The 58,167-nt window shown below is 68.1% G+C and overlaps 2 protein-coding genes across 14 annotated transcripts; one reads left to right on the top strand and one right to left on the bottom strand.

Annotated features, from left to right (window-relative positions):
- Positions 1-8,208: 8,208 nt before the first annotated feature.
- LETM1 (leucine zipper and EF-hand containing transmembrane protein 1) lies at positions 8,209-33,278 on the top strand. Of its 4 annotated transcripts, XM_036018020.1 has the most exons (15): positions 11,068-11,397; positions 15,150-15,206; positions 16,818-16,824; positions 21,136-21,580; positions 21,868-22,011; positions 22,390-22,527; positions 23,104-23,307; positions 26,893-27,012; positions 27,530-27,661; positions 27,947-28,090; positions 28,296-28,427; positions 31,116-31,250; positions 31,987-32,177; positions 32,506-32,644; positions 32,954-33,277. In XM_036018020.1, exons 1-15 carry the CDS (start codon positions 11,322-11,324, stop codon positions 33,101-33,103), a joined length of 2,214 nt encoding a protein of 737 aa, XP_035873913.1. In that variant the 5' UTR covers positions 11,068-11,321; the 3' UTR covers positions 33,104-33,277. The 4 variants fall into 4 exon arrangements, with proteins under 4 accessions (XP_035873917.1, XP_035873906.1, XP_028359658.1 ...); XM_036018024.1 differs by lacking the exons at positions 11,068-11,397; positions 15,150-15,206; positions 16,818-16,824 and adding exons at positions 8,209-8,213; positions 9,844-9,848 and having other exon boundaries at positions 21,137-21,580; positions 32,954-33,273; XM_036018013.1 differs by lacking the exon at positions 16,818-16,824 and having other exon boundaries at positions 11,067-11,397; positions 15,150-15,210; positions 21,124-21,580; positions 28,299-28,427; positions 32,954-33,278.
- Positions 33,279-38,221: 4,943 nt separating this feature from the next.
- FGFR3 (fibroblast growth factor receptor 3) lies at positions 38,222-53,206 on the bottom strand. 10 transcript variants are annotated; one of them, XM_036017994.1, is made up of 18 exons: positions 53,016-53,205; positions 52,433-52,643; positions 46,744-47,013; positions 46,492-46,545; positions 45,204-45,376; positions 44,994-45,117; positions 44,701-44,891; positions 42,826-42,970; positions 42,213-42,400; positions 41,886-42,031; positions 41,473-41,594; positions 41,273-41,383; positions 40,970-41,160; positions 40,740-40,862; positions 40,577-40,647; positions 40,234-40,371; positions 40,026-40,131; positions 38,222-39,942 (listed from the first exon to the last, which is right to left on the bottom strand). In XM_036017994.1, exons 2-18 carry the CDS (start codon positions 52,539-52,541, stop codon positions 39,796-39,798), a joined length of 2,409 nt encoding a protein of 802 aa, XP_035873887.1. In that variant the 5' UTR covers positions 52,542-52,643; positions 53,016-53,205; the 3' UTR covers positions 38,222-39,795. The 10 variants fall into 10 exon arrangements, with proteins under 10 accessions (XP_035873887.1, XP_035873899.1, XP_035873850.1 ...); XM_036018006.1 differs by having other exon boundaries at positions 45,204-45,373; XM_036017957.1 differs by lacking the exon at positions 42,826-42,970 and adding an exon at positions 43,648-43,798 and having other exon boundaries at positions 39,012-39,942; positions 42,207-42,400; positions 53,016-53,206.
- Positions 53,207-58,167: the final 4,961 nt, after the last annotated feature.

Genomic DNA, 58,167 nt, shown 5'->3' with positions numbered 1-58,167 from the left:
GCGGCCCTGGACCTCCCTGTGAGAGCTGCTGCCACAGGCCGGGCCCAGGCCTCAGCCGAAGGAGCCCTGCAGCCCCAGCTTGGCCTCCCCATCCCCCACCAGGGCCAGGGTCCCCAAGGGGCCAGGCTCATTGCTGTTTCCATGGGGATCCATGCACTCTGACCCCAGCCTTTCTCCATCCCCAGCCAAATAAAGAGGGCTTCCAAGTGGAAACCAGCGGTCTCAAGCCGCCCCTCCTCCAGTGCCCCCAGTGGCCCCTGCCTCCAAGGAGAGGAGGGAAGGGAGGTCCTGTGCCTTCAGCCCAGGGCAGGGCCGGCAGTGGCAGCAGCGGCGGCGGTGGGGGTGGGCCTTCCCACCCCCACCTTCCCAGAAGCCCCTTCCCAGCCCCGGCCACTCTATTCTCCAGGCTGGAAGCTGGACTTCCCCAAGGCTGGGCTCTGCCTTGGCTCCCACCCAGCCCAAGGACCACCGCAGTCCGCTGGGACAGCCGCAGGAGCCGGCAGCCAGCAAACAGTGCTGCGAGCCCCCTCGGGCCACAGGGACCACCCCTCTGACGAGCAGCGGCCCCTGTGAGGCAGGGACGTGGACGTGCAGACTGAAACCTTGCTCACCCCCCACCCCAAGTCTCGGCTGAGAGGCCTAAACAGGTCCCCCCACCCTCTCCGCCCAGCCCTCTCTCTGCCCGCCACCCTGGGGCCGGCTGGCAGGAGCTCCCAAGAGCCTGAGGTGCCCGTCATCACCTCCAGGACAGCTCAGGACCAGGGTCCAGTCCTGGGGACAACTGCAGACCCCTCTTCCCCCCAAAGGCCGCTTCCTGGAGATTCTGCCCCAGCCAGCCTAGGACTCCCCACCCTCCTCCAAGGAGTCCACTCCCTAAACCCGCCCCTCTTCCCCTCTCCTGCTGCTCTGCCCGACCACCACCTCCCACCAGTGACCGCCAGGGCCTTAGTCCAACTCCTTTCCTGGAATGAGGGGCAGCTCTCTCCTCATGGGTCCCCCTGCCCCACTTCCTTCCTCTCCAGGCCATTCTCTACACCCAGCCCCGGGGGGGATTTTTTATAAACCACAGGATTGACCATGTTACCCACCAGTTAGGCCTCCCCGTGCCGCCCACACAAACCCCACTCCTCAGCCAGCATCAAGCTGGACCTTGGGGAACGGGGAGGGCACCCAGCCCAGCCTCTCCCCAGAGCTCCCCGTCTGTGAAGCCGACTCCCCACCAGACATGTCACCCTTGGGACAGCCACGCACACTGGCCCTGGGCAGGTACTGAATCGAATGTCTCCTCTCCCCCTCCCCATGCCAGGTCTTGGCTGTGATACTACTTTCTCCAGGAGCCTACCTTGACCAGCCCCCACCCCAGTCTGGCGGAGTCCCCCGGGAGGGTACCCACTGCCCGTGCTTATCTGCAGTACTGCCTGCAGCTGGACTGCCAGGCTGCCCACCCGTCCCCTCAGGCCCTCAGTGAAGTGCCACAAAACACACAGTAACTCTCTGGAGGTGTTGGAGGCCAGGTGCCTGAAGGTGGGGTGTGTGCAGACCCCTGCTCCCTCCCACGGCTCTCGGGGAGAATCTGCCCTTGCCTCTTCCTGGCTTCTGCTGGTGGCCGGCAGGCCCCGAGTGTCTCCCTCCGGCTTGTGTCAGCCTCACTGCAGCCCCGGGCTCCGTCTTCACCTGGCCTTCTCCCTGTGTGCTCCGGGTCTCCGTTTTCCCTCCCCACGACACCACTTATTGGACTGGGGCCCTCCTAATGACCGCACTTAACTCGATCATCTGCAAAGACCCTGTTTCCAAATAAGGTCGCCTTCATGGGCAGGAAGCTGGGACCTGAACGCGTCTCCTGGGGGACGCAATTCAACCCACACCTCTCTTACTAGGGGTACGACCTCGAGCCAGTGTGAGGCCTCTGTCTGGAAAATGATGGCAATAGCAGCGGGGAAGGAATGGCAGCTTGGGGTCCGAGCCCGCCTCCCCGAGGGCTCGAGCTCGCACCTGCCCAGCGGCGCTCCCTCCAAGGGAAGCGCGGGGCAGGGGCCGGCAGGGGCCTGCAGAAGCCTGGCCGCGCCGGCGCTGCCGGGACGGAGGAGCACGCTGCCGCCGCCGCCGCCGCCGCCGCGGCCGGGCCTCGGGCCCGCGGGGTTAGAGACCTACTCGCCCACCGCCGCCGCCTCGGGCCGCGGGGTGCTGCCCCAGAGCCCCGCCCCGAGTCCCGCCCGCCGCCCATTGGCCACGCACCTCGGAGCCCCGCCCCCTGGAGACCCCGCCCTGCCGGGCTCTCCTTCCTGCCTCTGGACTCCACCACCCGGGCGGCAGGGCTCTTGCATCTCCTGGGTCCTTCCAAAGGAAGGAAGCGAGACCCGCGGACAGAGGGCAACGGAGAGAGAAGACTGGCGGCGACCGACGCCGGGCCGCGCGCACCCCTCCTGCGCCTCCCCCGCCCCGTCCTCCGCGCAGACTGCCCCAGCGCTACGACCACCCAGGGCCGGGCCCGCGGCCAGCGCTGCCCACGCACTCAGGCTTTGGCTAAAGAAACATTGTTTTGTGCTAAAGTAACACTTCTTTTTCTAATTATGAAAATTGCAGGGAATTAAAACCCGGAAAGGCAGAAAAAAAGAAAATAAAAGTTCTCCCCGAGCCCTGGGCCGGCAGCGAGGTGTAAGTCTGGGAAGCTCGGGGAGCGCTCCAGGTGCAGGCGGACAGGCGTCGCCACCTGTGTTGGGGACGGGCCAGAGACAGCAGCCTGGCGGACAGCCACACAGGGACACGGGGCGTGCCCTCTCCCTCCCCCACTCAGTCCCCTCCCAAGCCAGATGGATACCTCTTATTATATTGATTGGAATAATTTTACATTTACATAAAAGGTTTCCATAGTAGCTTTGTCAAAACCAAGAAACCGACCTTGGCCTGTTACTGTGAACTAAATGCCAGACATGATCAGAACTCACCCGTTTTCCCACAGATGTAGGAGGGTCTCTTAGAAAGCAAATCCGACCGAGGCTTCTGCTGGGAGACGGGGACAGAGGAGCCGGTCCGAGCCCCGCCTCCCACCGCAAGCGACCATAGCAGGGACCAAACCGATGAGGCAACACTTTCAGGGGGCGGGAACAGGAAGTGCAGGACTGTGACCCCAATGAAGGGAAATTCCTGAGGTCACCTTGACCACCCCAGCTCCCACTGTGTGGGCAACCTCGTGGTGCAGGGAGGTGGGGTCCTGGGTGGACCCAGGACGCACTGCGTGACTGAGCTGGTCACGAGTTGGGGGCACTGCAGGAGAGGCAAGCGTGTGGGGGGGGGGGTCCAAGACGCCCACTGTCCTGGCCCGAGGACTGGGCTGCACGGGCTCAGGGTGAGGCCCCGGATTCACCGGAGAACAAAGGCCTGGGAGCTCCAGCCAGGTCCAAGTGGACACTTTGTTCACGCTCCCTGACCATCCCTGGCATACGTTTGAGACACCAGGGTCCCTGTCCCGGCACCTGGGGCCACATCCTAGAGCAAAACGTTCTCTAGGCACATCCTGTCTGTTAGCGCTTGCTGGGTATCGTGTAACCCGTGAACTGGGCTCACAAGAACAACAGACATCAATCATCACACGCAGCTCCTTTTGGTCGGGAATTCGGGAGTGGGCACGCTGCACAGACGTGGCTCGAGGTCCCCTGTGGGGCAGCAGACAAGAGGTTACCCAGGGCTGCCACTGCCCAAAGTCTCGATGGGTGCTGTGGGTGGGCCACCAAGAGGGCTTACTCCACAGGTGCTGGTCGCCGGCAGGAGGCCTCCGTCCTTCCCCACGCGGGCCTCTCCGTGGACGGCTTGAATGTCCTCCCAACGAGGGGGACTGGCTTTCCCACGGTGGGAGTTCAAAGGGGAGGCCGGCCGAACGGCAGCCTTCGGTGATGTGGCTGGCCGTGGTAAGCACGCTCTGCCCCTTTCGGAGGAAGACACGGCACCCTGGCGACTCTGGAACACGCCCTCCGCAACCACCACCACCGACACACGCCGAAGGGTCAGGGTGCACGAGGACCCAAGAAGACCTGGCCACCACCCAGGAGCGTGGCCAGCCGCAGAGCCCCGCCCTGAGCCCAGTGTCAGGCTTCAACGCAGTTGTCATAAGGTGTTCGTTCGGTAGTTAAGGAAAAACACGGTCTCAGCGGAGAAAAAAATGACTCAACAGGAACGTGGAAGCCGTTCAAAAGGGGGGAAATGAACATTTTAGAAGTGAAAAGTGCCTGGGTGACAAAAATCACTGGGTAGGCTTGGAAGGGGGTTGGCGGTGACAGGGGAGAGGGTCCACGGACTTACGCACACTGACGGCCCGTCTGCAGATGGGGAGGACAGCGCCGCCCGCAGACCGGGAGGACAGCGTCGGAGAAACAGTCCCAGGCGCTGGGCGGTCCCAGCGGAAGGGTTTAACTCGAGCAACGAAGCCCGAGAAAAAGAGGCAGCAAAGGGACAGAAAAACACATTTGCCAAAATAAGGGCCGGAACTTTTCCAGACTTGACAAAGACACTGACTTCAACGTCCCCCACGTCCAGGGAGGCCCCAGTCCCGCGCGGGGTCCGGTCTGCGACGTGACACGAACCGCAGGTCGGCACTCTCAAGTCCAGCCAGGAGGGCTGGCAGCGCGGAGGGAGACGGTGGTCTTCACAGTCAAAACTTCCCACGTTCGCAAACCTCACCCCAGTAGAAAGCCACGTGGACCCACTGACTTGCCAGCGTCTCAAGCAGGGGCCTCTCTCGCTTTAGAGTGCCTGGGCCCCAGGTCAGAGTGTGACCAGGAGTGGGGTTGGTGGTGCAGGGTGGCCAGCGGAAGAGAAGGACAGAGAAGACAGAGTCCGGGCCCAGGCGCACAGATGAGGCGAAGGAGGGATTCCTGACCCCTTGAGGAGGCCTGGGGAGTACAGTATTACCTGCAGGGTAACACTTCCTTGCTGGGCTGTACCTCACGCTGCATGCCAGGATTCCTGGAAAGCCTAGATGGAGCAGCTGTTAAACAGTAAAAGAAAGTCTTTTCACTGTGGCTGGTATGGGTCAGTGGACTGAGCACCCACCTGTGAACCAAAGGGTCACTGGTTCAACTCCCAGTCAGGGTGCATGCCTGGGTGGCGGGCCAGGTCCCCCAGCAGGGGATGCACGAGAGGCAACCATGTGTTGGTGTTTCTCTCGCTTTCTCCCTTCCTTTCCCTCTCTCTAAGAAAGTAAATAAATAAAGTCTTTTTTAAAAAGTCTTTCCATCTTTTTGTAGAAGATAGGAGTGAATATCTGTCTGGCCTTCAGTCAGGGAATATTTCTCTAAAAGGATGGTAGAAAAAACATTAGCTATCAAAGGAAAGATGGACACATTTGCCTTAAAATTAAGAAATTCTGTTCATCAAAGGACTTCAAACTTCCAAAACAAACTTGAGGAAGAAGAACAGGATGGAGGTCTGCTAACACCACACATCAAGACAAGGTACAAAGCTGCAGTAATTAGCTCTGGCCGGTGTGGCTCAGGGGACTGAGTGTCAGCCTGTGAACAAAGGGTGGCCAGTTTGCTTCCCAGTCAGGGCACGAGGCAGGGTTGTGGGCCAGGTCCCCAGTAGGGAGCATGCAAGAGGCAACCACACACTGATGTTTCTCTCCCTCTCTCTCCCCCTCTTTCTAAAAATAAACAAATAAATTTATTTTCCTAATTTTATTTTAATCATTGTTCAAGTATAGTTTTCTGTCCTTTACTCCCATCCCAGCCCACCCGCCCCTCCCTCCCTGCCTCTCTCCCATTTCCACCCCCCCTAGTTTTTGTCCATGTGTCCTTTATATTTGTTCCTGTAAACCCTTCCCATTCTCCCCTGAAATTCCCTCCCACAAATAAATCTTTAAGAAGAAAACAAATAAGTCCTGGCTGGCGTAGCTCAGTGGATTGAGTGCGGGCTGCAAACCAAAGTGTCCCAGGTTCGATTCCCAGCCAGGGTACATGTGTGGGTTGCAGGCCACGGCCCCCAGCAACCTCACAGTGATGTTTCTCTCTCTCTCTCTCTCTATGTCCCTCCCTTCCCTCTCTAAAAATAAGTAAATAAAACCTTTAAAAAAAGAAAAAGAAAAAAAAGAAGAAGAAAACAAGTAGAGCCACTGGGAATTGACTTGCGTACGAACGGAAAGGCCCAGCCGCAGAACAGTCCCGCCCATAACCAAAACGCCGCTGTAACTCAGCGGGGCATGTGGCTGTTTGCTTCCATAACACATCCTCACAAATGGAGTGGCTTAAACAATGCCAGTGTATCATCCTAAGGTGTGTGGCCCGGAAGGAAATGGGGCTCAGGTGTCACGGCCTAACAGTGAGGTGTCGCCAGGAGGACTACATTCCTTTCTGGAGGTTCTAGGGTCGAGTTCGTCTTCTTACCTTTTCCAGCATCGGAGGACAGCTCGCGTTCCTTGGCTCACGGCCCCTTCTTCCGTCTCAGAGGCCGCCACGTCTGTGCCGGTCCCCCGCAGGCCGCGCCTCTGTCACCAACCCCCCCTCTGCTTCCCTCTTCGGTTTCTAAGGATGCTTGACCACTCTGACCCGGCTGGACAATCTCAAAGTGCCTCATATGATCATCTTGGAAAATCCCTTTTTCCGTGTAAAGTAACAGACTGGTGAGTCCCGGAATCAGGATGGGACACGGACATCTGTGGGGGGCCAGTATTCTGCCTGCTGGACAGGAAGGAAGGTGGTCTTGTCCATCAGAGGTGCTGGACCTATTTTGTTCCCATCGCGGGAGAGTCATCTTGGATGCCTGCCTCATGATATACGAAACAAACAAATGTCGGTTCCAAATGATCGTAAGCCTGAACTCGAAAGACAGAACGACTTTGTTTCTAGAATAAGGCGTAACAGGATGTCTTCATGACCTTGGGGTAGCGAAGACGTCTTCAATCACAAAAAGCACTCACCAAGAAAGAGATCAAATCATCACATTAAGGACCTCTTTTCGTCAAAAGACACCATCAGAGTTGAAAAGATAATCCACTGAATGGGAGAAAATGCTGCAACATGTGCATCCAAGGACCTACATCCGGAACACACAAAGAACTCTCACAAATCAATCAGAAGAAGGCAGGTGACCCATTGGAGAAATGGACAAAAAACTAGCTTTCCGTAGCCACTTTGCAAAAGAGGAGAAACAAACGGTCAAGGACCTATGAGAAACTGCTTCAGAATGGGTAGGCACGAAAGGAATGCGGAATGAACCACAATAAGCCTCACATCTCCTGGAGTGGACTTCACAGGAAGACCGAAGCAAGGGCCGGCGGGGACTCCGCTGGTGGAGGGCTGAGTGAGTTGCTGGAACCACCCCAGAGAACCGTTCGTTCGTCAGTAGCTACGGATGCTGAACTTCAGCACACCCTGCCCAGCAAGTCTACTCCTGTCACATGCTGCTGTGTACAACAATGTTCGCAGTGATGTTATTCGTAAACAAACTGGCTGTAATGGGATACTGCACAGCAGGGGGAAAAACTCACGTTGCCCACAATACTGGTGAATTTCATAGACGTAATGACAAGCGAAAGCAGGCAGACAAAAAAAGGCATACACACTGTTTGGTTGCATTTCCATAACGAGGAAAACAGGCAGAAAGGATCCTTGGCTGTGGAAACCAACGGGAGGAGAGGTCATCTCTCAGAGGGGTGGTGTCAGAGCGGGAATCAGGCGGCTCCTGAGGGCCGATGGCCTCTTGCCTGGATTGGACAGGGGAGCCGTCTGCTAGCGGGCCTATGGAAATGGCTTCTGGCTGCACTGAGGACTTGGCTACCTCCCTTCACTGTAACGCAGGGAAGTAGAATGAAAACATGATTTTAATTCAAAATGAAAACCGTTCATTTCGAAGGTTTGTACAAATATATATTTGCCATCACACTGACCCAGCAACCCAGCCTCTTGGGATCTGTCCTTGAATCCACTGTGCTAAGTTCAGGTGTTCTTTTTTTTTTTAAAGATTTTATTTATTTATTTTTAGAGAGGGGAAGGGAGACGTCAGTGCGTGGTTGCCTCTCGAGCGCCCCCTGCTGAGCACCTGGCCTGCAGCCCAGGCCTGTGCGCCGGCTGAAACTCCAAAGGGGGTCCTTTGGTTCACACGCAGGCTGGCCTGGATCTGCGGAGCCACACAAGCCAGGGCCAAGTTCAGGCTTACACACAGAAACCTAGTAGAAGAACAGAACCTGAGAACGGTGTTTTCTCAGTCACGTAAGACAGGCCGAGGTTGGCAGCCTGGACTCCTTTCTACGCTGTCGCTGGTGGCGCGTGGAGGCGGCAGAGAGCAGAAGGCTCAAGGGGCCGCCTTCGCTTCAGAGGCCTGTCCCCTGGAGTCACGGTTCTGGCTTCAGGCGTCCTTCTCTCGCCAGCTTGCGTGCTCCGGTACTTGACTCCGAACCCCGGTCAGGTCCAGCAGGCCCCCCAGGTGGACCTGCCCCTGTCCCTCATCCACCTCCTCCCCCCTTCCTCTCTTCCCCAGTTTAAATGTCCCACTCAAGCCTCATGGTCACTCTCTTGCACACAACGCGACTTCACTTGCTCCTCCCTTCCTCTGTCGTACTTCCGGGCAGAACCCCGACCCGGCCAAGTCCAACTCCACCTGCTGCCATGGCTGATGTACAGCTCCAAACCCTGCTGAGTCTTCCTCTGGCCTCCTGGCCCCTCGCCTGACTCCCACCCCAACCCCTGGACGATTCTCTACCCCGGTCCCTAACCGGAGCCCCAACCTCGTCTCTAACCCGAATCTCTGACCTCCCTAACTGAGGCGTGCCTGCTGCAAGGACATCACATCCCATTGTTTCTCTCGACTCTCGTCACTTGTGCAAACACAGGCTACTGTGGAAAGTCATGTACAATTTGTGGGGAGAGCAGGGTAGAGAATGAGGAAGCCCCCCAAAAAGGAAGATAAAAAACAAAAAGAGCCCACAATATTAAAACAAACTCCTGACTGGAGTGGCTCAGTGGGTTGAGCATTGGCCTGCAAACCAAAGAGTCACCGGTTCGATTCCCAGTCAGGGCACAGGCCTGGGTTGCGGGGTCAGGTCCCCTCTGGGGGGCGCATGTGAGGCAACCACACATTGATGTTTCCTCTTTCTCTCTTCCTTACCCTCTATCTAAAAATAAGTTAATTAACTAAAAAACATAGAACAAACTGGCAGGGCCACGATTCTGTGCACTTGGACTGTGGCACGAAGAGATGCAAAGGGCGGGAAGACAGCTGGCATGTGGCAGTGGGTCACACATTGCCAGGGGCGGGATGCCTTGCTTATACTTCCTTTGATAAACTTGAAAAGGCTACCGAAAGCACGTGTTCTTTAGGTGATCAAAAAACCCCAAAAAGTTACTGTTGAAAAAAGGGTTTCTCTAAAACTCCAACCTGCCTGAGCTGCAGAGAACTCACAGCTAGCTGGTACCCAGAAGCTACCGCCACAGCGCCCCCGCCCTCTGGAGACCTTATTTTTGTCCTCCCTCTTCAACCTGACGGAGCTGGGCCGTGGGTGAGCCATCCAAAGGGCAGGTGAGCAGCGTTGCCACCTGTCTTCACACCTGGAGCCTCCGGCACCAGAGGGAGGAGAGGGCTTTCCTTCCCCTCTCCCGACCAATGTCTTTGGAGTCCTGCACACAGACACTCCTGCTGGCCCACTGGTCACTGCCTCCTGCTGAACCCTGTCTCCAGCCAGTCGGGGCCCCTTGGCAGCACCAGGGGCCAGCTTTGACTCTCACCTGCCCCTTCAGTGGGGCCTCACCCCGTCCCCCATGGCCTTGGGACAGAGCCGTGGGGTGCTCTGTCCCGATACTACTGCAAGCATCCTCTGACACTGGGGGCATTAAAATGCCAGTCCTGTGCTACCCTGAGTGCATGTCTGTCTACCCTGTTTCTGGCCTGGACTTGGGTGCACAAACAAGACTGTCCTTCCTTATCTCCCGTTTGCCTCCAAGGTGTGGGCAGGGTAGGAAAGAGGCCTGGCTTTATGGTTTCTTGGCAGTGGAGGCCTCGATTTCTGGCACGTGTGGTTAGAGTCACTCGATTTGCTGTAACACTCAATGCCCTGTGCCAGCACAGGCTCTTGGTGTCACTTTCCGAAGGGCCCTGCACTAACCGGCACTACCTTCTCCCTACTGGGATGCGGACACCTGGTCCAGCGCCGGGCAGCTCTGGGTCAGGCAGGCTACTTCTTCCAGACGGTGACAGTGAGAGGTGGGGAAGCCTCCTGTGAAGATGTGCCGTTCACCAGCTTCTGAAGACTAGGTAGCCTGCTGAGATTAGAGCTCCACACGCCACTGCCACTGAGTGTGAACTGCAGGACCCTCCCCATGCGGTGCCTTGGGAGGACATCAGTGAAGAAGGCAGATAGGCGGACGGGACGGGAAAGGCGGAAAAGCCCTTCTAGCACAGGGTCCCAGAGGAGCAAACGCTGGCAGGTGGGAAGCAGGGTGGCCAGTCCCGGAGAAGGGTCTGGTGCGACTGGATTGGGGTCAGGGCGGCAGGAGGATCCCACATGCCGCCCAGCCTGCTCTCCCCGCGTGACCTCGTCGATTTCCCCCCACCCCTGGGGCCGCTACGAGTGTAACTTCATCCCAGGGAAGGGGAGGGTGGGGCTGAAAGGTCACGCCGGGGAGTCTGGCTGTGGAACAGAAGCTGGAGCTCCGCTGGGCAGTGTGTGGGTGTGGCAGGCCCTGGTGCGAATTCTGGAAGCCGCGTCTCGGACGGGGAAGGGCAGGCCTGGACGGAACACCACGCCGTGCGGAGGACGCGGCGTGGGGGGTCAGGCTGGCTGCCGCCCGGACCCGGGAGTGCCTCCGGGCTGTGCGCGCTGGCCGGGGCCGGGGCCGACTTTACACAGGCGCGGCGCCCAGCGCCCCCCAGCTCTCCGCCACGCCGTGAGCGCGCGACGCAGCGCTCTCGACCCCAGGGCGCCCTCGCCGCCCCGCGCCGCCAGACTGAGAAGGGCCCTCCGCGCACGCGCCGTCCGCCCGCCCGCCCGGCGGCCGCGCAGCGAGGACCAGAATGCAGCGCGCGGGGCCGGCCCCGAGGCACGCCGGGATCGGTAGTAAGTCGCGAGGCACGCCGGGACCGCCCTCACCTGGCCGGCGGCGGGAGCCGGAGGGGCCCAATGGGAGTGGCGCCCGGTCGCCCCGCCCCGCGCCGCCGGACGTCTGTGCCGGGACATGGCCGCCGCCGGTGCCGGCTCCTGGAGCTGAGCACCCGCCGCAGGGAGCCAACCGCCGCCCTCAACCGTCCGCGCGGGCGGGCCCAGGCGCCGCCGGGCCAGCGAGGAGCCGCGGAGGAGGAGGCGCCAGCGGGAGGCCGGCGCGGCCGCCGTAGCCGGGCACATGGCGTCCATCTTACTGAGGAGCTGCCGCGGCCCGCCTGTCCGCCTCCCGGCGTCCGGCGCTGCCGCCCGGAGGGGTAAGCGCACGGCCGACGGCGCGGCCCGGGCGGCCCGGGCGGGCCAGGGGCCGGGGAGGGACCGAGACGGGCGAGGCGGCTCCCCGGCGCTGGGTCAGCGCTGCGCTCGAACGCGGCCCGGGGCAGGGGTCACCCCGGGCCGGGGCCTTGGCCGGCCCTGCCCCTGCGCCTGGCCCGGGCGGCGGCGGGTGCCGTGCGCTCGGGACAGCCCGGCGCGGGCGGCGGCTTGTGACTCACTCGCGCTGTGACCTTAGCCGCCCTGCCGCTGGCCGCCGCTGCCAGAGCGGCTTCGGAAAGTTTTGCAGGGAAGCGCGCTGACAGCCGGCCGCCGGGCGCCCTCGGCGCTGCGCTCCGGGCTGAGCTCGGCGGCACGCGCAGCCCATCGCGAGGGCAGTCGTGTTCTTGAGTCCCTTCCCTGGCTCTTGAGATGAAGTGGAGGGCTGGCAGACCCTGGCGAGGGGGACCTGCGGGTTTGCGGGGCGTCCATGGGACCGGCATGGCGTTGCGGGGCGTCTGTAGAGGGTCCCCAGACCTTGCCGTGCGGGGTCCCTGCTATGGTGCCCAGAGCCTCGGAGACCTTCGCAGTGACGTGGAGCCACACCTACTGCCGGGCGCTTCGGGGTCCAAGTGCTGGGTGCCTGCACCCCCTCGTCCCCTCTCCCGGCCTCTCTTCTCCTTTGTTACCTTCTTTAGTCTGTTCCTTATTTGTAAGGTTAGGGGGAAGACAAAGTTTGCCTTGTAAGACTGAGAGTCAAGTAAGGTGATGTGCTTTGCGGTGCTTCGAAGTTTCCCAGATACTGCAAGAAAAAGACCTGATTCCTGCTGCTTTCGGCGGTAGCCGCTGGGACCTCGGCGCCGGCGAGCGGCGTCCGGGACCCCGCTGGGCTGGGCCGGCGCCTTGTTGCCTCTGGCTCCTGGTGAAGGGCGCTGATGGAGTGCTTCGGCCTCTTTGTGCTCCGGTAGCCTACGGTTTGGAGCTGGCCGGATCTTTCTGGGGCTGTGTCCTTTCGGGAATACGAATTTTCCTGAGATTGCGGCCCAGCTACAGCTGGTCTGCTGCGGGACCCGCCGGGAGCCCTGAGCCCCGGGAAGCTGCACTCAGCGGCGCCCTTTGCTGGATACATCCTCCGTCTTGACGTCGGATTCTCAGTCCCAGTTACCGGGTTAACATTGCTACCTTGTTACTTACTGCGGCCGCACCCTGTCTACTTCCCTTTACCCGGATACCTGCTTGGCCTGGGGCGCACTTGCCTGGTGACAGACTGTGTCCTGCGGAGCGCTCTGCTCCGAGTTTGGTCCATTTGCCCTCGGTCTCCTCTTGGCTGTGACAGCTCCTGGCTTCCCCCAGCAGGTTTGAGGGGGTCTGCTCAGACTCATGGCAGGGTGCGCCCTGTGGGGTTCGTCTGATGTTTTCACGGGGTCTGGCTGGGGTTGTGGGTTTGTGGGAGAAGTGTCCCTGTAGCACCCAGTGACAATGTGATTTATGGCAGTCACGTGGCCTCGATGGGGACTGAGGTGCTGCCCAGCTGGTCCCTCCTCTGCAGTGACTGCACTTTGGCCATTTCACACCCTGCTCTTGCGGAGGGGGCGTGGAGTGCCAGGCAGACTTGGGAGTGGTCATGTCCGCCCGGAGGTGGGCTGACCAGATTGGCTGTGGGCGGGTGTGAGAGCAGCAGCCCCCCCCCGGGGGCTGAACAGGCGTGAACAGGAGGGTTCGGTTCGGGAGGAGCAGCTGGGGAGCCTGGAGGTCTGGGAGTGGGTGTGTGGGAAAGGCCCGTGGCCCCCCGAGTGCTCTGCCTGCAGCAGCTGGGGCTGGGGATTGGAGCGTGGAAGAGCGTGGCCTCCAGGAGGCCAGACGAAGAAAGGTGTGGGGTGTAAAGAAATTCGACTGGTTTCTGCCCCTCCGCCCGGCCTGCCCCACGCCTGCGAGCGGTGTGGACCGCACCGCCTGCTGCCAGAGCTCGGAAAGGCCGTGGGATTGCCAGAGCGACCCACACATCTCCTGTGATGCGTAGTGAGCCCCTTCTCTCCAACCTGAGTCTGTGCTCATGGGGTGCCTGTGGTCAGTGGCCTGGACCTCCCAGCCCCACCCCCAGACTCCAGGGAGAGGCTGGGTCTGCAGAATGAGTTCACTCACCACTGGCCAAAAACGTGACCCATCACGCCTGGGTGATGAGGGTGCAAACGCCTCATGGGGCTCGGGAGCTTCTGGGTGGGTGGCGTTCGGTGGCCCCACGGGGACAGAAGCTCTTGCATTCCGGACTCTCCTGGACTCCCCTGGACCTCCAGCTGTGTGCCTCTGGGTCGGGAGGTTTATCTGTGGCCTTTGTGGTACATTGCAACAGTGAGGAGGGCAGGATCCCCAGTCCTGTGGCATTCCTGTGTCAAGTTACCAAAACCAAGGGGTTCGTGGGAACCCCTGGATTTGTCGTTGGCAGGGTGTGGGCGGCCTGGGCACCCTGCTTGCAACCGACACGTGAAGTGGGGCTGAGCCCCCCCTACCCCCGCCCCGGGGGTCTGTGCGGAGTCTGGGCAGTGTCAGTAGTGAATTTGCAGGACACCCGGCTGGCATGGGAGGGTTGCCTACTGGACGGGAGACCACACAAGGGGGCTCCCAGAAGGAGGGGTGGCCCATGGACCACACCCCTGCTGCTGCTGGGGCCTCCTCAGAAGGCTGGGGAGCCCTCACAGTCTGGGGGGCAGGCAGAAGGGGTGAGTGGTTCCCGCCGCTTGCAGAAGTGGGGCAGGCCAGGGGGCCCTGGGAGCTGTGACGGCCGCCTTCTCACCGGACCACCCGCACAGCAGGAGCTGTTCCTGGGTCCGCCGGAGATGGGGGCTGCCCCAGGCTCAGGGGAGGGGGCTTCTGTTTGGGAGACAACGGGGGGGGGGGGCGCTCCCCTGCTGGAGCGGGGTTTTCTCCACTGTGTGCTTCTTAGTTTTGACTGGAACTGCCTTCTGAATCCTGGCAGCTGAGCCCGTGAGCCCAGCTCCCACCCCAGAACTTGGCTGGCCTCCACCTGCAAGGTCCTGAATTGAATGTTCCATGGAGCCAGCCTTCTGCGCAAGCAGGGAGCTTTGCCTGGGTTGGCACTGGCCTCCTGTTGGGTTGTACAAGTGACCACTGGAAGTCCGTGTCCCCAGAGGGTCCACTGGGAGCAGCAGGCTGGGTCCGCCTTGCCCAGCCTGCTCCGACGGTGCCCAGGCGTGGGGCCTGTGCACTGCCCTGCCCACCTCCCCTCTCCCTCTCCCGCCAGCTCCCAGGGCCGGCCTTCGGCCGCCCAGACCTGCTCCAGGCACTCCCGCCCCCGCCCCCCCCCCCGCCGCCCCACCAGAGTCAGCCCTGCCCCTCCCAGGCAGGTCCCAGCCCGGGGTCTGGGCACGGGTGGGCCCGACCGTCCGTCACGTGGCTGGACCTTGAACAGCCCCACACGTGGCCCTCGCTCGCACTGTGGAGCTGCCTGTGCATGGGGCCACGTGTGCCCCGGCCTCTGCCTGCCGGAACCAAGCTGGAGCAAGGGGGCTGGCCCCACCTGGGGGGGCCTGAAGGCTGGACTTGGGGGCCCTTGCCAGGTGGGGCCTGGTGCCCCCTCTCGGGGGCAGACCCTGCCCCTGGCAGTGCTTGAAGCCCCCAGCATGCAGCCAGGCTCCCTGCGGCCCTCCCCACAGCCCGGGCGCCTCCCAGACTCGGGGGCGGCGTCCGCCGAGAGCGCGCGCCCGAGATGACTCTCCCGTCTCCCTCGTTTCTGTTGCAGGTGGCCTGGGGGAGCACTCGTGTCTCAGCTGTGCCGGCACCCTGGGGCTGAGAAGCCGCACGTAAGTACACGAGCATCCGGGCGTCGCCGTGCGTCCGCCCGGGGAGCCGGCACCACCTGCCCTCCCGTCTCCCCTCTCGCTCGGCCCCTCCACTTGGAAGTGCGCGAGCACACCCCTCGACGAGCCTGTGGGAAGCAGACGACAGTTTGCAGCCACAGACGTCACCGGGGCTTTGGTGTGTGTTGTTCCGGCCGTCTTTCTTCTGGGTCCGGTTTCCCGACACGCGGCAGTACCCGCACAGGGCGTGTGCCCTGGACGGGGCGGGTCTTTCCTGCTCTCGCTCAGCCACCGCGCGTGGGGCCCGTCGTGGGTTGTGCAGAGGGATGTGGGACGTGGGCAGGCGGCGTCATCGTCGCCGTGGGGTTCTGTCGGCCGCCCCAGGCGGGCCCCGCCTCGCTCACACCGTCCTGCACTGGGGCGTGTGCCCCCGCCGCACTCTGGGGACACCGCTGGGACCTGGGGGACTTCCCTTTGGTGAGAGAGGTCCGTGGTGCTGCTGCAAGGCCGGAGGGCTTCCTGGAGGCCGTGGCATGTACCCTCATCTGTCCACCACCCCATGCACACTTGAACCTCCTTGGGGGCTGCTGTGCCGTCTGCTTCAGGCCCCCTGTCGCACCTGCGTTGGGACACCCACACCTCCGTCCTGGCACCAGGCCTCTGCCCGCCCTCCCGGACAGCCAGAGCAGAGCTCCTCCCCCCCTTACAGCATGCTCAGGCGCGCAGCTGGCCCGCAGGGCTGCCACCCATCTGCCGGTGTCTCTGCGGTGGCGCGGGCGCGAGGGCACCGTCCCCGGGGGCACGGCGGAGCCTGCCTGAGAGCGCCCCCTGCTGCCGGTGCTGCGGCCCCGGGCCCCCACGTCACTCGGGTTTCTGCAGCGCGGGGCTCGCCCCGAGACCGCTCTGTCTGTGGCGTGGAGTCCCAGGTGTTTAAGTGCAGCACGTCTTTACTTTTGGCCTTTCTAGATTTCACTCGGAAACGAACTTGGTAGCCTTCCGGTAGCATTTCAGGGGCCTGGGGCCTGTGGGTGGCTGGAAACAGGGCGGCCCAGTGGCCGAGGGTACCGGCGCGTGGCCCCACAGGGCAGGGCAAGGTGGGGGTCCGGGTGTTCATGTGAAGTTCCTGGGTTTGTTGCTGTTCCTGTTCTGTCTTTGCGGAGAGGGGACCAGAGGGAGAGAAGAGTCCGTGTGAGAGCAGGACATCGACCGGCTGCCGCTCCTGCGTCCCCAGACTGGGGACCTAACCGCACCCTTGACGTGTGTCCTGACCCTGTGCTCTGGGGGACGCCACCCAGCCCACTGTGCCACACCCGTCCGGCAGGGCACGGAGTCTCTGCTTTTCGAGCAGTGATGGCTGAGGCAGCTTCAGGCTGCCGTGTGGCTGGCTGCCCTGCAGGAAGCAGGCCGCGGTGTGGGCACCTCAGAGCTCGCAGGGCCAGCGTGCCTGGCCCCCCACGTGGGGCGTCTGTTGTCCATGGTGGTCTGTGCCCCCCCCCCGTCCACCTTAGTGAGCTCTTCAGCTGCCTCTCGTCTCTGGGGGACCAGGCCCCGCACCTCTTCTTTCTGGACCGTCCCCCGTGGGACTCGGGGGCTCCTGCAGGTCTTTGCAGGAGTGCAGCTGGGGTGTCGTTAAAGCCGTGAAGTCACTGGGGAACAGGAGCTTCTGGAGTTGCACGCCCGGTCCCAGGTGTGAATGTCTGTCTGGTTAGGATCCTTTCCCTCTCTCGGAGGAAGGGCTGTCGTTTCCGTTCTGTGGGCCACGTGTGCCGCCTCTTGGGCGGTCCCCAGGCGTGACCCTCGGGGTGGGCCAGCAAGTCCGTGCAGGGTTTCCGCAAGGTAGGAGGCACCGTTTCCCTTTTCACCAACAACTGCATGGACTCGGACGTCTGACCACGTCGGCCGTCCCCCCTGTGGTGGAACGCTGACCGTTCCCAGTTAACGTCTGGGTTTGGTCGCGGCCAACCCCAGCCGGCCTGCCCGGCCGCGGAGCACCGTCCAGCGGGAGTGCCCAGCCCGGGAGTTCGCCACCACTTCCGACACGTTCCAGCTGCCACAGCCCCTTCTCCGCGCCCTGCACCGTTTTTGGCACTTCAGTCGTGTTTTTGCCTTTCTTGAAATAACAACGCATAATGTGCCAAAAGTGTTACATATTTTCTTCCGTCTTCCATCTTAAAAGGCTACACAAACATTCACCCACTTTGGTAAGTTTTTTTAAGTGCACACTGATGCGACAGCTGCCACGATACAATCTAACAGAATTGTTTCAAATGAAGCTACAGACAAGGGGAGCGCTGGGAAAACCATCTTACGGAAAAAACACGAAGTTTTTGGCTGACCCGGTTCATGGTGGTGGTGGTGACGGGCCTCCCTTTTCCCGGTCTTTTCCTGGTGGTTGTTACGGGGTGGTCGTTACGGGGTGCCATCTGCTTCCCTGTGCCGGCCCCCCAGCCACCGTTGTGGCGCCTCTGTGGGCAGCACCTGCGACCCTCCCCTCCCCACCATTGTCTCTCTCTTCCTGGCGCTCCGGCTGCTGTGCTGCCGGCTCTCACCACAGGGGCCCACCAGGCCTGTGGTCAGGACGGGACGGTGGGCTGCTCTCGCAGCAGCGGCAGCACGGAGGGCCTGCTGCGGGCCAGCTGCTGCTCCGCTGCGGAGTGCTCTCGTCAGGTGTGGGTGCTGAATCTGTCGGGCACCCTTGCAGGGGTCCAGCACGCTGTGTCGCAGGTTCCGCCGGTCTGGCGGCTCTGCTGAGGGAGGGTCGTCCCGATGCCCTGAGGCTGCGGGTCGAGGCTGCGGGCCGACCCCAGGTCAGGGCCCGAGCCGGACTGGACCGGTGGGCGTGTGAGCGAGGGGCAGCAGGCCCGTCTCCCTCCCCCTCCCCCGCCCGTCCTCCTCTCAAGTGAGTCAAGTTAGAAGAAGCAGAAGTTGTGCTTCGTCGATGCAGCTTTCTTATAAGCTCATCACTTTTAGAGAGTTAAACAGTGAGAACAACAAGACTTTTGCTGAACTCAGTGCAGTTCAAACTAGGAGTCATAGATGAGAGTCAGAGCCTAACGTCTCTGTGTCCCCAAGGTTTGTTTTTACCTCATCCGCCCAGGCGAGAGCCCTGGGGGCACGCAGGGCAGCGGCTGCCGGCGGTGACCGTTGGTGTCCCTCGTGTGGACTCGTCTCCCAGATGTGGTCCGGACCCTGTGGGGCAGGTGGGGGGCGTTTCCGGTCCGAGACCACGTCTGGACTCCACCTCGCTGCCCCGACCGCCTGTGTCCGGCAGAGAGGCCAGGGCGGGAGCGCCCAGGCGCCGAGCGAGCCCTCGGGCCGAGAAGCGGCGTCCTGCCCCGCGGCCTCACGCAGCGGGAAGGCCAGTGGGTGGGGGGCTGCCGTGCTCCTGCGTCTCGCTCAGTGTGGCCGCTCCCCAGACTGCGGGGATGCTGGCGTGTCAGTGACAGGTGCCCCCCGCACGCACGACACTGGGGGTCTCGGGGCCTCTTGTCCCCGGGCAGGGGGGCTCTGCTCCTCTGGAGCCTCCTCCTCAGTCCCGGCGCCGCTTCCTCGCTGCCGGCCGCGGGTCCCAGAGGAGCGGGGCTGCTCGTGAAGGGCTGGCACCCTCCCAGGCCAGGCCAGGCCAGGGCCGTTGCCTTGGGGAGCTGTCCCCTCCAGGGGGGCCTGCCAGCGGAGCCTAGTCACCTGTAGGCTGTGCCGGTGGCACGCTCACACCTGGCTGCAGGGGGGTTGTGCTGTGCCGCCAGCCCCGGGGACGGGCTCCTCTGCCCGACGCTGCCGAGACTCCTCGCACGGGCCCGGCGTCCTCAAGTCAGACAAGCCACTGATGGACATCCCCAAGCTTTTTTAAAAATACAGTTTTAAAGGTTTAGTTTTTTAAAATTATCCTATTGTTCAATTATAGTTGTCTGTACTTTCTCCTCACTCTTAAAGATTTTGTTTATTTATCTTTAGAAAGAGGGGAAGGGAGGGAGGAAGACAGGGAGAGAAACGTCAGTGTGTGGTTGCCTCTCGTGCACCCCCACTGGGGACCTGGCCCACAACCCTGATTGATGTGAGCCCCGACTGGGAATCGAACCCGCAGCCCTTTGGTTCGCAGGCCGGCGCTCAGCCTGCTGAGCCACACCAGCCAGGGCTAGATGGGAGCTTTTAAAATAGTAAGTGACACAGTGCTGTGCTTTTGAAAACGGCCCAGCCTTTCTGGCTGGAGTGGCAGCGATAATCTCCCCAGCGTGCTTGCGGGCAGCAGCCGGGGCCTCGCAGCCCCCGCGGGGCACGCCGTGCGCTCCTCGGCTCAGCCTGTCTGCGCACGTCCGTCTGCGCGAGCTGGCCGCCCCGGCCACCGCTGATGCCAGGTCTCCTCGCAGGGGCCACTCGCTGCTGTGCCGCTCGAGGGGTGGAGATTGGATATCCCGCCCGAGGGCTGGCTTGGCGAGGCCAGGAGCGAGGTCGCAGCCTGGGCATGGGCACCGCCCTCGCTGCTCTGAGAGCTGCGGCGGGCCCCCGGGCTGCTGGCTGCTGCGTCTCCCAGCCGTCTCCTAGCCGCAGGCAGTCGGGGAGGCACCGCTGCTCTCAGAGGTGACCGTCGGGCGGGGGGGGGGGGGGGGGAGTGGGAGGGGCCTCTCCAGGACGGGGGAGAGGCTGGCAGGGGCTGGTCGGTGGGGGGCCAGCCGTGCCCGGGGCCGGCTGTACCTGCCCAGCACGGGCCGCGCACTTGCCCTGCAGCACCCCCCCTGTGAACGGGGTGCTGCCCCGGCTGCCCCCCAGCTTTCTTCCAGCCCCGACCGGCGGCTTCCCGGAGGTTTGGGTGGGGCGGTGGGAGCAGCTGCCGTCTCTGTGCTGGGCGTCACTGTGCACCGGACACCGTCCTGGGTGCTCCGTGTGTGGGTGCAGCAGGACACACCTTCACAAAGGACGCTCTTGGAGCACAGAGAGGCTGAGTCACTTCCCACGGTCACACAGCGACAAGTGGTGCCGGCAGCTCAGGTCTGTGTCGTGGGCTCTAGCCAGGTGCTGAGAGCACACACAGCTGGGAAGGGGCTGGAGCACCTCTGGGGTTCGTGGGAGCCTGTGGCCCCCTAGCGGTGGGTTTGTGCACTGCAGGGCGAGGCTCCTGGTGCCGGTGCCGTCCCTGGGAGACTGGCTCTGGACAGAGGGGCCGGCTCCTCTGTCCCAGTTTGCGCCGTGCACGGTGAGCACAAACCCTGGGCTCTGGCCGGGCACCGGGTGCTGCGGGCAGGTGCCAAGCGTGCAGCTGCACCGGACCAGGGTGGGCAGGCTGGCCTGCTCTGGCTGCTGGCGGCCCAGGCCGCCGCCCTGTGGGCTTCCGAGTGTGGGCAGAGAGGGCTCTGAGGTGCTCACCTGCAGATGCCCCTGGGGCCCCACGGGGCCTGACGGAGCCCTCCCGCCGGTGGGGGCCGGAGTGTGCGGGATGGAGTCGGGGCGGCGTGGCCTGGGAGGACAGGGCTGTGGGTGGGGGCCGGAGCAAGCCCTGGGCCTGCCTGGGTGCTGCGGGGGCGGGGCACCAGCGTGGAGCGGGGGAGAGGGTGGGCTTCGGGCTGCCACTCTTGGTGTCCTCCGTCCCGCACCAGTGCCTCTGGGCGGCTGGTCCAGGGGCCCGGGTCACCCTGGACGGGGCCTCCTCACTGATCCTCAGGACCTGCGGGTCTTTGTAGAAAATCACCTGTTGGGGAGGGGAGGGGACTGCCGCGCCCCACACCAGGCCTCAGCCTGCGGGAACAGGCCTCGGGCCGCCCCCTCGATCTGTCTGTCCCCGGCCCTTGGCTGCTTGTGTTTGTGTCCACTCTGCCCCCGGCCCTGGGACGCGGGCAGCCCCTCCACCCCAGCTCTGGAGGGGCGTGGGGGCAGGGGCTGGGGAACCTTTGGTCAGAGACGTCGCTCTTCCCCCGTTTCCAGGCACTGCTCCCCCGTCCCGCTGGGCTGGACCCCCCTGCACCCCAAGTACTTCTGCTTCGGAGGCGACCCCCTGGGCCGCCGGACGCCGAGGCTCCAGCGCGCGGCTGCGGTGGCCCGAGTGCAGTGGGCGCCGGGCTCGGAGGGTCTGCTGGGCCCCACGCCACGGCTGCTGCCCGCGCGCTGCTGGCACTCGTCGCCGCCGCGGAGCGATGACTCGGTGGTGGAGAAGTCGCTCAAGTCCCTGAAGGACAAGAACAAGAAGCTGGAGGAGGGGGGCCCGGTGTACAGCCCGCCCGCCGAGGTGGCCGTGAAGAGGTCGCTGGGGCAGCGGGTCCTGGACGAGCTGCGGCACTACTACCACGGCTTCCGCCTGCTCTGGATCGACACCAAGATCGCCGCCCGCATGCTCTGGCGCATCCTCAACGGCCACACCCTGACCCGGCGCGAGCGCCGCCAGGTAGGGCGCCCGGCCCCCTTAGCCCACCCCCCCCACACACACCCCCCTGGGCGTTTCCCTGGGGCCCGGCTGCCCCACGGCCTCGGGCTGCTTTTCTGGGTCAGTGCCATGGGTCAGTGCCTCTGGTCGGGCGGTCCCTCCAGGCAGGGAGTGGGCTCCTGGCCAGCTGTCCCGCAGGCCGCAGCGGACGGCCGTGGCTCTCAGGAGCTGCCCCTCGAGCCGTTGGGGGCCTGGGGCTCCCAGCCGCAGGGCCGCCCGGTGACCTCGGACCCCACTGCTCTTGGCAGTTTCTCCGGATCTGCGCCGACCTCTTCCGCCTGGTGCCCTTCCTCGTCTTCGTGGTGGTGCCCTTCATGGAGTTCCTCCTGCCCATCGCTGTGAAGCTCTTCCCCAACATGCTGCCCTCCACCTTTGAGACCCAGTCCAGCAAGGTGGCCTCCCGTGGCAGCGCCGTGGCGTTCCGTGCTCCTTCGTGGTTGCCGTGCAGCGTCAGGGGCACCCCAGGCGCCGGGGCTCGGGCCTGTCCGTCCTAAACACACTCGGAAGCAGGGCTCCCCTGGACCCGGGTCTTCAGCCTGGGTCAAGGCCCGTGGGTGGGGGCGGGGCCCGGGTTGGTCCCGGCCGTGCAGGCCTGCCTGTTTCCGCCAGTGCGGTGCTCTGGGGGCCCGCGCCCCCAGCCGTGTGGCGCTCTGGCCAGCCCTGCCCGGGTCCCGCGGAGCGCGAGGGACTGGGAGCGGGGGGAGCAGGCTCCAGCACCCCGCCCTGGGGTTCCCGGGGGACGGGTGCGACGCCCTGTGTCTGCCCCGCAGGAGGAGAGGCTGAAGAAGGAGCTGCGGGTCAAGCTGGAGCTGGCCAAGTTCCTTCAGGACACCATCGAGGAGATGGCCCTGAAGAACAAGGCAGCCAAGGGGAACGCCACCAAAGACTTCTCCGTGTTCTTCCAGAAGGTGCCCCCACTCCCCGGAGCTCTGCGCGCACCTGCCTTACCTGGGCGCGGCCCTCACCGCCACGCCCCCTTCCTCTGCTGTGGCAGCAGGGGCACCCCTGGGTGGGCGGTGGCCCCTGCCTTCACGCCCGGCGAGGCTGAGCCTCCGCAGAGAGCGTGGCCCCTGACACCCACGCCCCTGCCTGTGTCTGCCCCTGCGGCAGCCCCCGGCGCGGGCGGTTCGGCACATGAGAGGTGTGAAGACCTGCCGTCCCGCTGGGCGTGGGGGCCGGGCTGGGGGAGGACGGGCCCCAGGGTCGCCCCACAGCCACGTCCGAGGCGGGAGAGGGCGGCGGGGCCTGCTGGCGGGCCGGCGGGGAGGGGGGTGCCCACGGCCTCCTGCGGGAGGTGGAGTCTGCGGGGGGCTGCTTGGAGGGAGGGCCCAGTGGAGCCGGCCCTCCCAGCCCTGTTCCCCCAGCCCCGCCCCGCTTCCCGCTTCCTCCCGGGAGGGGCGGTGTGGGGTGGGCGTGTGCGTGCATGTGCGTGCGTGCCGGGGTGCAGGCCTGCGCCACGGGCAACCTGGCCCCCTGCTCGGCAGATCCGGGAGACCGGGGAGAGGCCCAGCAACGAGGAGATCCTGCGCTTCTCCAAGCTGTTCGAGGACGAGCTGACGCTGGACAACCTGACGCGGCCGCAGCTGGTGGCGCTGTGCAAGCTGCTGGAGCTGCAGTCCATGGGCACCAACAACTTCCTGCGCTTCCAGCTCACCATGCGGCTGCGCTCCATCAAGGCCGACGACAAGGTGGGCTGTCCTGGGCGGCGGGAGGGCGGGCTGCTGGCGCGCCGGCCCCAGACGGCGGCTGTCCCCGCCGTGGGTGCGCGCGAGCCTGCGGGGGCGACTGCGTGGTGCTGTGCGGTCCCCACGGCTGCTGCCTGGCGGCCGGGGTGCGGTGGGTGCGGTGGGAGACGTCACTGTGAGCGAGGGGCGGGGCCGGTTGCCCGCTGCCGGCACGCTCTGACCGGGGAGTCACACCCGCGGCCTCGGTGTGTGCCTGACCGGGAACCGGACACGCCCCCTTGGGGTGTGCGGGGGCGACGCTCCAACCCACCGAGCCCCCCGGCCGGGGAGCAGGGGCGAGTTTTAACGCCTGCCCAATGTTCATTTCAAGAGCGCGTCACAGCTGACCGCGTTGGCCTGTCTCTCGCTGCCCTGAGCAACACTCCAGCACACCCCTTCCGGCGTGGGTCTTTGCCCAGGGCCTCTGACAGCGTCCCCAAACAGGGGCCTGGGGTTAGACCTCTGAGTGAGAGGCGGGAAGTCGACAGCGAGCCCCGGCCGGCGCCCCGCGTGCCTGGGCCTCTCCAGCGCCCCTCGCCTTGGCCCCCGTGGGGTCTGGTGTCGCAGCCACACGCTCGTCGCCCGCCTCTCAGGGAGTGTTCCGTCCCCCGTCCGTCCCAGCTGCTCAGGCGGCACCCGGCCCCTGCCGTTCCCCGAGGTGAACGAGTCCAGTGTGTCCGTCCCCATCAGTGAGGTCCTCATCACTCGGGCAGGTTCCCGGGGCCATGGCCTCCCCACGGCTCCCGGCAGGGCCGTCCCTCCCTTCCTGGGGCTGCTTGCTTGTGTCCTCCCGCCCCTGTCCCCCCGCTGCCGCCGGGCAGCGCCTCATCCCTGCGGCGAGCAGCGGCCTCCCGGCCTCCCTGCCCCTGGGCTCCGTCCAGGCGGCCTGCCCTGAGCTGGCGTCTCGGGGCGGCTCCCAGCGTCCGAGGTGCGGGTGTCTGGGCCTCCTGTGGCCTCGGGGTGCGTTCTGCTGGGTGTGGAACTCCAGGCTGCTGTCCCACAGGGTGGGGGGCCAGGCGGCGGTCCTCCCGAGGTGTCCATCCGTGTGCGGAATCAGGCTACTTCGCAGCAGCGACGCACAGGTGTGTCCTGTTCCCGCATCGGGGGTCCCCGCCGCCTCGTGAATCCCACCCGCAGCCCTGCAGCCCCGCGCCCCTCCGCCTTCCGCACCGTCCATCCCGACCTCTGCCCCGGGGTCTGCTTCCTCTTAGGCCCTCCCGCGCCCCACGTTCCAGTCCCGGGAACGCTGTTGGGGTTCTGCTTTTCTAGAGAAATTTGACCTTTCACATAAAACCACGCCATCTTTCCTGTTTTCTTCAACACGTTGATCTTGGTTTGTGTCTTCTTACTCCGATAACAGCACGAACCAGAGGTCTTTGTTCCTCTCTCGGTTTGCTAGTCTGCAGTACTGAGTTTTCCCAAACACGCGTCTCGTCTGAAAAGCCGGAGAGGTTCTGGGCGGTGCCCTTCTCCCCCTGCGGCCCCCATCATGGCCGTCGCCCGAACCAGGGCTGGGCCTGCCTCTCTGACGAGCCCCTCCTGCTCGCGGGGGCGCCCCGCCCCGCCCCGCCCCCTGCCCGCTCAGCCTGGCACCGGCACCGTCGTGGTTCCTGCGCCTCGCGCCTCCTCGGGACTGGAGCCTTCCAAGCCTGCCTGCCCCGCAGCCCCGCACGCCCTGCTGCTCCTCAGCTCCGTGGGGCGGCTCTGCCTCTTCGCAGCGGCCCCAGGCCTGACGCAGCCACTCCCCGTGGGCCTGCGGGAGGCCAGCTCGCATCCATGCCAGCCCGGCCCATCCCGGCCCGCAGACGAGGGCCCTAACCCCGGCTGTCCGGGCTCTCCGGCGCTCCACGGGCATGGCTGCTGCGTCCCGCCGTCCCCGGCTTCCCCTCGGGCTGGTCTCGGGGAGGTGCTCCCCGGGGCGGCGGGGGGGGGGGGGGGCGCTCACAGGTCACCCAGAAGGGTCTGTAGGGACGGGGGCGCTCGTCTCTGGGGCGCTCGTCTCTCGCGTGCTGTGAACTCTGCCCCCAGGAGGGCGCTCGGGACGCCTGCCCTGCCAGGGAGCCCAGGGCCAGCGGGGGCAGTCCTCCGGCGGCCGCCTCAGCCCCACGCCTGAGGAGAGCCCTCGGCGGGGCCGCCCCCAGGAGAGGCAGCACAGGAGCGGCCGCTCACTCACCCTGTGACCTCGGGCGAGTCCTTTCGCCCCCGAGTGCCTCAGACTCCGCTGGGACGGACCTGCAGCCAGGCCAGACCACCATGGCGGAGAGGGTGGAGGGGCACACAGTGCCGGGCAGGAAGCAGCGCGCAGACGAGAGGAGACTCTGAGACATCGGGGAGGAGCCCCGGGGACCCCAGGGTGGACGAGACATGGCGGGGCGTCTCGGTGCCCACAGGTCCCAGCCTTGCAGCTGCAGGTGCTGGCGAGGGCAGAGCCCACTCTGCCCCCTGAGCAGGGCGGGCCGCCCAGCGGGACAGAGGACTCCGGCCAGGCACCTCCACCTCACATGGCAGTCCCAAGACGCTCCCCCCTGCGGTGGGGTCAGAGGCCAGGTGGGGCCAGTGACAGGGCCCTCCTGCCCCTCCCGGCAGAAACTGGACGCCTCTCTCCTGGGGCCTGCCGAGGCCCCTGGGCTGCAGCTCCCCAGCTGGCAGGCAGTGCTGCGGGCTCGGTGCCCGTGAGGGGCCTGTCGTTTGTGGTCCCCTGGAAGCGGGCACGGTGCCACTCGGGGCCCCCAGAGGCCTGGGCAGGCCAGGCCCAGGAAGCAGGGGCAGCGGTGAGGGGAGATGGAGGACGGGGTCCCGGCCTTCACGGCTGCTGTGGTGGGCGTGGCCGGCGGGGACGTTCTGGGAGGGGCGGGGAGTGCCACGCACAGGCTGGGGCGTGTGGCCAGGGGGTCTCAGCCCCAGTTGTCCCGCTCCCGCCGCAGCCGGGCTGCTTGGGGAACGTGAATAGCTGTGGCCATCGGGCCGGACCGACCCACGCTGTGTCATCAATCACAAAACCTTGCGGCCCTGAGTCCCAGTCGGGGCCCGTGCAGGAGGCGGCCGGCTGGCTGGTGTTTCCCTCTCTCTCTAAAACTAGTGACCGCGGTGTTGTCTTCAGGGGAGGACTGCAAACGGTGTCTCGGCGGGTGGCCCAGCGGGTTACAGGGCCACCCCAGTGCGCCAGGGCCCTCTTCTCCCTCGGGTGCCTCCAGGTCCCCCTGCCCTGTGCCTGCAGACACTGAGCAGGCTCCGGTGAGGGCGGCTGTGGGGCGAGGACATGTGCCGGCGCCCGGCAGGCGGGGCCCAGGTCCCTGGCCCGCCCCCTGCGGGGTCTGGGCGCTCCAACACTCGTCTTGGGGCGGGTTCTGGTCGCCCGGCGCCCCCCAGGTCCCCTCCCCAGTGGCCAGCCCCGCCCCTGCGAACCAGGGCCAGGCCCCAGCCTCACTGCCACCCGGCAGAGCGCGTCAGGAGGGGGCTGGGGACGGGCCGTCGCACCCACGGGCGTGTGGCACGGTGCCGCAGGCCTCCAGCGGCCCTCCGAGGTGGCACGGTGGGCTTGTCTTCCAGCTCATCGCCGAGGAGGGTGTGGACAGCCTCAACGTCAAGGAGCTGCAGGCCGCGTGCCGGGCGCGGGGCATGCGGGCCCTGGGCGTCACCGAGGACCGCCTGCGGGACCAGCTGAAGCAGGTGCGCGTCGCGGGCCACGCGGGGCGCCCCCCCCCCCCGCCCAGGGAGGTCGGAGGGGCTCCCGGGCGTCAGCCCAGCGTAAGCTCGTGGGGCAGCTGGGAGGGGATGGCGGGCCCGTCCTGGCCTGGGAGGGCCGCCGTGGCCCCTGCCCGTGTCTGGCCGCCTCGGGCCTGGTCCTGGAGGCAGCTCCGGTCCTTCTCGGCAGCACGTGGTCGGCAGTCGCGTCCCTTCTGCCCCCGTCTGTGCCTGGAGGGGACTCGGCTGACTGCCCGCAGCCCGGGGCTCGTCTCCCCCCTGGGCCGGGGTCCCAGTGCCCCCCCCCCCGGCCCCTCCAGCAGCCTGGGGGGGCCGCTCCGCCCACCCGCTGCTGTCAGACCTCGGACAGGCGGCATGAGTCACAGGACGAGGCAGCGAACCAGCCCGGAGCAGAGCTCCAGGGTCAGAGGCCTGTCCCGGCCCCGGGTGTGCGTGGGAGGAGGCCAGCAGGTAAGTCCGGGTCTCAAACTCCCGATTCTAGTGGCTGGAGCTGCACCTGCACCAGGAGATCCCGACCTCGCTGCTCATCCTGTCCCGGGCCATGTACCTGCCGGACACCCTGTCGCCCGCTGACCAGCTCAAGTCCACGTTGCAGACCCTCCCGGAGATAGTGGTACACTCACCCGGGGACCTTTCCGTCGCCCACGCCCCTGAGGGCCGGGGCCCTGCGAGCACCACCTGCCCCCTGGCCTCGGGCCCCTGTGCCCCACCCACTCACCCCTCCCTTCCTCCCAGGCCTGCCCTGACACTGACCCCGAAGAGTGAGGGGCGTCCCCGGGGCCTGGAGGGGTTTCCTGGCGGGGTGTCCTGCCCCCCCGAAGGCCGGGTGCAGCCCACCACCTGGGCCTCTCTGGCGGCGGCGTGCCCCGGCTCACTGCCAGCCGTGCCCTGTCTGCAGGCGAAGGAGGCGCAGGTGAAGGTGGCCGAGGTGGAGGGGGAGCAGGTGGACAACAAGGCGAAGCTGGAGGCCACGCTGCAGGAGGAGGCGGCCATCCAGCAGGAGCTCCAGGAGAAGGAGCTGCAGAGGCTCTCTGAGGCCAAGGTGCGGGCCGGGGGCGGGCCGGGGCGGCAGAGGGCGTCCCGCTCCAGCTCCTGCAGAAACCTCCTCACTCGGGTGCCCGGGGCCCTGCAGGTCCGCCCCTTCCGTCTTCCTGGAGGGGTCGGGGCACGGGGTGGGGGCAGGGGTGGTGGGGCGCTGGGCGGACGAGGCCTGGCCGCCCCTGAGCCGGCCCCGGCCTGTGTTTCAGAAGGAAGCAGCACCGCAGGTGGCGGAAGCTGCCCCTGGGAGGCCCGTGGCCGAGCTGCAGCCGGAAGCGCCGGACGTGGTCCTGCCGTCAGAGGCCCTGAAGGACACGGCCCCCGTCCTGCAAGGCGTGCAGGTGAGCGGTGCCCGCCCCCGCCCAGGGGCAGCAGCCGCAGAGCCGAGCAGCAGGGCGGGGACGGGCTGCCGGTCATGGGCACTCGGCCCCGTGTGCTCCAAGCGGCAGCCCCCCCGCCCCCCCCGGAAAGGGGGTCTCGTGCCCCTCGTCAGCCAGGTGGGGCAGTGGCGGGGACACTGTGGGCCCTCCACAGAGGCTCGTCTCCTGTCACCCTCGGTCACCTCCTCTGGTGGCCTGGGATGGGCGGTGCACCCGGGGGTGCCGGTCTCTGGGGTCCTTGCCCTCCTGGCGCAGCCTGCTCCTGCCGCGGGGGTAGGCTCCCCCCGCCTGCAGCCCCCCGGTGGGCGGAGAGCTTCCGGGCACGCGCGGCCACGAGGTGTCTGCTGGCCGGAGGGTCCCGGCAGCTCGGGTGGGACAGCAAGGCCAGGGGCTGCGGGAGGGCCAGGGGGTGGCGCCCGAGGTGGTCTCTCGACGGGCAGTGCGGCTCGCCAGGGGCCTGGGCCGGGGGGGCCGTGGAGCAGCGGCCGGGGGTGGGGGTGCTGCAGGGCGCAGCGCTGGGGGCCGAGGCCTCGGGAAGGTTCGGACTCTTCACGAGAGAAGACGAGCCCCCCAGACCGGGGCCCTTGCGGTCAGCGGGCTGCGGCCTGCAGGGGCAGCGTGTTGGGCGGTGGCCGTAGGCGGGGTAGGGTGGGGCTGTCCAGAGCCTTGGGGGCTGCTTTGGGACACTGGTGTGGCCTGGAATAAGCGGGGGGCGGGGGGCTCTGCTGCACCCCGCTGACAGCCGTGAGGCCCGGAAGAGGCCAGGCCACTCCTGGGACACGGCCCAGGGGACAGTTGGAGGCAGACATGGGTGCCAGTGGGACAAGCCTTGAGGAAAGGGGCAGGTCCGAGGGCCCTGGCTAGGCTGGCAGGGAGGGGGCCCGGGGCTGGGGACAGAGACACCAGGGTCGTGTTGGGGGTAGGGACCGCGGGGCCAAGGGGAGACCGGTGGGGGCGGGAGGAGGGAGCACCGTCAGGCGGGCCTGGGGCAGCCGCCGTCGCAGGCAGGCAGGTGCACCCCGTTTCCTGGGGCCGAGGACAGTGCGGACTCCTGGGAGAACCTGGGGACTGCGCGCTGCCGGAGAGTGTTGGCGGGAAGTGCGGACTTGAGGAACCAGGGTGCGGAGCCAGGGCTCGTCGAAGGGGCCCTCGGGTGCAGGAGCGGCGCGGCGCGGACCCCGCCAGGGAGGGCCGCTCGTGGCTGGGGAGCTTCCACAGACGCTGCCCAGCCCCGCCTGCCCTCCCGTCTGCCGGGGAGCGGCCTTGGTGCCGTGGGCGCCCGGCGGGCAGCCGGGGCAAGGGGCGTCCCCAGCTCCTGAGCCCCGCCCACCCAGCGAGTCCCAGGCGGCTGTTCCGCGGAGAGGGCTCGCACTGCGGCTTCGTGGGGCCCTGCAGGAAACAAAAAGGCGGTCTGTGTCGTTCGAGGGCTGGCAGAGTCAGGGGGACACCGTGAGCGGTCACTCCCGTGGGCAGGACGACACGCCGACCGCCCAGAGTGTGTTCTCCGGCGGGAGACGTCCCGGGAGGCCGGGAGGGCCCTCAGCCCCGCGGGCCCGGCGCTGACGCGCTGGCGCACCGCCCGCCCTCGCCACCCTGCTCCGGCGCCGCCGGCCTGGCCCGGCCGTGGTGGGAGGAGGGGAGCGAGCCAGTCAATGGGGAGGAAGTGAGGCCGCCCGTGTTCACGGACGCCCTGGGAGTCAGTGTGTGTCTCTGTGCCTGTAATGAATAATCAGAAACTGTGCACCTTAAAAGCATGTCTTTTTCTAAGGCTTTACTTATTTCTAGAGGGTGAGGGAGGGAGAAAGAAAGGGAGAGAAACACTGATGGGCGAGAGGTGCACCCATGGGTTGCCTGTCACACCTCCCCCACTGGGGGCCTGGCCCGCAGCCCAGGTACATGCCCTGACTGGGAATCGAACCGGCGACCTTCCAGTTTGCTGGTCTGCGCTCAGTCCCCTGAGCCGCGCCAGCCAGGGCTCAAAAGCATGTGACTTACAGTAGCATCGAAGAAAGAGACTGCTTGGGGGCAGGCTTGAAAATAAGTATGGAAGACCCACGTGGTGAACGCCGCCAACACTGTGGACACACTGTGTGCAGGCGGGCGTGCGGCGGCTTCCGCTCCCGCAGGGGTGGGGACTCGACGGGAGGCTGGTTCCCTGGCCGCTCCACAGGCGGAGACCAGCGTGGGCCCAGCATGCTCCCCTGTCGGGGTCACAGTCGCTCCCGGGCTCTCACGGGAGGTCAGAGGGCCTGGGACTGCCCGGACAGTGGGGGGGGCGGTCTGTGTCCCCTCTGGGTGGGGCCCGCACTGTCCGTGGTCGTGGGGACGCACCCAGGGACCTCAGTGGCGGAGCGCGGCCAGGAGGAGTCCCGCCTGTGTGGGGTTCCTGCACCTCGGACCTGGCTGTCGATGGGCGGCAGGCCAGGGTGGGTGTGGGGGTCCCGGGTGCGAGGGAGCCCGGGGGGACAGCTGCCCCCCCTCGGCGGTGACGGTCGCACCAGTGTCCACGTGCCAGTGCCGGGCGGCACATCCCGTCGAGGAGAGGCGGCGGGGCCTGTGCCCGCAGCCGGGAGGCTGCTGCCGCGCGAGGCCACTGCCACCGGCCCCGGGGTCCCCTCACCAGGGCCCGTGCTCTGTCCCACCCCCCAGGGGGAGGAGATCACCAAGGAGGAGATCGACCTCCTCAGCGACGCCTGCTCGAAGCTCACGGAGCAGAAGTCGTCCCTGACGAAGGAGAAGCAGGAGCTGGAGCTGCTGAAGGAGGACGTGCAGGACTACAGCGAGGTGCGGCGGGGCGGGGCGGGGCGCGCCCTCTGCCGGGCTGCGAGGGGTGGCGCCGTGTCCGGGCGGTGGCCGTGCCCCTGGTGACGACCAGCTCTCCTCGTCTGCGGTTCCTTCGGCTCCTGCGGGGGTGGGCGGAGGGGCCTGGCTGGCCGGCGCTGGGGGTCTCACCCCCGCTCCTGATGCCGACTGGTCTCGTGGTGGGGGCTGGTGTTCTTTCTCACGGGAACACGTCGTCTTTGCTCACGGCAGCGCTTCCCGCCCGACCTCAAAGAGCTGTGTTCTCACGGCTCTCCCAGGGGAAGGGGATGAGCTTTGAGCTCGGTGAAAATAGCCACCGCCGTCCCAGCTTCCTCCTGACACGGGAGCCGGGGGTCTGTGGGGACGCAGCCTCCTCCCCCGCTCCCCCTTCCCCACCCTCACCGCTCCCGGCGGAGGGGCGAGGGGTTAGGAAGACTCGCATCCTTCCTCGATGCCTCCGTGCGGTGTTTGTTCCTGCGGCAGACAGGCGCGCGGAGGCTCAGCTCCACTCCACTCCCTCCCCCACCGACACGGTGTGGGTCTGCAGGGCCAGAGCACCGCTGTGCGCCGGCCATCGGCGGCCCCCACGGCGGGGGCGGCGCTTCTCCGGCACAGGCTGCGGCTTGTTGCCGTCGGCCCTGGTTCCGATTAATCACAGAGCGAACCTCATCGTGAGCGTCTGTAGGACCATGTTTTTACGACGAGACGCTTCCCTCAGGACTTGCAAGAGATCAAGAAGGAGCTGTCCAAGACGGGCAAGGAGATGGAGGTGGAGGAGTCCAAAGCCAGCAAGCGGCTGACCAAGCGGGTGCAGCAGATGATCGGGCAGATCGATGGGCTGCTGGCGCAGCTGGAGGCCGACCAGCAGGCCGGCAGGCTGGGCGCAGCCACCCCGGGCTCACCCGAGGGGTGAGTGTGGGTGCCGGGACTGCCTCCGCCTCCCAGGGGGCCGTAGCTGACCGCAGCGCCCCGGCCCCCGGGCTCCGGGTGTCCTCAGGCTGCAGGCCTGCAGGTGGGGCCTGCGTTGCCTCCTGGGTCGGCCTGCTGTGCTGTGTGGGTCCCCCCCGCCCTCCCTGGTCAGGGGCAGCTCCCCCACACTGCCCCCGCGCAGACAGGCCTGAGGGAGGCTGCCCGGGGCTCTCGGGGGCTGCTCTCAGGGTCCCGGGAAGGTGGGGCTGGCCTGGGAGCCTGGGGCTCGGGTGGGGGTGGTGCCACACGCAGGCCTGCCCCTCCCCAGGGAGTCGGTCATCAGCGTGGGCGAGCTCATCAGCGCCATGAGGCAGATCAAGCACATTCCGGAGAGCAAGCTCGTCAGCCTGGCCTCGGCGCTGGACGAGAACAAGGACGGCAAGGTCAACATCAACGACCTCGTCAAGGTGGGTGTGGGGCCTGAGTGGGCCCCCGGGCGAGGGTGTGGGGCGGGCGGGCCCCCGGCAGAGGGGGGGCCCCCGAGGGGACGAGCACTGGCACTCGGGGCTCCGCCAGCCCCGCCCCTCGACAGTGTGCTCCTACAGCCTGGGGCCCAGGCGTGCACTGTGCCCTGGGGGCTTGGGAGCCTGTCTGCCCCTCGGGAGGCAGGGGTCCGACCGCAGGGCCCCTGGTGGGCCCGTGCAGCGCCCAGCGCTGTGGCCGTCTCGGTCAGCAGCCGAGGACCCGGACCCCGAGCCCCCTCCTTCCCTGTGCAGGTGATCGAGCTGGTGGACAAGGAGGACGTGCACATCTCCACCGGCCAGGTGGCCGAGATCGTGGCGCTGCTGGAGAAGGAGGGCAAGGTGGAGGAGAAGGCCAAGGCCAAGGAGAAGGCGGAGAAGGAGGCCGCCGAGGTGCAGGGGTAGCCGCCGCGGCCCGGCCCCGGCCGCTGCGAGGCGACCCCTGGGGACGCGGCCAGTGTTTGTCTGGGATGAACCAGAAGCGCCCGGCACCAAGTAACTCAGTTTTCGCCATTCCACGGAGAGTCGGCCTGGACCCCCAGCCCCCGGAGCCGTGTCTACAGTGTCCTCGCCGCGGCCGCCCCGGGGGGAGCGAGGACCCGCCCTCAGCCCCGGCAGGACGTCCAGTCGGCGGCTCGGACGCCCGGGACGCGGAGTCGGCGGGGTCGTGGGCGCGTCTCCGGAGACCCGGCTGCTGAGGAGACGCCGGACCGCGCTCTGGCCGGGCCGTCTGTGCCCCGTGCAGGCTTCCCGCTCCGTGTCGTGTCGGCCCCCTCTCGGTCGGCCGGCCTGTGTCTCCGCCTAACCCCGCACTGACTAACAGGCACAGAGCCCCTCGGCCCCCACGGCCGGCCCCACTCGCGTCCAGATGTAAAGTGGGGCCGAGGCGCCAATGAAGCCGTGAGGACGAAGTGTGTCTGTCTGAGTGGTCTGTTGTGCTCGGGCGGCTTTGGGACCTTTCCTGCCTCCCTTGGTCCACTGGGGCGGATGCCCCCAAGTCCGGGGTCCCGCGGGGCCTGGCCTGTCCAGCCCTGCCGCCCGAGGGCTCCCTCCCCAGGGGCGGCTGGTGGCCACCCCTGGCCCCTTGGGGGGCACCCCAGGGCTTGTGGAAAGGCTCAGGGTGCAGCCCTGGTGCCCTGCGGCCTCGGGCAGGGCTGCTGCACAGGGGGTGGTTAGGGCCGGGCGTCCCGTGGCCTCAGCTCTGTCGGACCCGCCCCTCGGAGGCCGGAAAGGTCGTGCAGGGCAGGGGTGTTGGACTCATTTTCACCCGGGCCACATCAGCCTTGCGGTTTGCCTTCGAGCAGCCGAAGCAGTCTCGGGCTTGTGCACCTGTGCGGCCCAGCTCCTGGAGGAGCTGGAGTTGCACTCGTCCCTGGGAAGGCGACGGCGAGGCTGACGTGGCCCCTGACTTGGGGTCCACGTGTGGGAGGCGGGCAGAGCGGCCGGACCCACCGGAGAGCAGCGGGGGACCCAGAAGTGACAGCCGCTGCGCTCCCAGAAGCAGGTCGCCGGCCCCAGGAGACGGGCCGGGCCGTGCGCCCCGGTGTGGACCCCTGTGCGGCGGCGGCAGCCCTCAGCTGCCCCCTCCGGCCCCGCGGTCCGCCCGGGCGCCTCCCTCACGTCTGTGCCCCGTCCCGCCTGTTTCTGCGGCCTGGCGTCCGGCCGTCCTGGTCCTGGCCGGGCGCCCTGTGCGTCCCCCCTGCCGCCCTCCCGGGTCGCCTGTCGCTTCCGGGGGTCCTCGTGCCCGGGCGGCAGGGCTGCTGCTGGAGCCGCCCCCGGCTGTGCGGCCGGCGGTGGTCTGCCCCCTCGTCTCTGTGTTTGCTTCCACCGTCCTCCGCCCCCAGCCCCCTCACCGCGCTGGGACCGGCGCCCCGGCCAGCGCAGGAGCCGGTGGGCCCGGGGAGGGGCGCCTCGTGGGGCGAGGGCCCGAGGGGCGGGGCGGCTGTGTGGGCTGCGCACGGGTGCTGGTGTCCACACCTGCCGGGGGGGGGGGGGGCGGAACGGGAGCGCTCCACACGGGTCTTCACGCGAACCCCCGCCTCTCCGCGGGGTCAGGGGGCGGGCACGCGGCTGCTGCCCGTGTCTCGGAGAACCGGAGTCAGGGCTTTGCCAAGGTGCCGGCGGCGCCTCGTTGAAGATTAACCTGCCGGCCGCGGCTCCCGGGGCCTGTGTGCACGGGCCCCCCAGGGGCCCCAAGTCTACCTGCATAAGCATCTTGTTAAAAAACGTTTGTGTTGAAGGATCAAACTAATGTCCCTGTAGCGGCTCACAGCGAGGCCCGGGATCGAGGTGGACAGAGCCCCGGTCGCCTGGCACCTGCCCTGGGCACCGCTGTGTGGCGCAGGCCCGGTCCCGGCCTCGCACGGGAGGGGCCGGCGAGTGGCCGAGGGCGTGAACGGTGCTGCGACCCTCCGCCTCCAGGGCGCAGGCCTGGGCTTCCCCACGGTGGGACGGCGGCCCTGCTGGTCCCGGCCCTCCTGTCCCCGGCCGCCGCTGCACCGGTGCCCAGGCTCCCCACCTGACGCGCGGAGGGGCTGAGGGAGGCCTCGTCCTGGTGACCTGCGCCACATGGTGGGGTTCCATCTGGCTGTGAGGTGGCCGCTGCCTGACGGGGCCCCCTGCCCTTCAGCGGGTGCCTTGGACCTGGGGGTCCGCCCCCCAGCAGGGTGCAGTCTGTTCCGAAACACCGAGGGCCCCCGGGCTCGGGGATAACGGTGACCAAGGGCACGGCTGCCACCTCGGGGGCTGGGCGGTGTCATGGAGGAGGCGGGGCTCCCCAAGGAGGACAGGCACTGCTGGTGTCCCCCAGCCCCTCAGTGGACAGGCCCCGCACCCCAGCATGTCTGCCCGGTCTCGGGGGGCCTTGCCCTGTGCTGGCCCCGGGCTCCTTGGGGGGCTGGGTGGGCCGCCTGTAGCCGTGCCAGGAGCCAGCAGCCTGTCCAAGGGCTGCTCTCCGCGAGCCCAGCTGCGGCCTCGGCCCTCGTCGTGCCCGGGCGCCCAACCCGCCTGGTCAGGACGCCTCCAGCTGGCTCTCGGGGCCCAGTGTGTGGGCCAGGCTCTCACCGTGGGCCTGTCCTGGGGCTGGGCCTGCGAGCTGGTGGCCCTGCACAGGTGTGTGTGAGCCTGTGGGTGGGCGGGGAGCCGGGCCCCCGCAGACATGGGGCTCTGGGCAGGCTGACTCCCGGTGAGGTGGGGCCAGCCAGGGTCGCAGCGGCCCGCCTGAAGGGGCGCCCCTGGCCAAGGCCAGGAGTGAGCAAGGGCAGACGACAGCGAAGAGCAGCCTCCTGTGGGGGGAGCCCAGAGTGTGGAGGGGCGAGGCCCTGCGCTGTCCTGGGGAAGCTCTGCGTGGAGAAGCCCCGCCCAGCCGGCCCTGCAGCCCCCGTGGGTGCCTGCACTGGTGCAGGGGCTGGGTGTGGGCCCCGGGCTCTGCCCGCCCCCTAGGATCCCCCAGCGTGTCCCAGAAAGCGGGCCTTCCGTGGGTGCGCCATGTCCTCGAGGCTGCTGGCAGAGAGAGGCTGGGCAGGGGCGGCCCAGCCTGGACGCCGGCCAGCCCCGGAGGGTCCTGATTGGAAACGGCCTCACCCGGCCCCGGCCAGGCCGCTCGGTGGGCCCGAGGTCACCCCGATGCACCACACTGCGGCTCGGTCCCGGTCGGTCAGGGCACACTCGTGTGTGAATAAGGGGACACCAAGTCCGTGGGACTCATCGGGCACAGGTGTCTGGTTCTACGCGTGGCGGTTCCATCCGAACACCTGGGCAGCAGGGTCTGGACGGGTTCACCCCACCTGGGAACAGGGCGGGGGTGTCTGGTTGGTTGGTGTCCGGCCGGGTGGGGTGGGCGGGTCGAAGCTGCAAGCTGTGAACCAAATTCCGACAGCCGCTCCAGTGGGGAGCCAGGTGAGCCCCCTCAGGACGTGAGGGGGAGGGGAGGGCGGGGACTGGGCAGGGGCAGGTCGGGCCCCGGAGGTGCGGCCAGGCAGGTGGAGCAATCAGAGGAGGAGCCGAGCGGGTGGGGGCTGCGGAGGCCTGGGGACCGAGCCGCCTGTGCCCACCCGCCCGGCATCTGGAGTGACCCACCAAGTTCCCCACCCAGCCCAGCGTCCCAGGAGGCCACCTCCACAGCCCCGGGGGCCAGGACCCAGGTGTCACAAGCCCACAGCGAGCCCACCCGGCCGCAGAGAACAGGGCGTCTCTCAAGGACGCAAACCCTCGGCCACTAGAGGGCGCCTGCGGCCCACGCCAGGCCGCCACCAGGATGGGACCTGAGCGGGCAGGGGGTGCAGGGGGGGTGGTGGGTGCGCTCCCTGCCGTGGGGGCACGGTCCCTGATCGTCCCCAGGGGGTGAGCGTCCGGGGGCCCGGCGCCGGAACACTGCCCCAAGTGGGGTCGGGGTCTGGGCCATGCCTGTTACCCAAACGGTGACTTGAACACAGGGAAACGGGCGAGCTGCTTCAGAAGCCGGAGTGCGAGTTCACAGGACCCAGGGGCTGCTGCCCCAGCAGAGTCCCTCAGGAGAGTGGGGGGGGCGGGGGGCAGAAGCGTCCCAGGTCACAAGGCAGAGCGGGGTGTGGGTCCCGAGGGCCGGCCAGCCAGCCCTGGGCAGTACCGGGTTCCGGGATTCATCCTTGTCTGCGTGGCACCTGTCCCCAAATCCGTCGCCTCCCCACCTGACCTGGGCATGGCTGCCTCCTCCGGGAAGCCTTCCTGGACTTGCTCCCCAGCACTGCCACGTGGGTGCCCTGCTGTGTCCTCTCCCACCCGAAGTCACGGGAGCCGGGCAGCGCATGGGCACAGGAGAAGCCCGAGGGGCGTGCACCAGCCCCGCTGAGGGTGCGGGGGCGGGGGGCAGGAAGGCAGCCGGGGCGGACGTGTGGCCACCAGAGCAGGCGGTGGTGTCCTGGAGTCTGGCTGGATCGGGCACTAGATGAAGACTTCGCTTCCATGTGGCTCCTTGGGGCCCCCGCCCAGAAACTGCCCCCCCACTCCCACCACAGACGCCAGGGGTGGGCCAGAAAGGGGGAGGCCTCAGAACCGGTCCTCAGGACATGACCCCCAGGGCCCACCTGGACTGCACGGCTAGGGGAGCTGGGACCGGGCAGGCCCACGGCCCCTCCTCCCTCAGTACCACCCCCACCCCCATGGACACCAGGGCATCTGCACTCCCTGCACCGGGGACCCCTGAAACCTGGGCCACAGAGACCATTGGTGACACACACGGAGGCTCGGCCTTGCTGGCATCCAGCCCCAGCTGGACACGCCAGCCCCTCACGCTGGTGGTGCCCAGGGTTGCTCCCCTCAGAGCCCCTGCCCGGGGCTGGAAACTCCCAGGGGAGGGGGAGGGGGTGGCCCGGCCCATCCCATCCCGGGGGCCCCCCCCCCAGGCCTGTGCTGATGCTGCTGCTGCAGGAGCTGGTCACCCCCCCCCCCCCAGGGCAGGCGGGCCCGTCCCAGGTGGGGCGGCGAGGACAAGAAGCCGCCTGGACTCGCAGGAGGGCCGGGGACCAGGAAGCCCGGAGCAGGCTCTGAGCTGAATCACTGTTTATTTTTGGAAAGCATGTCTGCCAGTGTGCGGGCGACACCTCCGGCCCCCACGAGGCCGGGGGGCCGAGAACAGACCACCCCGCCCCCCTGCCCGCCCGCCCGCGCCCCGCCGAGCAGAGGGCAGTCGCCCGACTCGCCACGGTAACAGGACAGAAAGGAACAGAACTGAGTTCCCGGCTCGCACCCCCAAGCTCTGAAGGAAGGCAGCGGGCCGGGCTGTGCAAGTCTAGAAGCATTGCGTAAGAAGTGTTAAATCTACAGCAAGTACACCTTGTAAAAACTCAATAAATTATATATATAGATATATATATATAAACTTGTAACATCTAATAACATCTGAACCTGCGTGCAGGGCCGGCCCCCCGGGAAGCTGCCTCCCGGCCCGGGCCACAGCCGTCACAACCGTACGAAAATACCGGCTTGCTCTGAAGTCCACAAAAATAAATCTCCTAAAGAAAAAACCCTACAGAAACTGAATTCCCCTGCAACCGAAGGCCAAAGGAAGGACATCCCCCATCCCCCCCCCGAGGGGTGACCTCACACTACCGTGCACCCCGTGGGAGCAGGGGGCCGCTCCGGCCGGGGGTGCCCAGCGCTGGGCGCGCCCTCAGCGGCCCCCTGACCAAGGCAGAAACCTCCTCGGTTGTTAATAATAAGTTAAGACTTGAGCCACAGCTGGGTGGCGGGCTGAACGCTACAGCTTTGTGGGGGGCGGGGGGGGGGGGCAGGCCCGGGGCCCGAGGGTCCATAAATAGCTTTACAAATGTACAGGTCCAGGTACAATTTTTAAAACAAAACTGTGGTGCTGGGAAGGCCCCGACCCCCACCCTGGTGGTCTGCACCCGTGTGAGTCGCTGCGGGGGAGGGGGGGCCCAGGCCTCCCGGGCTCGGGCCGCGGGCGTCCCGGGAGCCTCTCTCCTTCCAGATGGACACAGGTGGACATTTATATACGTGTATGGGCGCCACACACGGCATCTACTCATAGAAATGTACACTCCTCTCTGGGATAAACCTCTCGGATAGAAGTTCAAGGCTCCTGCCTTCTGGTACCCGTAATCTCAGTCACTGAGGGGTGGGGGGGCTCTGTGCTAACGCTCACCCCCAGGCGCAAGGTGCTGCGGGGGGAGGGGGAGGAGGCACACCCCGAGGGGCCCTCCCCACAGGCTCCGCCGGGGCACTTGGGGGACGCCAAAGCCCGGAGCTGATCCCTGGGGGTGGTGGTGCGGGCCTTGGGGGGGGGCTTACATTCTACATTCCGTCCCCTGGTGCTGCTGGCACAGTGGCCAGGAGGTCGTTGTACAGCAGGCCGGGCACCCCGGGGACCCCGCACCGGGGGCCTGGAGACTCTCTCTCACACGCATGCAGGCGTGCACACACACACACACACACACACACACACGCAGATGCAACGCTGTCTGCCCATGCGTCCATCCGGGCCGGGTCTCAGGCCTGGGCTGCCGGCCCCAGTGGGCGGTGGCACACCCAGAGCAGCACAGTGGGCCGGGGCCCACTCTCACATTGGCGGGGGCTCGGCCTGCGGTCGGGGGGGGGGCCCTTCACGTCTGCGGGCCCCCGCTGCTGGGGGGGGCCGGGTGCAGCAGGTCGTGGGCAAACACGGAGTCGTCCCCCGAGGAGCTGGAGCTGGGGGTGTCCGGGCCGCCCGGCGAGTACTGCTCGAAGGGCACCGACAGGTCCAGGTACTCCTGCAGGCGGGCGGGGGGAGTCAGTGCCCCGGCCCCCGCCCCGCCCCCCCCCGCCCCCCGCAGGGGGGAAGCAGGGCACTCACATCCGTGGATGTCACCGTGAGGATGCGGTCCAGGTCCTCCACCAGCTGCTTGAAGGTGGGCCGCTGCGAGGGCACGGCGTGCCAGCACTCCCGCATGATCATGTACCTGGGGGGGGGGGGGCTCGGTGAGCTGCCGTCCGGGCTGCCCCCCCCCCCCCCGAGCCCTGGGTGGGACCCCCTCCCTTGGCCCACCCGGCAGGGCCCTCACAGGTCATGGGTGCAGTTGGCCGGCCTGTCCATGCGGTGGCCTTCCTTCAGCAGCTTGAAGAGCTCCTCCACAGGGACGCCGGGGTACGGCGAGCCCCCCAGGGTGAAGATCTCCCAGAGCAGGACCCCGAAGGACCACCTGCGGGGCGCACGGTGCCGTCAGCCCCGCACTGGAGGCGAGCTCCGCCGCCGGCCGAGGCGGGGGCAGGGCGTAGGACCAAAAGGCCCGGGGGCTCCTGCTGGGGACCGAGGCCCGCCCCCGGGGCCCCCCAGCCCTGCCCTGGGCCCGGGCCCCTTGCAGCCCCTCCCCCCTCCCCTGAGGTCAGGGTCTGGGGGCCACGTACACGTCACTCTGGTGGGTGTAGACGCGGTCGAACAGGGCCTCGGGCGCCATCCACTTCACGGGCAGCCGGCCCTGAGGGGGAAGCCGCGGGTTGGCCGCCAGACGCCCCCACGCCGGGACGCCCCCGCCCCCGCCCGCCCCCGCCCGCCCTGAGCCAGGCTCACGTTGGTGGTCTTCTTGTAGTAGTCGAGGTTGTGCACGTCACGGGCCAGGCCGAAGTCCGCGATCTTCATCACGTTGTCCTCCGTCACCAGCACGTTGCGGGCCGCCAGGTCCCTGTGGATGCACTGGGGGCCGGAGGTCAGGGCTGCAGGTCAGGGCCGTGGTGGCCCCGCCGGCCACGCCCCCCGGGGCCGCCCCGGAGACCGCCGCCCCCACCGCCCCCGCCGCTCACCTTCTGCGAGGCCAGGTACTCCATGCCCCGCGCCACCTGGTAGGCACAGGACACCAGGTCCTTGAAGGTGAGCTGCTCCTCGGGCAGCTGGCAGGTGTCGAAGGAGTAGTCCGTGCCCGGGGGCCGCCGGGCCCGCAGGTACTCGCGCAGGTTGCCCTTGGCCGCGAACTCCACCAGCACATACAGGGGCCCTGCGGGCACCGGCACCTCAGGGGGCCGCCCTCAGCACCCTCCCGCCCTGCCGCCCCCACCAGCCCCCCACCAGCCCCCCACCCCGCCTCCCCCACGCCTCGGGGCACCCACCGCCCTGGGTGCAGGCGCCCAGCAGGTTGATGATGTTCTTGTGCTTCCCGATCATCTTCATCATCTCCATCTCCGACACCAGGTCGGACAGGTCCTTGTCGGTGGCATCGTCTGGGTGGGGACGGCCGGCCGGTCAGGCAGCGCAGCCCCGGCCGCCCCGCCCCGCCCCACCCCGGGGCCCCGCCACCTGCCTCCCTCACCTTTCAGCATCTTCACGGCCACGGTGACCGGCTTGGCGGCCCGGTCCTTGTCGATGCCGATGGCCTCCGCCATGACCACCTGGCCGAAGCAGCCCTCCCCGAGGGGCTTGCCCAGGGTCAGCCTGGGGGCAGACGCAGCAGTGAGCACCCCCGTCGCCCCAGTGGCCTTGGGACCCCAGTGCCACCACCTCCAGGAAGCCTTCCACACGCGCCCCGGAGACCACGCTCACGGGGACGAAGGTCGTTGCCCCTCCAGCCTCTGGCCCTCGGCCCACAGAGCACTCGGAGGGGGTGGGGCCTCGCTCGCCGGCCCCGCCCACCTCAGGAGCACCTTCCCAAGGCCCGGTCCCCCCACCCCATGTGGGCCCCCCCCCCAGCCCCTCGCCGGGTCGACGCTCCGGCGCCCCACTGACCGGGCCCGGGGCAGCTCCCACTTGGGGTCGGCGGGCAGCTCGAGCTCCGAGACGTTGGCCAGCGCGGGGCCCTCCCCCGAGGACAGCCGGGCGATGCGCACCAGCGGCGTGTTGGAGTTCATGGAGGAGTTGGACTCCAAGGACACCTGCTTGGGTCGGCAGGGGCAGGTTGGCGCCGCGGGGCCGTGCGACCGGGCCCTCTGCAGCACAGGGCCCCCCCCCGCCCCCCACCCAGCACGCACCCAGGGGACGGAGGGTGGTGGGGGAGCCCGGGCAGCCGCGGCCGGCGGACAGGCGGCTCGGAACCTGGTATCTACTTTCTGTTACCTGTCGCTTCAGCGGGAAGCGCGAGACCTTGTGCACGGCGGGCGCCAGGCCCTTCTTGGGGGGGCTGCGCAGGCGGCAGAGCGTCACGGCGGCCACCACCAGGATGAAGAGCACGAAGCCCGTGCCGTAGCTGAGGACGCCCGCGTACACGCTGCCCGCCGCGCCCGCCGCCACCAGCTCCTCCTCGGCTGCAAAGACACGGACATCGGGGCCTGGCCTGGCCGCGGGCGAGCCCCCACGGGCCCACGGCCGCCGTGGGGGCGGGGGGAGGGTGCTCGGCCCCGGCCGGGGCGCTGAGGCCAGCACCCCGCTCGGCAAGGGTCCTGCGGCCAGAAACGCCCAAGAGGAGCAGCCCAGCAGAACCAGCAGCACCCACACCCGCACCCTGGGGAGACGCCAACGCTGCCACTCGGACTGTGGGGGTCCCAGTAGGGCCCCTGGGGGGCCAGCACAGAGACAGGAGGACTTTGATCCCAGCCCAGGCCCAGAGCACGGCGGCCGTGAGCCTCGGGGTCCCCCCCACCCCGGGTCGTGGCGGCGTTGGCGTGCCCCGAGCCAGCGACCGGAGCACAGGTGCAGCGCAAGCAGCGGCAGCAGCAGCAGGAGCCAGTACCTGGCAGCACCACCAGCCACGCAGAGTGATGGGAAAACCCGATAGAATTGCCCGCCAGACAGGTGTACTCCCCCGCGTCCTCAAAGGTGACATTGCGCAAGGACAGAACCTCCAGCTCCTTGTCGGTGGTGTTGGCGCCCGCCGTCTGCCGGGAGAGAACAGAGCGCGATAGGCGAGCGCCAGCCCCCCGGGGGCGCCAGAGCCACGGTCCGCGGGCGACGACCAGCCAGGCTGCAAGGAAAACGCGGTCGCCACCGCCACCACCACCGCCACCACCACGCCACGCCGCGGCGGCCGAGGGTCCTCTGCCTCGTGCGTCCACACCGAGCCCGAAGCCAGTCCCTCCACCGGCGAGTCCTCTGTCCCACGAGAGCACCAGGCGCGCGGCCAGCAGCAGCAGCGAGCGGGGTGAGCACGGACACTCAGCGGAGGGGGGCATGGGCGGGCGGAGGGGGGGCGCACAGCGGGGGGCAGGCAGCGGGCCGGGGGCAGCCACGGGCCACGGAGGAGGGGAGAGCAGCGTGGCAGGCAGAGGGGCGCGGCCCCCGCAGGGCGGAGGGCCGTCGGGGGGGGGGAGGGGGCACAGGCAGGGGCAGCAGGCCGCAGGGCTCCGGGAGGCAGGCAGGCACCCGGAGGCCACAGGCGCCGGCCTCACGGCGGCGGTGACACTCGCGTGGCGCGGGCGCACGGCACGGGGGGTGGGGGTGGGGAAATGGGGGGAGCGGGACAGACGGGGGGAGCAGCGGGCAGGGGGCTGGGCGTCGGAGCTGGAGCTCGGCGGCGGCGGCGGCGAGCCAGGCAGGCGTGGGACAGAGTCGTTACCTGCGGGGGGCCCGCGAACGCGCAGCCAAAAGGCCTTCTCGGACACGCCTATGAAATTGGACGCCCGACAGAGGTACCGGCCCCCGTCGCGCTCCGACACATTGGCCAGGCGCAGCCGCGCGTCGGCCTCCACAGCCTCACTGATCCAGGACTGCGGGGACAAGAGACCCCGCTCAGGCGCGCCCGCCACCGCCCGGCCGGAGGGCCCGGAGGGCGGCCCTGGACCCCGAGGCTTGGAGGCCGGCGGCGGGCGGCCCCCAAGGAACGAACAAACGAGTGGGGCCTGGCCAGCCCGGCAGGCTGCCTGGAGGAGGCGCATGGGCATCTCTCGGCAAAAGACTGTGGTTTCACGGCGCGCCCGCCCTCGCCCACCTTCCCCAGCCCAGGGCCCAGCCCTGGCAGGCGCCCCGGAGGGCCCCGAGAGGCTGGTGCATGCCAACCCCTGCCCCCGGGGCCCAGGCTGGGCCTGCGGACCGGGCGGGCAGCTCACGGGCCGACCTCGGTGCTGAGACACCACCCCATGGGCCCAGCCGGCCTCGCCCAGCCGGGTCTGGACTCCGCAGCCTGAGCCCCTGCTCCCCACCCCCGCCGGCCTGTCTCGTCTCTAAACAGATGTTTCTCTTTGGGCTGCCAGTGTCGCAACCACCCTGACACAGGCGGCCCCCACACGGGGCCCTGGGAACGGCGCTGAGGCTGTCCTGCCCCAAGGCCAGAGGCTCGGGCTGGGTGGCGAGCCGCTCAGAACACAGGGACACCGCCCAGTGCCCCCCCGGCCCCAGGGGCAGTGCCCAGCCTCCCAGACCCAAGAGGGCGCTCAGTGGTCTCAGTGGCCACGGGCCGGCCGGGGCTCGGCGCAGGGCCCACCCCAGGGTCCTCTGCAGGTCTGTTTCCGGGGCCGAGAACCCCGGGAGCTCATGGGGGGGGCAAGCTGGGACTCAGCCCCCACCCCTCAGGCAGGGCCGGCCGAGGGGAGCCCCCCACCGGTCCAGCCCCCGGGGCCCAGCTGCGGCCTCCCGCCCGGCGCCCGCCCCGCCAGCAGGGGGCAGCACCCACCTTGAGCACGGTGACGTAGGGCGTGCCGTCCGGCCCCACCTTGCTGCCGTTCACCTCCACGTGCTTCAGCCACTGGATGTGGGGCTGGGCGTCGCTGTACACCTTGCAGTGGAACTCCACGTCGCTGCCCAGCACCGCCGTCTGGTTGGCCGGCAGCCCCGCCTGCAGGATGGGCCGGTGCGGAGAGCGCTCTGGGGGCGGACGGGCGGGCGGGCGGGGCTCAGCGGCGCCGGCCGGCCGGGGCGCCCCCCAGCCCCGCCCCCCCCGCCCCCCACGGCGGCCCGGGGCCTCACCCAGCACGTCCAGCGTGTAGGTCTGCCGGATGCTGCCCAGCCGGTTCCGCACGACGCAGGTGTAGTTGCCGCGGTCCGAGGGCACCACGCTCTCCATGACCAGGCTCCACTGCTGGTGGCGCAGCTGCGGGCGCACGCGGCGGTGAGGACCCCAGGGCAGGCCCCGCCCCCAACACCCCGGCCCGCCCCCGGCCCGCCCCCCGGGCCCACCTTGATGCCCCCGATGCGGTGCTCGCCCCGGAACTCCTTGCCGTTCTTCAGCCAGGTGATGGACGGCGTGGGGTTGCCGGCGGCCGGGCAGCGGAAGCGGACGGTGTTGGCGGCCGGCACGGCCAGCAGCTTCTTCTCCATCCGCTCGGGCCGCGTCCAGTACGGGGCCCCTGCTGGCGACGGGCACAGGGAGGCCATAAGCCGGGTGGGGGGTCGAGGCCCGTGGCCCGCCCTTCCAGCCTCAGTTTCTCTGCTGCAGGAGGTCGGGGGCCTTTCGAGGGGCCGGCCTGGGCCAGGGGAGGCTCCCGGCGGACTCCGCAGCACCTGGGGTGCTCCCTCGGCCAGGCCCCGAGCCCCCTGCCCTCCCTGTACACACCCCCAGGGTGTCGCACACTGGCCCCCGGGAGTCTGCAGGACACACGGTGCCTCCTGGGAGCTCGCCCACCCGCCCAGGGGACAGAGGGGCCGGGTCAGGCCGGGTCGGGAAGCTCAGCGCCGGACAGGCAGGCCAGCCTCAGAAGCAGTCACAGGGGGTCGGGCACAGCTGCCCCCACAAGCTGGAGCCCCAGAGGCTCCGGGGCGCCACCCTCGGCTGCACCCCAGGGCCTGCAGGGCAGCAGGTGGGGACGGGGCGACAGCAGTGCCAGGGCCCCCAGGAGGCCCCGCCCCTCCCACCCTGGTGTCAGGGCTGCTCTGTCCCCACCCCCAGAGCCCAACAGGTTTTTCTCCTCCTCTAGGGCCAGGGTGGGGGCTGCATTCCTGCTGGGGGGGAGGGCTGGGCAGGCATCCCCCAGAGGGGAGGCACCCCTTCCCCGGAAGCCTGCTGCCCTCCCCGAGGAGGGTGCTGAGGCCCAGGAAGGGGGTATGCGGACAGATGCTGGGGAGTCCAGGGGGCAGAGGCACCCAGAGCCCACACAGGTGGACAGCAGCAGACCCCAGCCCGAGACAGCCAGGGCGGGCAGGGCCCCAGGCGAGTGTGGCTGGGAGAGGGTGGAGGGGCAGCCGGGCAGGAAGTTCGGCTTGGAACCCCCCACGGGACTAAGGGAGAAGGATGCACTTGTCCCCGGGTTCAAGCTGTTCCTGCCGCGTCCTGGGGGGCCGCCCTCCGCGGAGGGGGCTTGGGCCCAGCTCGCGGCTCTCCCAGGCCCCTCTCTGCCCTACACCTCCGCCCGCACCCTGGGGTTCCCGCCCCGCTGGCTGGCTCCTCCTGCCTACTTGCCCCCCCCCACCCCAGAGGGCCCCGCCCCCCTCTCTCCGCATTTCAAACCTCTCCCCAGCCTGGTCTCACCTGTGTCTTCCATCTCCTCCTCCTCATCCTCATCGTCTCCGGAGGACGGGGCATCTGCAGTGCAGAGAGGCGGGCTGTGGAGCAGGGCCGTGTCTGCGCCCCCTCCCGGGCCTGCCCAGGAGGCCCAGCGGGTCCGCCCTCAGGCGGTGCCGCCGGGGGTGCCCAGCTCTCCACTGGCACCGGCGACCCCTCAGACCTGCGGCCCGAGAGCCCGGCCTCCCAGAGCGCCCGCGGGCGCCGGCAGACACCCACCTGTCACCCGCACACTGAAGCGGCACAGGACCCGCTGGGTGAGCCTCTGCCGGCAGCTGTAGGCCCCGGCGTCCTCGTGGGAGGCGTTGAGCACCTGCAGCCGCCGCGGCCCCACCAGCACGCGGTCCGAGGGCGCCAGGCCTGCCCCGTCCTTAACCCAGAGGGTGGGCCCCGCGGGGCCGCCTGCGGGTGAGGGGCAGCTCAGCTCCACGGTGTCCCCGCTGCCGAAGACCAGCTGCTCCTGCTGGCCGGGCTCGGGCTCCGGGTCCTCTGTGGGCGAGACGGGCGGCCGTGAGGGACAATGGTGGGGCTCCGCAGGCGCGCCCCACCCCACGGACCCGCCACCGCAGCAGCGGCAGGAGGGTGTCGGGCCGTGGTGCTGTAGACCACCCTGAGGGGCTGGGCCCACCAGCCTCGGCCCCGGGGGCCGCGCTGCCACCGAGCAGGAGCCGGCGGGCCGCACCGCGGTGGGGCCGTAGTCACGGGCACCGAAACCCCGATCTCGGCGTGTCACGAAGGACTCTCCTTCCCTCCAGTTTCCTCAGCCGTTTAGAAACACAAAACCCACTCTGAATTTGGGGGGAAGGTGCCTGGGACCCCCATCTTACAGCTGAGGACACAGGCCGGGAAGGAAAACGTCAGAAGAGGAGACCACCTTGCCACGCCATGGCTGCCCAGCTCCCGGGAGGCCCCCCCCGGGCCCGAGACCCAGGGGCTCGGCGCTGGCCAGGCTGGCCGTCCCCCCCCCCCGCCCTCCCTGTCGGGGCCGGACAATGCCCAGCAGGCAGGCGGCCAGGCGGAGGGCCCTGGACGGGGCTGGGTGGTCCTGCCGCAGGGGCCGCCCTCCCCACCCAGCTGGGTCAGCTGCTCCGTTACTTGTCATTCTGCCGACGCGTGGCCTAGATTCGAGGGCCCAGCTGCCCTGCCGGCCACACCAGGCCCCTCGCCCCCAGCAGGCCCCGTTCTGCCCGTCCGCCTCAGACGCCCTCCCGGGCCCAGCGCCCGCCAGAAGGGCGCCCGAAGCATCCAGAGTCTGCGTCCCGGGGACCCCACAGTCTGAGGGCACCCGGCCCGCACGCCAGCCCCCCGCCCCGGCCACTACATCCTGTGGGGACCACCCAGCGCCGGGAGCTGACGGGGGCCCCCCAGAAGGCCGAGAACAGGCCAGAGCGGCAGCCTCAGCCCCAGGCCCCGGCCCAAGGGCAACAGCCGTCGGTTCCGGTCTGGTCTGGGCAGGTCAGCCCGTCCACACAAGGACTCCCCTCAGCCTGGTCCAGCACCAGGCTGAGGGGAGGCCGAGCACCCCAGGCCAGCCACGCTGAGCAGCCACCCGCCCGGGTAGGGGCGGGGGCTCACCCCTGCCCTGCCCACCCCCCTGCCCAGCGCAGGGCCTGCAGGAGGCAGTCAGTCCCCAGCCGGTCAGCCACCCAGGCGGAATCCCCCCAACCCCGCCCCCAGCAGATCCCACACACAGGCTCCCCTGGAGCCCTGGGGTGCACAGAGACAGGCGTGGGGGGGGCGCTCCGACACCCACGATTCAGGGTCCTGCTCCCCCTGGGGGGTGGTCAGGCCTCCGCCCCGCCCCCAGAGCGGCCCCAGGAAGGGGTCCTTCTCGATCAAGAAAAGGGGGCTCCCTGCTGCCACAGACACTGGGGCCCAGACACATCGGGGCGCAGAGGTGCTGTGCCACAGTGGCACCCGAGTGCCATGGTGGAGGGCGGGCGCCCCGGTGGGCTCTGCAGGGCCTGCTCCCACCTGCACAGCGGCCTCCACCTGCCCCGGCCGCAAAGGGCTGAGGTTGACCAGGGGCCACGTGTCGAGGGCAGCCCATCGCCAGAGCCCAAGGGAGGGGGGGCGCCCCAGGGAGGCCGAGCCCAGCCGGCCGGCCGGTCTCCCAGTTGAGCCGTCCTCCCGACCCTGCCACGCCCTGGCCCTGCCTCAGTTTCCACCCCTGTGGTGCCAGGGAGGCCTCCACACGCAGTCAGAGCCCCAGAGTACGCGGAGGCGGGGGCAGGAGACTCCCCACCCCCACCCCTGCCCCGGGTCTACCACCCAGAGGTGATGGGCCCCGGGCACAGTCACAGCCAGGCTGAGTGTGTCCTGAGTCAGAGGTCAGCGAGGCCTGGGGGGCACCCGGCCGTGGGGTCATTGTGGACAGCACCAAGAAGCAGGCGTCCAGCCTGGAGCAGACCGCACGGCACGCACGGCCACAGGGTCCAAAGGGACAGAGCCCTCGGCCTGGGGTGCGGAAGCTGTCCCCCGCTCTCCCTCCTGGCCCCGGGCCTCAGCCAGAGACACACTTTGGGGGAGCCCAGGGCAGAGGCACCTCCGAGGGGCCCTGAGGCCGCGGGCAAAAGTTCTGCACCACTCCCCCCCCCACGGAAACACCCTGAAAAGTTTCGTAACAAAGTCAGAAAAAAAGGGGGGCCCCAATGGTGGGCGGGCTAATGAGGGTTTACAGGATTATCCAGCCTAATCCTCGCAACAGCCCTTCCGTGGTCGGCCCTCTGGGACAGGCGAGGAAACCGGGGCTCCGGGGGCAGGCCCAGCAGTGCCCGCCAGCCTGTGGTGGGCGGCCTTGAGCCCCGACAGGGCCTGGGGTCAGGGAGCCCCCCCCATCGCAGAGAGAAGAGGCTCCAATCACATCTCACTTCATCTGCTGATCACTCAGCCCTACGTGGCCCGGTGGGTGTGAGCCCCCCAAACCGCAGCCCGGGCAGGCGGGTCCCACCTCCTCAAGGAGACCCCTCTGTCCCCTCCAGGTCCAGGCGGAAAACGGACAGAAAAGGGGGCCGCACTCGAAGGCTGACCAGCTCAGGGGAGGCCAGGCCCAGAGACCAAGGTCACCACACGGAGTGGGCCGGTCATGCAGCTCCCTGACTGACCGGGGGGCAGGGCCCGGGGTCAGCGCCAGGGGTTACGTGCGGGTGGTTACGTGCAAGGCCCGGCGCTTCCTGGACAAAGGTCAGTCTTGGCCTCTGAGAATGCCTTATTCTTGGCGCATCTAAGATAAGATGGGATGCTTCTGAAATCTCAGAGCGATCTTCTCCTCCGGACCTCCGGAAGGCGCCCCAGGGTGGGGTGCGGGGGGGGGGGGGGGGACGGGCGGCGCTATCTCACTGCCACATACCACCTGCATGCGCTGGCCTGCTCGACCGACCGGGTGAGGGGCTCCGGCCCACCGCCCCCCCCGCCCCCCCCACGGCTTCCCTGGAGCTCGCCCCCCGGGTGCCCCAATACAAACCAAGCTGCAGGACGGCCCTTCGCCTCCGCAGCACGAGCTCAGCCCACCGAGGCTTCTTCACTTCTCCGCCCCTGACGTCAGCGGGGCTCCAACGAGCTTTTATTACGAGGAGTTTTCTGAGGCCGGGCGCTCCTGGGGCGACAGGTCCCCAGTGGGGCCTGAAACCCGGGGGGAGGAGGCCCCGGTGGCCTCCACGCGGGGGCTCAGCGGCCACAAGTCCAGCCTGGGGCTCAGCCCAGGTTAATGAACCACCCGGAGGCCCTGCAGGCTCAAAGTCCAGCCCTGCGGAGGAGGCGGTGGGAGAGGCTGTAGTCAGGGAGGTGCCCAGCCCTCCCCAGACCCCTGCCGGCTGGGTGGGGTCGGGCTGCAGGGGGGCAGCCTCCTGCTGCCCCCACCAACCTTCCTTCCGCGTGGGGGACCCTGCCTGGGCCCCTCACCGGCCAACGAGACCCCCTGCGGAGAAGCAGGCCAGAGGGTTAGGGCCGGCCTGGGGTCGCCAGGGCAGCCCAGCAGCTGCGCCCCTCCTCCGCTGTCCTTGACCCCACCCGGCTCCGGCTCCGCAACTTGTGTTCCCCGGGAAGTGCCAGCCGGCACCTCTGGAAATTTCACAAGGCCTTTGTGTGTTTACTGCCCAGCCCGCCCATCTCTCAAAGGAACCGGATTAAGTTTATTGACCTATCTACTTACTACCTGTTTCACCAGCTGTACTGCGGGGGCGAGGAGGGGCCGGCGGGGCGGAGGCGGGAGGCCGCAGACCCCTTCCGCGGCCCTGGGGGGCCCTCGCCGGCCTCTGACCCAGGCCCCCATTGGCGGGGGGCGGGGGGAGGCACCACAGGCTTTGCTGCCGTCCCAGCGCTAGGGATGGAGGAGGCCACGAGCCCGGCGCGCCACAGGGGGTCCTGGAGAGGGTCTGCGGCCCGCGGCCGCCCCCTCCCCCGGGGCTAGTTGACATTCCCTGGCCGTAGGGAGTAATATCTTTATCTGAATGCGAATGCGAATGCTAATGCGGGGCTCCCCCCGCGGCCGCTTATTCGGAGCCCCTGGAAGCGGGGGCCGCCGGAGCAGGCGCTAAAAGCGCGCGCTGACCTCCCGACGGCCTCTGTCACGCCGCTGAATGACACGCACATTCAAGCGCCGGGCCCACTTTCATTCATAAAAAAATGACATTGTTCCGGGAGGCTGCAGCCGCCGCCGGAGAAAGGGGCGCGGGGGGCGCGGGGAGGGCGGGCCACCATCTGCCTGCGTCCTGCCCGCGGCCGGCCGCCGCCTCCCTGGCACGGCGCGCCCCAGCCGCTGCGCTCACACCTCCCCGCGAGGCGGCCTGGCCCCGCCATCAATGCGCGTCTGTGGCCGCGCCGAGGTACAAAGGAGCGGCTGTTCGGGTGCGCCCGGGTGGGGCGTGAGCTCACCGGGCGAAGGCCTCCCTCCATGCAGCCGCCGGGCTGGGGGCAGGCCTCGCTCAGCCCCCTCGCCGTGCCCTGGAGGTAGCCGTCCCCAAGGGGCGGGCTCCCGGTGGCCAACACCCGGACCACAAGTTTCTGCCCTGCCGCCCGGAGCCTGGCGGCACGTGTGCGGGGCGGTGGCATCGGGAGCGCCCAGCCGGGCTCCGCGGGGCTGCGCGCAGCGCCTTGAGGGCCGTGGCGCGTGTGCTGGGCGGGGCCTGGCGCCCAGACGCGCTCCCGCTCCTCAGCGGCCATCACCCCGCCGGCCCGGCCCTCCTCAAGACCCTCGATGTCCCGCGGGACCCTCGCTACCAACCGGTGTCCGCGGCTCCATGTCCCTCGGATATCCGCCCTCTCACCTCGCGGCGGCGCCCCGCGTGCACCCGCGGGGGGGCAGACACATCCAGTCACAGGGCATGAGAGCGGGGTGGGCCGTCGGAGACACTAGAACCGTAGCTCCTTGTCAGGGGAGCCGCGGAGGAGCAAAGGACGGGTCGCGGGCTGACGCACTCTCCTACCCTCCCTCCAAAGCACCGTCCCTCGCTTTGGCCAAAGCTGGCCATGAACCGGGGCCCCGAAGGGGGTTGGGGGAGCGGCACCAACAATAGAAACTTTCCGTCAGTGCAAAACCCACAGAACAACAATAGGGATCCTGGAAACGCAGCCCCCCGCGCCCTCCCGACGGCGCCTAGGGCGGACCGCGCCCTCACCCGGGGCAGCGCGGAAGCAGGGGGCTGCGGACGCCAGCGCCGGGCCCGCACCCACCGCAACCTCGCACTTGGCTCCAGGCGCCCCACACACTGCCGTGCCAGCTCTGGCCGTGATCCCCGGGGAAGGAGGGCGACAGAAACCCGGACACAGGCCCCGCGGTGGCAGCCCACGGCGCGCCCTGGGGCCGTCTCAGATCGGCGTCCTACACTCACCCAGGCGCCAGTTCCGGAGCTGGGACGCTTCTGCCCGCGGGGCCTGTGGCCCCTCCCTGTCCTGTCCGGCCCTTCCTTACCTGCCACTCTCCGCACGACGCGCTGCTCCGCGGCCGGGAGCCCCGAGGTGGTACGGGCCGCGACCACTACGGCCACGCAGAGCGCGATAGCCCAAACCGGGGCGCCCATCGCGGGGGCAGGGGCTACGGCGTCTTCAGGCGGTGCTCGCGGGCATGTTGCCCCCCATGGCCCGGCCCTGGCACCGGCGGGAGGAGTGCGCGGCTCGGGAGTCTGCGGGAGGCGGACAGCTCGTTACCCGGGCGGACCGGGCGCGAAGGGGAGGAAGCGGCTGCGGCCCGGTCCTGCGCCCCAGCCCCTCCGACCCCGTCCGCCCCGCCCGCCGCCGCCGCCAAGGGCTCCCGGGCCGCCTGGCGCCGGCCGCCTCCTCCCTGCCGCGGTCCCTCCCTCCTCCCCCTTCCCTGCCTGGCTGCTGCAGAGCCCTCCCAGGGCGGCGGCGGCGGCAAACTTTCCAGAGCGGGAAGCCCGCGCCCTGGCCGGGCCCCGCTGCAGGGACCGCTCGGGATCCGAGCCCGCCGCGCGCTCCGGCCCCGCCGCGCGCTCGCCTCGACCCCTCCCGCGCCCGCCCTGGCCCCCCGCACTGACCTGGCGATCGCGGGTGTTCCAATCGCTGCGCGCTGCCCTTGCTTCCGCTCGCTGCCCGACGGCCCCGCGTCTGCTCCCGGCCCCTCCGGCCGTCGGCTAGCCGGTGCGTCCGTGCGCCGGCCGAGCAGGACCGCGCAGCACTAGCCGCCGGAGCCGCCGCCGCCGCCACCTCGCACTGAGTCCTGGCGGCCGGGCGCGCGGCAGCCAGTGGGGGCCGGCCCGCGCCGGCCCCGCCCCCGCCCCGCCCCCGGGTGGCTGGGCCACGCCCACCAGACGCGCAGAGCCGAAGGGACACGCCCCTCCCCTGGGGCGGTCCGGGGGCGGGCTTGCAGCCCAACTCCCGGGAGCCCGCGGAGGGGATTAGAGGGGGCGGGGCCGGGCGGGGGCGCCGGGCGGTCTCGGAGGGCGTGGGAGCCGGGACTAGGAGGGTGAGGTCCGGGATCACGCCGCTGGGCGCCCGGGGAGGCCGAGAGTAGGCCTCTATTCTGCGCAGCGCGCAGTCCCGCTTCTCTCCCAGCCGCGGATCGGGGGCTCAGGGTGGTCTCAGTGGGTGAAGCCCGAGTGCGGGAGCGCGGCGTGGGGGCGGGGGAAGGCTAGGTGTAAGGACCTGGGGCTGAAACCCAAGGGGACTGCACCCCGGAAGCTCGATACCCAGGAGCTCGCCGCTGCGTTTACTGAGCGACGGCGGCACCCCCGTAGCTGAGCTGCCTGAGCTCCCTCCCAGAGCGGGTCCTTACCCGGCTTCCCTGGGAGCCAGAGCTGTGGAGACTGGGTGCTTCCAGGCACCAGAAGGCAGGGCGGGGGCTGGGGGACTGACCTTAGGGCCCTGGGGAAGGACCCCAGGGGAGCGAGTGGCAGAGCCTGGACTGGCCTGGGTATGTCCATGTGACTGTGGCTTCTGCGTCCACCTTTGCGAGGAACAGGGCTCCACTCCGCTTTTAGACAAGCCCGGAAGGGTGGCCCGCGGGAGCCAGAGCTTGGGTCTGCTGGGCAAGGCGTGGCACCCCAGTCTCACACCTCTAGCCCGCCTGGCGTGGGCACTGGGACTCGGTTTGTTCATCAGGAAAACGGGCACGAATGCCTCTCTGGCACCCGCTGTTCAGGCCACCCACAGCTCCAGGGGCTGCCTGTACTGTGAGGGGCCAGGGGGAGACCCCCAGCCTCTGAGGCTAGACTCCATGGTCCTGGAAGGCCCCCCCTCCCAATGCCTCCTGACAGGCTGTCCTCCGTGCCTGCTCCACTCAAGCCCTGGTCTCCCAGACAGGCTGGGGCCTGCTGAACCCCGGGGGCTGTCCGGACCCCTCCCCTGCGCAGCTGCAGGCTGTCCCCATGTCAGCCCTCCCCCAAGACAGGGTCCCAGGGGCCACAGTGACACGCCCTGCTCTAACCCATCAACGGTTCTTAGTTACTGAGCATGCCGGCATGGGTGCGGGCTGCCGGTCCCCGTGACCCCCTGCCTAGCACCTGAGGAGGGCTGGCCTTCCCCGGGGCCCTTCTGAGGCCAGAAGGGGCTCTGCATGGTCTCCAGGAGGTCCCCTCCTAGGACAGCACCCACAGCCCCTCTGTGGCCCCCCAGGAAGGCTGTGCTGCGTCCCCCGGCCTCCGCGAGGGAGGCACCTGCTTGTTGTCATCGAGCAGCCCTTTTGCTCCTGGACCCAGCACGGAGCCCTTGGCAGAAGCGCCCGTGGGAGGGGCAGAGGGCCCGTGCCAGCTGTTCTCCAGGTGGGCCGCCCCCCCCCCCCCCCCCCCCCGGTCAGCCCTGCACCTCCTCCTCCTCCTCACTCCACGGGCCCCGCCCCACAAGCCGGAGCCCCCCCCCCCCAGCTTGGCGTGCGTGTGTCCCTCCGGCAAGTGGGGCTTGGGGGCTCCCTTGGGCCTGCCGGGCAGAGTGAGCCCCTCTTCCCGCCCCCCGTACCAGGCCTGGGCCGACCCCTGGGTGCTCACAGACCCGCCCGCGCTCCTCTCCCAGGGCTGCTGCTGCGCACCCCCCCACACTCAGCCTGGAGGCCGGAGGTCTGAGACCAGGGGCTGTAGGGCCCGGCTCCCTGGGAGGCTCCAGGGGGCTCCTCCCGCCTCCTCCCGCCTCTTCTGGGGGCTCCAGACGTCCCTCCAACCTCTGCCCCGCCGCCACTGGGCTTGGCATGGTTCACGAGGACAGGTCAGTGGGTACAGGCCCACCCAGCTACTCCAGCACCACCTCCTCACCTCAAGAGCTTGACTTATTTGCAAAGACCATTTTTCCAAGTAAGGTCACCCCACTAGGTTTCAGGGGTCAGGACATTGACCGGTCCTTTGGGGGGGGCCCATCCGCCCTCCCTCTCCCTGTCCTGGCTGGTTCCGGTGGTGCTGCCGCCGACAAACTGAAGTGGCCCCTTCATTTAGCCCCCCCCCCCAGGGGCACTGTGTGGTGGCATCTGGGTCGAAGGTCAGGCCCATTTTTTCGGCTCTGGGCTGATCCGGCTGAGTTGCCTCCAGAGGGCCCGAGTGCGGCCCCGGACAGCACCAGAGGCCTCACTGCCCCGGCCTCCTTTACTGCTCCTGACAGAGTGACATCCTTATTCACAGCTATCATTTCCGAGTCACCGTGCTCCTCCGGACTGCGGTGCCGTGTCACACACAGGGCTGTCCCCGGGTATCGGGGCCGGGTCTGCTGCCCACGGCACTGTCCTCACCGTGTGCCAGAGACTTCAGGGACGCATTCCATGAGAGAACTGTTAGTACCCACCCCTTCGTCACACCCCCTTGGTGGGTCATGTCCACGGAGACCCTCTGCAATGTCACCCGACGCCCCAGTGGAGCAGACCCTCCCCGGGCCATGGAGCCAGGCAGGACAGCAGGGACCAGTCTGCCAAGGTGGCCAGAGCATCGTGCAGGGCTCCCTCAGGGTGCACACCACCCTGCCCACCCCCCCCTCTGCACGCCCACCCGTCTCCCAGGGCCCACACCTACAGGACTCCTGCGTGAAGGGGAGCGTGGGAGGCCGAGGGGGAGGCAGGCGTCGGGGCTGGGGGCCGCCGTGCCCGGCCCAGCCGCGGGTGACTCAGAGCCGGCGGCCGGCTTGCTGGGGCCTGTGCCGCGAGCTCCGAAAGAGCCTCCGTGGGAGGGAAGCTGGGTGCAGCCTCCTGGGTGCAGCCGCTCCCGCGCTTGCCCCTCCGCGCCTCCCGCCGCCAGGCCCGGGCCGAGGCTGGGGACACGGCTCGAGGTGTGCTCGGCCTCGGGGCCTGCTTGGTGTGGCCTCGAATCCACCTGCATTACCTGTCGGGCCACGGGCCCCATCTCTTGGTGCCTGTCAAGGCCGCTGCTGCTGGGCCTGGACCCCAGGGCAGGGGCGCCCCCTCCCCCACTCAGCTCCCCTCCAGAGGGACCGTCCAGCCCAGGGACAGCGCTGCCGCCGCTGGAGCTTCCCTCTGCCCTTCCCTGAAGCCGGGAGCCCCTCCACCCAGCCCACCCGCCCCAGGGGGCTCCTGGGACCAGCCAGGGCTGCTCCCTCTCCTCCCAGCGCTCGCCATCTGCCGACGCACAGCCCGCGCTCCGACACCTGCCGCCCTGCCTTCTGGGGGGCAAGGGGGCCCTGGGGACCAGGGCAGTCCACCAGGGCTGGGGGAGGAGGGGACTGTCAAGGACCCGCTGAGCTGGGCTGGGCTCATTCCCTCCCCACCCGGAAGGAAGAGAACATTTGAGAGAGGTTGTGGCTGTAGATCGTGGACAATTTCTGCCTTTTTATTTTATTCTCGGAAAAGTGGGGGACTCCGACAGGAAGCACAGCGGATGTGCTCCCGAAACCAGAAACGGGATTTTAAAGAACGTGGACAAGAGAAGATATTTCCAAGTGCATTGGCTAATGCCAGCTACTGTAGAATGTCCTTCCTTTTCGCTCTGAGCTTCCTGGCAGGCTGAGCAAAAAGGGCAATGCTGTGAATCCTGGGCTGTTTAGAGGCAGTCTTCTTAGGTGTGCTCCGACTGCCCCCGTCCAAACAATCTGTTCTTTCTGCTCCTTGGTTCATTCAGGCTGCTAGACCTCAACCCTGACTTTGGACCTGGAAAATGTGGTTGTTTCCAGATGAGCAGAAAGAGGGAGACCAGGGCTGTCTACAGACACAGAGAGTCTGGGGGGGAAGGGGGTGGGAGGTGATGAAGGCCTGGGCTTGCCCAGGGCCCCAGCCCCCATGGGAGGCTGGCCCCAAGGGCTGCTCTGCCGTGCAGAGGGGCAGGAGGCAGCTGGCGGGGGCAGGAGTGGGCTGGAGGCAGACTGGAGACGGAGGGCGGTGTGGAGGCGGCCCGAGGCGGCCAGGGAGGGGTTAAGGCCGCCGCAGCTCCCGGGCCGGGCTGGCGGGGGCCAGGCCGGTAGCCGCTGAGCAGCTCAGAAATCTATTTTCCTAAGCGCTTGGCGTTCGCCTAAAACCTCAAGTGTGTTTTCCCTAAGTTTTATTTTTTCTTTGACCCCAAACTCTGGTAAATTTAAGGGAAATTTAATTATGATGTTTTGGGTCCATTTACACTTAAACCTTCTCAGCATTTTTTCCAGGACCCTTTTGGTGTTCGGCACGTCTTGGGAGCCTTCTAAATGAGCGTTTTTATTATTATTATTTTTTGAAAGGCTTCACTCCCCACCTCCGCCCCCCAGCACCAGCCTTCCTGCCAAGAATAAACAAGCCTGACTCCACAGGCTCCGGCTGAGTTCGGAGTCCAGGCCCGGGCCCTGGGGCCAGGCCCAGCGGTGCCCCCCTCCCTCCGGCCGGCAGCCTCGCCCTCGCGGGGATGCCCCTTCCTTTGGGTCCCGCTGGCCCCCCGCCTGGCCAGGGAGCCTCGGCCAGGGCCCCCCGGGGCCCAACCCCCCAGCGGGCGCCCGAGCTCCCGGCCGCACCGCCTGTTCAGAGTGGCCCGCTGGGTCCAGCAGGCCGTGGGAGCTCATCTCCGCTGCTGGCCGCTGGCTGTAGGCTCCACCCCGGCCAGGGCCAGAGGAGCCCCTGAGACTCGGGCCGGGGTGGCCCACGTCCCGTGGGACCGGGAATGGGGGGAGGGACTGGAGTTGGCCGTGACGGTGACTCCGGACTAAGAAGCCCCCGGGCTGATCCTCATACCAGCCCCGTCTTCAGCCCTGTGTGACGGGTGGGGAAACTGAGGCATGGAACCTTGGGCGGCACCGCCCGCC

This window comes from Phyllostomus discolor, chromosome 1, assembly GCF_004126475.2.
Source record: "Phyllostomus discolor isolate MPI-MPIP mPhyDis1 chromosome 1, mPhyDis1.pri.v3, whole genome shotgun sequence".
Lineage (NCBI taxonomy): Eukaryota > Metazoa > Chordata > Mammalia > Chiroptera > Phyllostomidae > Phyllostomus > Phyllostomus discolor.
This window is presented reverse-complemented; position numbering and strand designations above follow the sequence as displayed.

What these genes read in the sequence shown, in the direction of transcription:
- FGFR3 (XM_036017957.1), bottom strand. Translation starts at nt 52,541, where the DNA reads ATGGGCGCCCCGGTTTGGGCTATCGCGCTCTGCGTGGCCGTAGTGGTC. An exon ending in CCTACGTCACCGTGCTCAAG is followed by an intron (nt 43,799 to 44,700) that starts GTGGGTGCTGCC and finishes TTGTCCCCGCAG; the next exon opens with TCCTGGATCAGTGAGGCTGT. An exon ending in GGCCGTGAAGATGCTGAAAG is followed by an intron (nt 41,384 to 41,472) that starts GTGAGGGAGGCA and finishes GTCCCCACCCAG; the next exon opens with ACGATGCCACCGACAAGGAC.
- LETM1 (XM_028503857.2), top strand. Translation starts at nt 11,322, where the DNA reads ATGGCGTCCATCTTACTGAGGAGCTGCCGCGGCCCGCCTGTCCGCCTC. An exon ending in TCTCCGTGTTCTTCCAGAAG is followed by an intron (nt 22,528 to 23,103) that starts GTGCCCCCACTC and finishes CCTGCTCGGCAG; the next exon opens with ATCCGGGAGACCGGGGAGAG. An exon ending in CCATCAAGGCCGACGACAAG is followed by an intron (nt 23,308 to 26,892) that starts GTGGGCTGTCCT and finishes CTTGTCTTCCAG; the next exon opens with CTCATCGCCGAGGAGGGTGT.